We start from the raw sequence: 72,089 nt of genomic DNA, 5'->3' as shown, positions 1-72,089 counted from the left end.
CAAGGCATTTTCGCCCACAGGACTGCCGCATACTGGATGTTTTTCCCTTTTCACACCATTCTTTGTAATCCCTAGAAATGGTTGTGCGTGAAAATCCCAGTAATTGAGCAGATTGTGAAATACTCAGACCGGCCCGTCTGGCACCAAAAACCATGCCACGTTCAAAATTGCTTAAATCACCGTTCTTTCCCATTCTGACATTCAGTTTGGAGTTCAGGAGATTGTCTTGACCAGGACCACACCCCTAAATGCATTGAAGCAACTGCCATGTGATTGGTTGATTAGATAATTGCATTAATGAGAAATCGAACAGGTGTTCCTAATAATCCTTTAAGTGAGTGTATATATATATATATACCCACACAAAACGTTGAAAAGGAAAGCTTTGAGTGAGGAACAGAAGCGTTCAGTTTGCAGTGGTCTCTTAATTTTAACCCTTCTGTTCCTCACTCAAAACCTTACTTTCCAATTTTTTTGAATGAAAATTAAAAAGGTGCAGTGGTCTCTTAATGTTTTCCAGAGATGTATATACTGTATATACAGTGGGGAGAACAAGTATTTGATACACTGCCGATTTTGCAGGTTTTGCTATATACAAAGCACGTAGAGGTCTGTATGTTTTATCATAAGTACACGTCAACTGTGAGACACGGAATCTAAAACAAAAATCATCTACCAACCAGTAAGAATTCCGTCTCTCACAGACCTGTTCGTTTTTCTGTTAGCCCTCCTGTTCTCCACTCATTACCTGTATTAACTGCACCTGTTTGAACTAGTTTCCTGTATAAAAGACACCTGTCCACACACTCAATCAAACAGACTCCAACCTCTCCACAATGGCCAAGAACAGACAGCTGTGTAGGGACATCAGGGATTAAATCGTAATCAAATACTTGTTCTCCCCACTGTATGTATATATGTATATATGTATATATATATATGTATATATATGTATATACTTAATATTTGGTACAGAAAATTTAAATTGAAACCTTGTTATTACAGAGATCATACGTTTCCTGTAGTTCTTGATTTTGGCCCACTCCTCCATACAGACCTTCTCCAGATACTCCAAATATCCCCAGGAACAACATATATATGTTGTTCCTGGGGATTCAGCACCATGTGCAACAGGGGATGGAGCCCAAACATGAAAAGAGCACAGGAAGAGGATCGGGGAGGGTAGGTCATGTAAAAGGGGGGACTTCATCAACAGGAGGGGGACAGTGTGAGACATTCTCATTGGTAAATGGGAAATTACTAATGAGATGGCAAATTACGGCTAAGAGCTGTACTTATGCACAACGCACTGCGGAGTGCCTGGACACAGCACTTAGCCGTGGTATATTACAAATAGAATTCAGGTTTTTGCTCACTACACACCTTTGGTCTCATGGGGGCAGAAGTCCCATGGGCATTACAAGTGTCCTTCCATCCCTACTCCAGGGACCTGTTGGTCCAAACCTGTTGGCTCCCCCTAGTCAAGGACTGTATGCAAACCTTATCCTCTGTCGTTTCAGATGGACAAAAAAAAGCATGCTGTATAGGCTTACTCTTCAAACAGAACATGGCTGTACAGCTGAGTAAACCTTAAAGTTCTGTGACCAATTTTATATTTACTTCAGATATTTGAGTTTTGCCATTCTTTGCTATGAGATCAATTTCTGGAATTAGATTGGGTTAAAGTGTTTTTGGGTCAGAGTACCTCCGAGAGAAATGGACGTTTACAAACAAATCAGTTTTAACCTGTAACGTAAAAATGAAAGAATAAGCTGTCAACAGTTTTATACATTTATCCAAGAAAGTTTTTCTCAACTTCATGGTCTACTTGATTATTGATTCATGTGGCCTTTAGACAACAGACACGTAATGGAATTAAGAAGAAATACAGAATGGGATTAGAAAAGGGCACTGCTGTACTCATAGCATTTGTCACATAAACAACAAAAAAGATGTGTAAAAAATAAACTACACGAGCACAGAGATCGATAGCCATTACCTTCCACATTGAATCAACAATGCATTAATATCTCTTGTTTCTATTTAGTTTCCAAAAATAAAACTTGACCAGTGTTGTCTAACATTATAATAATGCTAATACATTTTAACTTGATTTTCCAAACCCTTGGACAATGTGCCAACATATACTCATTCTCAAACAACTACGTTCTACATTAAAGAAGACAAATACATAGTTGCTGTTGAGTTTATTCATTATACAACTATAACCATGTCCTTATCCTCTTCACCTTGCTCTCATCTCTCTACTTTTCAGCCAACAGTGCCCCACCTTTACTTCTGTGTTGTTGTACCGCTGGGGACACTGATCTATCAAACCAGGGTCGTAATCCCACTTTTATCCTGTAAACCTGAAAATCACACGAGAGTGGGCTTCACAAGGCATGTGTGTGAGTTTGATGTTTATGTCAAGCCTGTGTGGCGCAGTGGTGGCGTGGGGTGTGTGGAAATTAAGAATGGCTGAGATCAATCAGGCAGGTCTAGATGTTTATGAAAACAAGAGAGGGAGGCAGAATAAAAGCATAACGCGTTGGAAATAAAGATAGCTGAGCGAGATGGAAAGAAATTAATACGAAATTCCACCTGCCTATCTCTGATCTATCTTGACACACTGTATGGATTGTAACACTTGAAGTTGATGCCTTGGGGGGCTTTTATATTAAAAGTAAGATGTGGCAAAAGCTCAAATCAGATCATGTATAGTCTGATGTCCTCCATATTTCCTATCAAGTAAAAGATCTTGAATTATCTCCATCTTTAAAATTAAACAAGATAGACAGTGTTCTCCTAGTTTTCAATTCAGCAAGTAACCACTTTTCCTTTTTGCTGCAGTTCTTATGACTGTGACTGTGACGTTGTTGAAAGGGGCAGCATTATGTAGTATTACTATTTACAACACAATGGTTGTCATAACAACTGGGCAGTTTGAAAAAGCAGAGTGTAGCCTTGCAAAGTTGCAGCCATTGAGTCCTAACCCGATGGGAGATTCAAAGAGACTCAACTTTAAGCAATTAGAAACCAAAGGAGGTCGAACACATACATTTAGTTGTTGATTTATTGATTCCAGGTAATTGTGTTGTAACCAGTGGTATGGTGGGGATTAAATGCAGTTCGCCCACCATTTTTACCTTGCTCTCTGTTTTACCAAAATGTATTTCAAAAATGCATTTAGTATACTGTACTTTACTTTTAACCGCAAATGGTTTTAAAACTACACCACTTGTTATAACCAACTGGGTCAGATCAGAAGACTGGAAAGGTCGCCTAGTAGGTGGGTGGCCTTCGATGTTAGGATTCGTTGGAAACACATTCTTACAGTGTGAATGATCACTTTGCTATCTTTGCTCACTTTTCTTCGTACTCATTTATCTACAGCCTGTCATGATTTCCTGCCCAGTATGCAATGTGTAGGTTGTACTCTACCTACCTTTTCCCTGTATAATGCACTAGTTTTGACTAGTACCCATATAGCTCACAATAACATTTAAGACAGCGAAAATGACTCCAAGTAAAAAAAGAGACCAGACTGTTGTTGTTAAACTCCAGATTGCTGAGTAGTTTGGTGGTGAGAACTGACACTCAATTTGTTTTCCCATCATGCTACCTGGTCAGTCGTGTATGATCAACATCTTGCTGCCCAGTGACCCGCGACATGTACCTCCATGTTGTGGCCCAGGCAGCTTGAACAGCAAAGAAAACACACATAGCACTCCTGACAACCAGGGACATACTGTACAGCTTGTGTTTCTTACTTCACTGGACACACTGTAAGCCGTATGCTGAGCTTCCCTTTGTTGCACTCACACCTGGCAAGCATTTTCTGTTTTACTGCGCCAATACTGTGGCAGGGCCATGTGGTCTTGGAGGTCTTCAGCATGTTGATAAGTCATTTTCTGCTATATATGAAAGTCAACCCACTGGAGTATACCTTTTTCTGACACATCTGCTCTTTGAACATGGTATGCACTCTCAGACTTCAAAAAGCTTTAAGCGCACAGGTCTGTTCCACGCCTCAGGGCAGTGCAAACGCAAACAAATTGCAGGTGTCTCTGTCAAGTTGAATTGATAAAAAAAAATAAAAAATAACACACTGGATTTAGAGTTGTAGGCGGAAACCGTGTGAAGTGAAATAAGGAGATAAAACGCAATGAGTGGAGAAAAAGAAGAGCATAGTGTCAAGAACAACATACAGAAGTAGCCTATACTGTAATGATACAGAAGGAACAGCAGAACTCACTGAGCGTATACTCAGCTAGAGAGAAGAAGCAAGGCCAAAATGTCATCTCAGTGATGTGTAAACTGTGTTGTTGCTGGCTTTTAGGGGGTAAAATTGGAAAAGCAGAAGACAGTTTGTAAAGTCCCCGGGAGGAGTGGAGAAGATCTGTGTTCCACAGAGACAATGTCTGTGAAAAGGAGATAGGGAGGGAAGGGACATGGCTTACAGATCCGAAAACAAAACACAAAACCAAACTCCCCTAAAATATACAGTAACTCTCTCGAATGAAAAAGATCAAGAACACTTCGCAAAAACTTCCAAGAAAGACACTACTGCAAAAAAAAAAAAGACTTACAGTATGAAGTTTGAAACATATATGTTCTTTGAAAAAATTGAAAATACAAAAATAGCTGCCCCTTTAAAGAAAGTATGGAACCATCTGGTTGGGAGAGATAGAAAACAATGTAACATAGCTGCACCTGTCTGTCACATTATAAAATGGGTATTTTAACTGTGTTCTTGTCTTGAAAAACCCCAATAGTCAGGTCAGAGGGTTCAGTGACAAGCTGCCAAAACACACAGACAACAAAACAAGCCTCTGGAACCTCAAAGGGCAAAAAACTAATGAGAACAAGGTAGTGAAGATGAAGAGGGAAAAACCAAAGTCCAACCACATGCTATGCATCAAATACATTTTAAAGAGGATAAGAGAGAAATATATAATGTACCAGACATGAAATGATAGAAGAAGGAAAAAAGGACCTAATTTAAATTGTGCTTTATTTTATTCTGGAAATAATTGAATGACCAAAGAGGATTCGCTCATCAAACAAATCCTGAGTAATTATTATGTACACTGAAGGTCTTAGACTGGTCTTTAAAAAAAAACATTGAATAACAAAGGGGAAACCCATCAGCATAAAGGAATTTGAACCTACATTTACATTTTGGCAGAAACTTTTATTCACTGTAGTGAGTGCATCCATGCTAATACTTTTGGTAATGGTCCCCCATGGGAGTCAAACTCAAGTCTCTTATATTTTAAGCATCACACTCTGCCAAATGAGCCACATGGGACCATATATTCAGTGTAATATAAAGGAATTGTAATCATTGCTCTATGATGCTGCTTTTGTAGCTTTCTAAGAGGTCCCTTACATGACAAAACAAACTTGTCACAAAAATATTGAGCGTGTCAATAAAAATAGACAGCCATTTTCCACCTCAGTTTGTGGGAGCAGTGAAAGCGATTAACAACTGTCATGCTAATATCAAATCCTTTTTAGTTTTTCCAGGACTGGAACAAACACACATGGTAATTCTACAAATGTGCATAGAATAAAAAAGCAAGTCCATGCCTTCTTTCAAATAATGTAATTATATACATCTTATTTACTGGTTGAACGTATGTGAACCCCTTGGGCAATTATATAATAGTTTTGTTTTCACCATTAGAGTTTTCTTTTAATCAGAAGCAATACATTTTTCTGACATAGGTCAGACACTGGTTTATAGTTACCAATTCCATATGTTTGTTTAAAGGAAATCATGCAAGTAGTAGAATAACTAAATGAAAAATGAATTAGTGCATGTGGTTAAATCAAGTAGGAAAGTAGAATTAGGTGAAAGAGTTTGGGCGGGACTCTGGTAAATGGAGACAAGAAACCCAATCAGTTTGTGTTACCCAGTGATACATTTGTGCCGGGTCCAAACAGGACCTCTGGATCCATATCCGGGACTCTTAACTGGTACTTATTGGGACCTGCGCATAATTTAACAGATAAGATTACCTGTCTGAATATGTATAAAACATGAGAGTTTGACCAACAAAGTGGTCAAAAAAACTAAACTGCCTACTGCATACACTGCAGGCAGAATTATTAGGCAAATCGTATTCCTCAAGATTTATTTTATTGTTGAACAAACACAATGCTCTCAGTCAATCCAAAATATAATTGAACCTCAAACCTGAATGTTTAACAAAGGAAACATTTGTTATGATCTTTCTCAGGGGCATACATAAGTGTGCAGAATGCAGAATTAGTAGCAAACAATTAGTGTGCAGAATTATTAGGCAACAAAATTACAAAAATAATTTCTCCAACTCAAAATGTTTGAGTAAGTGCAACAAATAATTAACACAAAATGAAAAGTAAATAAAATGTTTGGCCTTTCAACAATATTGAGTGACAGATATAGCCAACCATCTTTTCAATAACTGCCATGAGCCTTCCATCCATGGAATCTGTCAGTTTCTTCATCTGTTTACTATCCACTTTCGCTGAAGCAGCAACCACAGCCTCCCAAATGCTGTTCAAAGAGGTGTATTGTCTTCCCTGACTGTAAATTTCACATTTGAGAAGGTTCCACAAGTTCTCAATAGGATTTAAGTCAGGTAAGGAAGGGGGCCAGGCCATTATTTGAGCATCTTTGAGGATCTTGCTTGCTAGCCAAGCAGTGGAGTACTTGGATGCATGTGAGGCTGAGGACTTCCTCCTGTATCACTGCTTAAAGAAAGTATCTTCCAGAAACTTGAAGTAGGTATGGTAGTTGAGTTTCAGTCCATCTTCAAGCCGAAAAGGTCCAACTATCTCATCCTAAATGATAGCAGCCCATACCAGTACCCCTCCTCCACCTTGGTGGCACCTGACTCCAAGTGATGCCCTGTGTCCATTAGTGATCCAGCCACAGGCAAATCCATCTGGTCCATCAAGAGTCACTCTCATTTCATCTGTCCATAAAACCTTAGAAAAATCTGTCTTCAGGTATTTCTTTGCCCAATCTATATGCTTCAACGTGTGAATCTTATTCAGTGGTGGTGCTCTTTCAGACTTCTTGACCATGGCCATGTCTCTGAGCACTAAACACCGTGTACTTCTGGACACTCTAGGAAGGTTGCAGTTCTGGAATATGATGGCACTGGAGGATAATGGGATCCTGGTAGCTTCATGTTTAATTCTTCTCAAGTCTTTTGCAGTTAATTTGCATATTTTCTTCTCCGTAAATTTTTTACACCTCAGTTGACTATTCGCAACAAAACCTTTGAGTGTCCGGTGGTCACGCCTCGATAGTTTAGCTATTTCAAGAGTGTTGCATCTGTCTGAAAGGCATTTTACAATTTATGACTTTTCAGTGTCAGTTAAATCTCTTTATTCACGGTTGTCACGCCCTCCCTCATTACACAAATACATATCACCTTAAAATTATTCAATCCAATGGGCATTCAAGTTTATATGGTTTGGAGTTGGAAAATGTGCATAGAAATAATAATACGATCAGAATACTCACTTGCCTAATAATTGTGCACGCAGTGTAGACAGGTCATCGCTGTGTGGCAATAGGGCCGTCAAAAGGGCATAACTTAACCAGCTGTGGTGGAATGTTGATAGTTAACTAATGTTGGTCACATATTTGAAATAATGTCTAAAAGACAATCCGATTCATTTACATTTTTTAAACCAGGGGGTCAGTTGGCACATAAACAGCCCAAGGAGAGCACCATGGCTGTTATGTGGAGTGCTGTTGACCGTTAAACAGAATGTTAAGAATACACATTTTCCATAAACAGTGGTAGTTGATGACTCTGATCTGATCATTTTGATGTTATAGTGTAGTTAGCTAGGCCTTTCTGTAGATTGGGTGCTAAGCTTGTGTAAGACAAAAAATGTAAGTAAATTCATTATGTAAGGTAATTTACTAAACATATATTGACAGTGTTTACACTGTTAACTATTTACATACTTTATTCCACATATGCTATTTACATATTGACATGTTAAAGTCTTTACCTGTGCATCTTTAAAACAGCTACAATATTATGCTGAATCTACCTTTCTGGTTTCCTCACATTTACCTTAGCCTAACTCCTCCTAACCTCTGATTGGCAGAACAAGGAAGTGTGGTTATGGTGAAGCTGGTGAAGTGTGGAGAGTGCTGCTTGAGAAAGTTATCCGACTCCATCCTGCAGTTTCTTTTTATAAAGAGTGGTCCAACCAACACACATTGAACCCTCCACGCTACACTTGAATTATAATAAGAGATGAGTTTGGTTGATGTGTACGTCCCGTAATTTAATAAGGTGAGCACAGACAGTTATGGTTGTGTTAAGGCCCTGTGTGCATTATATTTATATTTTCTACTTATTTACCAGCATGTGCGTGAGTAAGTAGCACATCGATACTGTTATAACTAATTTGACCTTGTTCCTTCCCAAGATTTCCTAGATCCGCATTCACTTTGTAATCCGGGACTTCTCAATGTACAAATTAAGCACTGCTGTTATCTATAAAGTACAGTTGAATGCAAAACACACAATGCTGAGTGTAGTTATCAGAAGAAGATATCAGGAAGGGGGTAGTGAAAGCACACCAGGTTGGGGAAGGCTATACAACCATCTCAAAAAGATTTGAGCAACAGTCCAGTGTAAGGCAAATAGAAAGAATTTAACACAATAGCAATTTGACCTAAAAGTAGACTACCCTTCCAAAATATCCCTGAGCCACAAGTGAAATAATAAATTGGGTAAATGCCGGCCCACAAATAACATCTAAATCGCATGTTACTTCGCATGCTTCAATTTTAAGGACACTGAATCAAAATGGCATTCATGGGTGGGTTGCTAAAAAGAAGCCTTTGCTGTCAAAAAAGAACCAAACAGCCCAGAGAATTTCTTAACTGTGCCAGGGACTACTTTCCCCGAAGTCAAGGATGGTGGTGGGAATGTCAAGATCTGGGGCTGCATTTCCTCTGGACTTGGTTGACTGCACATCATATACAAGGAGATTCTTGCACAGAATATCAGGAAATCAGTCAAGGAGCTAAAGGATGGCAGGGAGTACATGCCAGACAGCCACTCCAACCTCACACAATATGTTAAGTTCTGCAAGGAGAAGTGGGCAAAAAGCCCTCAAACAATTATGTCAGAAACTGATTAGTGTATAAAGGAGATGTTTACTCCAAGTATTCACGGCTAATTAAGGTGCCATAATCTACAGAATGAAAGGATCCACATGGAGTTTATATATTTTAAGTAAAATTGGTCACATGTGTATGACATTCTTTACTAGCTGTGGCTGAAGTTAACTGAGCTTGTATTTTTTTTTTTTACGAAAACAAAAACATTGGTTACAATTTCTCCCAGCATTAAAATACTTATAGGCAATCCTTCAAAATGTTGATTAATGACATTAGTTCAGCATTCAACGCAACTGTCTTTCTCCAATCTTGGCTGGACACCACCCTGCGCAATTTTAAGCTGGACTTTCTGAAGTGCAGATCTCAGGGTGTGAGGATTGGTAAACCACACCTTATCCTCACTGACTCCTTACATTGTACATTGGTGGCTCCAAAGGATTTGCCTACAGCCCTGTGCTTTACTCTATGTTCTCCCACGACTACATGGCCTGCATCACATCAGCTCTATGATCACGTTTGCTGACGATATCACAGTTGAATTAACGGACTGACAATCCACAACAATGACTCAGCCAAAAAGGAGAAGGTAAAATTGGCAACAAAGTGCCTGGAAAACAATTTCTCAACAACTGCAAAACAAAGGAGATGATTGTTAACTTTAGTAGGCAGAAGGGGGAACACACCCCAATCCGCTTAAACGAGGCTGCAGTAGATAGAGTCAGCATTTTTCTATTTCTTCTGCCTTCACATAGCCAAGGACCTGTCATTGACCATCAATGCCATCAATGTTGTCAAGAAGGTGCAACAATGACTTCTCCCTAAGGCAGCTTAATAAATTTGGCATGCCATCCTGGGTCTCTGCCAAATACTCTTGCTGCACCATTGAGAGCATTTTGACTGGCAGGGAACTGCTTATCACACGACCAAGAGGTTGCAAAACCATGCCCAAAATGTATCAAGGACTGTTCACAAACCTCTTTTTCATTCATCCAGTGTCGATCAGATGGGGACTGAATCAAAACATGGGGTCTCATACTAAAAGGCTTTGAGACAGTTTCTGCAAGCCATCAGACTGGTGAATACTCGACCCGTCAGGATACACTGACTTTTCCTAGCTGGGAAACGTGTACCATAATAGTGCTTCAAAAATGTTAGTACCTTTTTGAGTAAATGCGTAGGTTATTGCAGGCTATGGTAATCAACAAGGAGCCTATCACCAGCACAGATTTTCACAACGCTGAAAAATGAAGTTGATCAAAAAGAAATGAAGGTGGGATCTGCAATGATGAGTGGGCATTCACATTATTTCACATTTTGTTCACCCCCCACAATCAGTGCACTTTCAGATTAGGTTGTGCTGTCCTAATTAAGGTATTTTCAGAATATATCTCCCCTCTCTGACTCCTGGCCAAAACCTGCCAACCAACAAAGCCAAATGTCCTGCCAATGGGTGCTGAAAGGGAGACAAGGATTGAGGAGCTCACCACCAAGATCCCAGCTGTGTGTGTACGCTCGTCTGTGTCTACATCCTCCTGTGCAAGTAGGCAGTTCCCCTAGGAAATAAGAAGACATGAATTCAGCATGATGTAGGCCAATTGTCTATTAGACAATGATAGACAACAGCTTAGTGTGAAGGTCCGTGACACCCCCATCTAATGGACTGACATCGAAGAAGACAGCTCCTGCCATTTTTAAGCACTGATTACAGGGTCAGAAACCATCTAACCACAAGTTGAAAAATCCTTAACTGCTCCTTTACATAAGTAAACCCTGTCTGAGCCACCCTATTTTCATTTTCTTTAGCAGGAAGCAGCTTGTCTTCAAGGTTGTCTGTTGCAAGGCCTTACACCGAATGGATCTCCACTTACGAATAAAGTACTCTGACATTGTGACCCTGCAACAGTGTCTTTACAGTTTGCCCTGGCAACAGCTTAACATTAATTCCTGTCCACTCCCAGACCCATCTCAGTCTGCCCATTCACTTTGTGCCGTCTGTGAAGAAATAGGATGAAGTGTATGAAATATGTGACGTGATTTGCATAGGGAGTCCAGCACACATTTCCTGGCCTGCCAAAAGAAGGAACTGATCAGTGGTGGTTCACAGCAAAACAGCCCAACTTGGGATGTGGCAAAGCCTAGCAATGTACTGTAACAACACCAGTTGTATTCTCTGTGATAGTCCTCAGTGGATTTATAGCTCCATACATACAAACAGACCACTTTCTCTTGGTGACAGAGGGATGGAATCAACTCTTTTTTAAAGCTGAAGTTTTAACAAGGGTGCACACATTTGAAGGGGGAATGATAGGACATCTTTCATATTGAATTCCCTTGAAATTGTCATAATTTGTTACTATCACTATGTATAATAATTTCTATTTTACAATTTCTATTTTGAAATATTCTGAAATATTCTCTTTTTAAGTATACTGTTACTGTATTGAAAAGACTTCATCATCATTTCCAGCCCTTTTTCTCCATTTAATTTTATTAATTGGAAATCAGTTACATTATGCCACCTACTTGAGCTTGTGTCCTCCTAAATTAGTACACCTCAACAAAGTCCAAATATTTTTTCTAGAAAGTTGAAATACATACATTTTGTGCAGCTATGCAGCATATCACTAAGAAGTATTACTTTTGGTGGAAATACAGCTGCCACTTTCGTTTTGACTGACAGGTCGAAAAGCATCAGGTCACATGATTAGCCTGGGTTCAGAACACCAAACCTTTAATCTTAGAGTGCTAGTCAAATTAACCACAAGGAAAATTACTTGGGGTCTACTGCACTGCTCTGTGTGGATTAATGGTGTCTTGACAAAACGATGACATACTTAAGGAGCGCTTGCTTCTAGATGGTACATATTTGAAGGATTTCTGGTTAGGATAGCATGTAGTCTGGATGCCTGCAGTTGGCACAAGTAATTAGCAGTGAAAAATCACATGGAACTGTAATGCATGTGTATGAGCATTTTTTATACATTTTGAAAATCTGATTTTTCCAAGTAGTCTCCTTTTATTGTTCCTCTCCAGGGTTAAAGACTGTCTGCCAGTAATTCAGGACCTCTATTATAGATTATGATAGATCATATATAAAATGATGTTCAATAGCAGGCATCTTAGTTCTAAATGGGTATTTTCCTTAATTGCATGAGAAGTCAAGTTGCATTTCACAAGATAATTAGAATGGCTTCAGTCACCAAACCTGTTTGCCTTTTTAAATTGAATTTCAGGGAGCATTCTCCGGGAATTGGTTGACATCATTCCTTCTCTGAAAAGTAAGGAATTCCAGGTTCATTATAGGCACTGACTTTTGTCTTCCAACAGGCTGAAAATGTTCCATTTCCCCCTTCATTACTCAGTCAGTAGTATGGTGCAGGACTAATTTAAAGTAGATACACTATTGGGTTTTGTATGATAAATGAGCCATGTGAGAGAGACCCATAGTGGGTAATGGGAGGAACGGGTGCAGTTAAGGACCAGTTAGAATACAAATATTCCTCTCTTCTCAGAACCTGCAGTTGACAACAATAGCACAAGGAAGAGAGGTAGAATGACTGATTCTGATGGTGCTTGTCAATGTGAGAGCAACAGAGATACCCAGGGTATGTTCTGACATTAAATCATGTCACTTTAAACATTCCTGTAAATACAATTGGGCAAAACACATACATTTTAGCCTAAAATAGTTAATTAACCATTTGTAATTCTCCCTGACAAAAATCAGCACAGTTATAGAATACTCTTTTGCGGCTCAGCCCAGTGCCGAGGTCCATTTGAAGAGCAGGTTCTACCATTTTTAGGGAAACTGCTTGACCCAGCACAACTGGTTTATTTATACTCTCACTAGTCATAAGATGTTGCCTAATAGTTAATCAAGATGCCAGTCACTGAGATAACAGTAGTCAGTCTACTTTAAAACGGTAACGAGTAACGTAACTCATTATGGCACATTCACACTTCACGATGGGAGCTATGGCTCAATTCATTTCAATGTAGGGAAGCTTGGGGAGTGAGTGGCTTGTTCGGCGATGCGGGACATCCGTGAGAGGTGAAAAAAAAGTTCAGATTTCCCTAATCACCCGCGCTTGTCGCTGGGGACTGACCAATCATGGAATTTTGCGTAGGTGGTTGTGAAATGCTCTCCGTACAAATAAAAGGACAGATAACTTTAGTTCCACAATAATGAAGTTCCATTGTCTGCTTTTGCGGCCCATTGTAAAAGATGGATGAAAAATGTTAGTAGCATTGATAGGATACTCTGAGCTGTACATTTGCCATTTTCTTACAGAGACACAAACAAAAAAATGCTGCGTGGAGACAAGTGGCCGAGATAGTTGGTGCTTCTGGTGTCAATATTAGATAGCTAGCTACATTAGCTGACTGGTGGCTAGCTTATTCTAGCAAGCTGGTTTGCTAGCTAGCAATGCAAGTTGTGTCAAAATTACATTAATGAGGCATATGAATCGGGTAGAGAAATATAAAATGTATTAAAATATGTTTCTATTCCAATTTTAACCATTGTAATAAGCTGACTTTCCTTCATACAAATTTGCTATGCAAAAGCCATGATACACAGCTTACCTGTTGTTATGAGGCAAGCTCACTTACAGATGTGCCCACAAGTATGCTACAAGTGAAGCACTAGGCAATGTTAGCGTTTCCTATAAGAAATTTGGCAAACAGTGTGAATGTACCGTTATTTAGTTTGGCGAAACTTTCAGTAGACACCCATCATAGGCAATGTGGCTGGACGAAATCAACACTTATACTACAGTATACTGTTAAGAATGATTAAATGTTAGGTCACAGTTGATTGATATGACTGTAATATGTCTGTGTTTCACCTGTTTTGTGTATTGTGCTGTGTTGGGTAGTATTGTAAACATAAGCATGCTCATTCTAATCTTCTGTTCTTGACTTAGGTGTGGTGAACCTCAACAAGATGCCCTGGGCTGTAAGGGAAGAAATGTTTGTCCCATTTGCAGAATGCTTTTTTTTTAAAGACTGTGTGGGATACTCTAGTAATGGGAAATGTGGGGTTCTCCAGGGATATTTTATAGACCCCTGATTTTCTGGACAGTGCCCATAATTTTAGGGCAGGAGAGTGAACTGTGTATTAGGCTTTTTTATTGTTTATTTATACAAGTTATCTCATTGAGATAACATCTCTTGTTAATGTACATTTAAAAAAATGTAAGAGTTTTAATAGTTGATTGGGTGCTGAACTTGAATGCTTGGGAAATGGTTTGTTTGATCATTTTGGCATATCAATGCAAATAATATACTCATTGTTGATGTGCAATGGAAAATTGGTATGGCTTTTTAAGAGTTAGGATGGTAGAAACATCCTTTGTGTCTAGCACAAACAACAGTGTTCGAGAGATACTGTTGATAAGCTAATACTAGTAATGTCCATGTAATATTCATAGTCAATAAATTACATTAAAGAAGGTTTATTTGGGATAGCTGAAACATAGGAAACTGTTTTTAAAATTTTTATTATTTCTATCTGAAGTGATTCTATTGATATTGTTAGTGGGTTGAATTATACTATTTAGCTATGCTAATGGTAATTGCACGTCAGTATCGCAAATTCGATAAAAATGTGCTTAATCGTGCCCATATTTGTATACGTTATAATGGTTTTAACAAGCTAGTTTTAGCAAGAGGTAGATGTATGGGAAATTATGAAATGGGTGTAAAGGTCGGTGGAATTGTCCAAACTTTACTAAGGTTACTCAAGTGACAACAGTTTGAAATTCTGAGTGGGTCAGGAAACGACAAAACGGAAGTGACGAAACAGAAGTATGACTTTTAGCCAGCCGAGTCTGCGGGGCTGCAGCTAGATGGTATTGGTAGAAGGAGCTCGAAAATAGAGCCACATGTTATATTATGTAAATTTTAGACGAGTTTTGGTTGCTTGCTTTGGGCAAAAGCCAATCAGAAATGGCATGTCTGGTTCCCTTTACAATACTTCCTACTGTACTATCTTTCATATAATAAAATTGACAAAACATGAATCATTCATATCATTGGTTGGGAATACTACCAATAAGCAGGAATACATTTCAATTGGTATTATAAACCAACATCATCTTGAAATACACAATAGTCAGCCCTCCCCTTGTCAATCGTCAGTCCTACCCTTGTCAATCGTCAGCACTCCCCTTGTCAATCGTCAATCCTACCGTTGTCGATTGTCAGCCCTCCTCCAGTCAAACATCACCAATCCCTTTAATAAAGTATCAGTCCAAAGTATCCGATTTTTCCAAGTGAATAAAACAAGTAGAAAACCTGGAACTATTATCACATGGACTCAATAGACTCTGTGCACCAGCGTAGTGACGAACTTTCGCTTTTGTCTAGAAGTCGGTATTGCAGTTCCGGTTTACTTACTAATACTCATCCGCATTAGTAAACACCTAAACTCACAACAAGATGAGTGATGCTGTAGTACGGGAAAAAAAAGAAATATAATGTTCGTGACTCATTTAAGTTTCAAGGTACAAGTGGGGCATCATTTTAATCAGGAGAATGTCCTCTTTTTTATAAAATGTGGCTTGCTCCATTCAATGACTTCAAATGCTAGACTAGAAATAGTCAGAAAAGGTGATTTTTTATATACTTCCACGTAACACAGTTTTAAGCGCAATTAATACCATATAGGACCAGATGTTTACTTCCTATGCAAGTTGTTATTTTTCAGTTTCATTGTGAAATGAGGTTACAGTAGTAAAATAAAAGAGGAGACCTGTTTTGGTGCTTTTTTGAGGCTATGGAATTTTAAGCTTCATTCAGGTTAGAAGAGGCTGAACGAAGGTTTGTTTCAATTCATTTGCTATGGGGACGCGCTAGCGTTCCTGCTCAGCCAGCATTCTTTTGAAGTTTTTTAGGCTAGGGTGAATTTTTACCCGTTCTATTGTCCTGCCTAATACTACACTAAAAAGGAACACGTCGCTATCTAGCTTAGCCGATAGCCGGCCGGCACACCACAGTAAACTACTTACCGTAGTTGTGCAGATAACTCGATACGTAGAGTTTGAATCCCCTTGTTCCGCTTGCTTGTTGGAGCAGGGGACCAGGCATCAACAATTCAATGGACATCACTAATGCTTATTTTAGGCAGGTCTTGGAGACATCTACTAAAAACTGAAATTTTGGGCTACGCGGGTGATCACCTTAAGTAAACCGGAAAATGATATGCCGACATCTGGCTAAAGCGGAAGTTAGTACGCTTTGGCCAGATCTATTTGAAAATGAACACATAAAAACAAACACATAAACACAAAATGTCACCTTTATTGAAATACTGTTGAGTACTTGCTTAGCCGCTCTAACCTTGTCAAACATCACTCAGTTTAAGCTTCAGTCCTCCCCTGGTCAATCGTCAGTTCTCCCCTGGAACGGCTTTGAATTGACTACGCCACTGAATCTGGCTAAGCAAGTATACAACACTATTTCAGTAAAGGTGACATTTTGGGATTATGAAAGCGCAAAAACATAATTTTCAAATTGATCTTACCTTAAACAAGCTAGCACCTCTTCTGTATTGAGTACATGTGATAATAGTTCCAGTTTTTCTGCTCGTTTTATTCACTGGGAAAAACTGTATACTTTTGACTGATACTTTACTAAGAGGATTGCTGATGTTTGAATGGAGGAGGACATTTGATCCTACGCACGTTTCATGAATGAAGGCCAATGTGTCTACCTTAACTGTTTCATAAAATGCTTTCTTTAGTCATGGGTTAAATTTGCGGCTCAAACACAGATTACCTCATTCAATGATTTTGTCTACAATTTCCCAGCATATAACATGAAGAAGTTTTGTTACACTTTGCATGTTTTCACAAATTCATGCAATTAGACACTGTTGCATTATCAGGTTAAATGAAAAGAGGCCTTTGGAATCATTGTGTTATTTTATAAAGGACCTATACAATGGTATAAAACATTTTATTTAGCAAATACATAGATAACAGAGCATGTTTGCAATAAAAATGTTTTGCAGTACAAAAGTAACATTGGATTCTATAGCTTTACCTTACAGTGGGGAGAACATGTATTTGATACACTGCCGATTTAGCAGGTTTTCCCACTTACAAAGCATGTAGAAGTCTGTAATTTTTATCATATGTACTCTTCAATTGTGATGGAATCTAAAACAAAAATCCAGAAAATCACATTGAATGATTTTTAAGTTATTAATTTGGATTTTATTGCATGACATAAGTATTTTTACACATCAGAAAACAGAACTTAATATTTGGTACAGAAACCTTTGTTTGCAATTACAGAGATCATATGTTTCCTGTAGATCTTGAACAGGTTTGCACTAGGGCTGCAGCTATCGATTCTTTTTGTAATCGATTAATCTAGCACTTTATCGATCGATTAATCGAGTAATCGGATACATTTTTTGTGTTTGTTTTTGAAGAACCAAAACAAATAATACATAACAAAAATGACGTGGGTGTAAAATGATCAAGCATTAGGCTTTTATTTCTCAACAGAGGTATTTATTTCCAACTCCAAAAGTTTGGCTCAAAAAGTTAAGTGCCAAGTTGGCATTGCCAACAATTATATAACAATATACAGTTAAGTGAACTTACTGTAACATGCATAACATGTATTGTAAATCTAATATGAATACAAACTTAATATGATGAATATATACTCTTAATATATAAAGAAATATAAAGTCCTCTTAATACACAACCTTACAAAAAAAGGATTTAACCTTCTGCAAATTTAGTTAAGTTAACCTAAGAAAAAAATGAATGAACAGGTACACAATGTATAACATGTATTTATAAAAAAAATGTATGTTGTTTTATGTTTTATAAGTTATAAGCTCTCTCTTTATTTATGTGTGAATTTCTCCTTTAAGATGTTATAATCTAACCACTAGGTGGAGCTCTTAGCATATTTCTGTATTCTGGTAGTGTACCGCTAAAGAAGAGAAGAGCTGTAACGTGACCCAGCGCTGATCAGTTTGAACGTGAAAGTTACGTTTACTACTTAAAAACGTCATCAAAGCTAAACATCTAGTCAAACTGCATCACAGCATCGCTACAAATACAGTATGGGGATTAAAATCAGCGAACATCAATAGGCTTACCTTGTTTAAGCAATGCTTGTTGGAACAGCATGGAGTGGATGTCTTCTGTTTAGATGCTGGATCATAGAAGATGTGCTGTTGTGGTAAGCCAGATCTATTTTGCAGTAGAGACACTGCACCGTGTTCTCTTCTTTATTTAGTGTGTAATGATCCCACACTTTAGACAATTTCTGCCGTTTATTTACAATTTTTTTCTCCGCCATCGCGCCAACTAAATTTAAAACAGATAACACGCACTATGGTGTGATTCCTGAACAGCTCCGCGTCCCGTGTGAATAAACGGTCCGTGTAAAACAATCATTCAAATCCCTGCGCCGCGCAAATAGTGCTCGTCATAGGAATTTAACGAGGCTTCGAGGCAGAGTTTTTGCCTCGAGGAATTTTTGTAATCGAGTAACTCGAGGAATCGTTTCAGCCCTAGTTTGCACACACTGCAGCAGGGATTTTGGCCCATACAGACCTTCTCCAGATCCTTAAGGTTTCGGGGCTGTCGCTGAGCAATACGGACTTTCAGCTCCCTCCAAAGATTTTCTATTGGGTTCAGGTCTGGAGACTGGCTAGGCCACTCCAGGACCTTGAGATGCTTCTTACGGACCCACTCCTTAGTTGCCCTGGCTGTGTGTTTTGGGTAGTTGTCATGCTGGAAGACCCAGCCATGACCCATCTTCAATGCTCTTACTGAGGGAAAGAGGTTGTTGGCCAAGATCTCGCGATACATGGCCCCATCCATCCTCCCCTCAATATGGTGCAGTAGTCCTGTCCCCTTTGCAGAAAAGCATCCCCAAAGAATGATGCTTCCACCTCCATGCTTCACGGTTTGGATGGTGTTCTTGGGGTTGTACTCATCCCTCTTCTTCCTCCAAACACGGCGAGTGCAGTTTAGACCAAAATGGTCTATTTTTGTCTCATCAGACCACGTGACCTTCTCCCATTCCTCCTCTGGATCATCCAGATTGTCATTGGCAAACTTCAGACGGGCCTGGACGTGCGCTGGCTAGAGCAGGGGGACCTTGTGTGCGCTGCAGAACTTTAATCCATGACGGCGTAGTGTGTTACTAATGGTTTTCTTTGAGACTGTGGTCCCAGCTCTCTTCAGGTCATTGACCAGGTCCTGCCGTGTAGTTCTGGGCTGATCCCTCACCTTCCTCATGATCATTGATGCCCCACGAGGTGAGATCTTGCATGGAGCCCCAGACCGAGGGAGATTGACCGTCATTTTGAACTTCTTCCATTTTCTAATAATTGCGCCAACAGTTGTTGCCTTCTCACCAAGCTGCTTGCCTATTGTCCTGTAGCCCATCCCAGCCTTGTGCAGGTCTACAATTATATCCCTGATGTCCTTACACAGCTCTCTGGTCTTGGCCATTGTGGAGAGGTTGGTGTCTGTTTGATTGAGTGTGTGGACAGGTGTCTTTTATACAGGTAACAAGTTCAAACAGGTGGAGTTAATACAGGTAATGAGTGGAGAACAGGAGGGCTTCTTAAAGAAAAACTAACAGGTTTGTGAGAGCCAGAATTCTTACAGGTTGGTAGGTGATCAAATGCAATAAAATGCTAAATAATTATTTAAAAATCATACAATGTGGTATTCTTTATTTATGTTTTAGATTTCCGTGTCTCACAGTTGATGTGTAACTATGATAAAGATTACGGACCTCTACATGCTTTGTAAGTAGGAAAACCTGCAACATTGGCAGTGTATCAAATACTTGTTCTCCCCACTGTATATTATATAATCAACATACATCATCAAAAACTCCTATAAAAAGTTTTAAATAGAACCATAAACTTCAGTTTGGGAACATAATAGTAATAATAAGAGAAAGTAATTAAGGAATTAAAAACCAATGCATCAAATAGAATGCTACTTGTTTTAGCTCTGAAAATAAACAAGCACAAACCAAGGGCAGCAACAGAGACGAATGTCATCATCTGCTTCACAAGCTTCTGAGAGTGGCACTGGAGTAGCTGGCAATTATACACGTCAACAGAGAGAAGTAGGTGAACAACATGCTCTCAATTTGTATTGAATCAGCCACTGACATTGATTGAGAAAATTAGTGTTTCGAGAATGTAATTACCACTTTGGTTGTGATCATTGATCTAAATTTAATGTGTTTACAATCAAGTGTCTCTAAAACCGTAGGATTGACTCAAACTTGGATCGTATCAATGAGAACCTAATGTTTTATTTCTACTCTGGCCGTGCAGTATCACCATAAATAATACTGCACTGATTCATTGGGTTAAAATTGAGGAAGGGTGTGTTGAAAGGATAAATTGTAGAGAGGCTTTCCAGTAAACAGAATGGGAAAGCATGAAATCATGTCAACAGCGAAATATTTCTATCAATACTACCTTTATTGAAGATGTTGGATTATAATTGTTTTTGTTCGTTCGTCTATGCCATTCAAAAACATAATAATAACATTCCTTAATTTATTTTCTATTTCCAGATGTTTAAAGGACATTGAACATATGCATTAGAAAGTGATGTTTGCTTAGACAACCATTGCTGCTTTGAGAATATGAATTGATCGTGTGTGCAATAATAACAACAAGGTAAATATTTTAGCAAAATACATGCCATGAATAAGCATTTTCAATAATTTATTCATTCAGCTCAGTCAGAAAATAACAACTCACAGAAGTTCAGTGTAGATCATTAAACCTCATTGAACTAATTGTTAATTGAACTAATCGTCTTTTGGAAATAGGGTATTTTCATTAGATATATGGACTTGGTATTGATGGACATCCGACCAGTGGTATTGGTTGTAGAAATGCAAAAGTTACTGATTGGTCAAAAGTAGAAGACCCATCAGTCGCAATACAGTACTTCTCTGTGTTGTAAACATGTAAAAACAATTATTTTAGCTTCAGAACATGAAATTTGTCTGGCTAAATGCTCTTATTATGAATCTGACAATAAAATATGCTTGCTGTTCGAGTTGAATTGTTACAAATGTTTGGTTACAGAACTGTGAGTTTGTAAAAAGCGTTTAAACGTCATTGTACAAGCTTGTCAAGTATTGCTTGCAAGCACAAACTAAATGTACAACCTCAAGCACAAACTAAATGTACGAAAATAAGCTTGCTAGAACGTAAATGATTGTACAAGCTTGCAAAATGTAATTGCAGATTTGAGCATCAGATTTGCGACTACGGCCCTCAATATGTGCACGGAGTGCACAGAGTTTTGACATGTTTAATATTCCATATGAATTGAATACCATGCAGTTGGTAGGACCTATCGAGCATAAGAAAATATATAAAAAATTATATTTGTAACAACACTTTAGGGATTGCATCCTGGCAGTGCTCTAAGGATAAATAACTCCTGGATTTGACCTGAGAGAAAACTGGACCATTTATTATTTTTTTGCTAGGAACTATTTTACTGTCAAAAAATAATGTATTACTACAACTACAATTTAAGCTGAATCCCTACAACAGGTTTTAGGGTTGGTTTCCAGGACACAGATTACATTTTGTCCTGCCCACCACCACTCCCAAAAAGAAAATATGTTTTACATTCTCCATTTTGCTTTTGACTCCCAAACTAGGGTTAATCGGTGTCCAGGAAACAGCCACTCTCAGTAGGGAAGCTCCAGCATCGATAATGGAGGTACCCAGGGTACTAAAATGGATGCATAGACATCATATTTTGAGGCAGAACTACTAGACATCAAACACTGTCTATCAGTATTTTGAGAATGCTTAATTCGTTTTCATGATTTTTACCCAGATAAATGCTGATGGATCTCACACTATTTTTAGTCTACTGCCCAAATCCAGATGGAGAGTGAATGTAATTATTTGGGGAGATTTTCCAGTTTATCCACTTTGTGAGGTGAAAATCGAAATCCTGGCAGATTCTCAATAATGGCTTATATTATTAGATCAGCGTTTGTTTAGGGTGGTGCTAAGCACAGGTGCAGCTGTTTACTTTGTCCGTTATGCCAAGGTGTTGAAATAATAATGGACAACATACTCAGCAATTATGAACTGTTTGCACAGCACACTAAATAAAATACAATTTATAAATTGTTCTTCATTAGCTTGAAAGGTTCCTTGGAGAATTCTTGACTGGAAAAATGTTTTAGTTAAGTGTGTATGGAAGCTGCATGTGCGGTGGCCAGTTGATCTACTCTGTATTTCTACTAAGGAGACTCCTGAAATGTACAAAGAGCAGGAGCCAGCCTGTTCATCTCACCAATGGTCATGAATCAACCTGATACTTAACACAGAAAAACACTATAGGTATGTGGTGGTTGATAAATCGGAAAATGCCTCCCACTCCCACGCCTTGAGATTGAGGTATCATTCAAATTCTAAGGGCCCATCCTTACCTCCTTCACCACTGTCTCGGTTTGGGTCTGCATCGGCCCACTGCAAATGTAAACTGCATTGTAAGAACAGTAAAAAGGGCAATGGGCTGCCCTCCAATTCCGGTCACCCACTGTTCCAAAAAATGATCCTGGTAAGTGGTTTGCAGACGGGCAGTAAAGTTCTATCAGGTCCAAAACATCCTGTCACCTGAACAGTTTCTTTTCTGTGCTGTGGCTTTGAGTAACTAGCAATTTGCCCTTAAGAGCCTAACAGGATAATGCTAGCCACATCCCAGCCTTCCAATTAAATAGCTGCTTCATACTACTGCCAAAACTCAATCCATCTCCCTACTTATAAATTGTTATATTATCTAGATGTAGATCTGTAAATCATGTGCATAACAACTGTAAATGTACAGCTCTGGAAGAATTTTTGACCACTGCACCTTTCTCTTTCCTTTCCAAAAAAGTTGAAAAGGAAAGTGAGGTACAGAAGCGTTCAATTTGCAGTGGTCTCTTAATTTTAACCCTTCTGTTCCTCACTCAAAACCGTCCTTTTCGACTTTTTTGGAAAGGAAAGAAAAAGGTGCAGTGGTCTGTTAATTTTTTCCGGAGCTGTATGTGTACTGGGATATGTACTGTAAAAAAAAATGTAGGCACTAGAAAGTTGAACTAAGATCATTTATTCGGGTAGTGTTATAAAAAATACTAAAAATGTATACATAATATAAAACCCTGTTACCGGAAAAGTTGGGATGCTGTGTAAAATGGAAATAAAAACAGAATGAAAAGATGTGAAAACCTTTAAACCCTATATTAAAAAGAAAATAGTACAAAGACAACATATAAAATGTTGAAACTGAAGCATTTTATTGAAAAATACATTTGATGATAGCAACACGTTTCAAGAAAGCTGTGACAGGAAAAGTTGTGTAATACAAAAAAATAACCTGGTGGAACATCGCACAACTAATTAGGTTAACAAGCAACAGGTCAGCAACATGAGTGGGTATGAAAAGAGCATCCCAGAGAGGATGAGTCTTTCAGAATTAAAGATGGGGAGGGGTTCACCACTCCGTGATTGACTTCGTAGGCAAAAATTGCAACAATTTATGAATTACGTTTCTCAATGTAAAATTGTGACGAGTTTGGGGATTTTACGATATCTACGGGACATTATATAGTTTAAAGATTCAGAGAAGCCGGAGAAATCTCTGTACTCAAGGGACAAGGCCAAAACCAATGATGGATGGCCATGATCTTCGGGCCCTCAGGCTGCACTAAAAACAGACACTATTTTGTGGTGGACATCACTGCACGGGCTCAGGAACACTTCCAAAAACCAATGTCTCTGCATCAACATATGTGTTAGATTCTGTCCACTTTTGATCCATGAACAAAATTAATGCAACCGGAAGTCAGGGGAGAGACATATTATTCAGCATGAGGCCAACTTCCATAGTTCTTCCATGTTCTCCAATAATTACAAAGTTAACACAGTCTTTTATCCCAGGACTCATAACCATCCATTGCACAGTCCAATACCCTCCAATAAGAAAGGTTTATCCTATAAAAGACCCTTTTATGGTATATTCCAACCTATGGTCAATGGACCTATCCATAGAGTCTATGACAGTCACATGGACAACTCCTAGAAGGAGATATGGACAGAATGAATGGACAGGATGTGTGGGGCCCATCAGTAACAGGCATCACGTCCTATCTATTGTCCTTTGTTCAGAGTTAGTCAGCATGTATGCGTTGAGTTAAGTTTCTCATGCCCATTTCCTCTCAGTCCCCTCATATGCAAGGTAAAACTCTACCATGCAAAGAAGGAAACATATATAAATAAGAACCAAAAACGCTGCTGCCTCCTCTGGGCATTAGCTCATTTAACATGGACTGATGTGAAGTGGAAAACTGTCCTGTTTTTCTGACAATTCAAAATGTGAAGAGGAGAGGGACCATCCGGCTTGTCATCAGCACACTGCTCAAAAGCCAACATCCGTGATGGTATGGGAGTACATTAGTGCACATGGCACGAGTGACTTGCACATCTGTGAAGACAACATTAATGCTAAACAATACAGTATATATATATATATATATATATATATATATATGTGTGTGTTCTATTCTTAATAACAACATTATGGCAACATGTAAATCAGCATTAAGTTTAAAGTTTTTAGAAGATAAACATGCTTACTTTTAGTCAGCATTTCAGTATTCTAATGTGTTCCAGGAATATGCATTTCTTATGTGTTTCTATTTAGGTCATGGTCACTTGATGATCGCGCAGTTCTAAATTTCCTATGGCGTGATCCGTAGTTGGGAAGCGAACACTCACGCTCTTCGTGCGCATTTTTAGCAGTTTGCTCAAGTGTGTTAATTTCACGACGCTTCTGTCCCATCTGTCTACTTCTCATGTCTGACGTAGCATCGTCGGTATGTATACTTTGTTTTGGGAAATTATCATGGAAGTATTATTAGCTATTTTTGACAATAATTTTAAGTTTGTAAAGTGTAATCTGAGGATGGTTTGAATGCACGTCGGCTATGTATATGCTAGCTCTCACGTGTTTGTTTGTTAACGAGCTGCACGGTAAAGGTGCTGTGATGTCCTGAATGTAGTTCACGTATTTCTTATTAGTTTTAAAATGAGTAAGAACGAAATAGAACAGTAGTAGTGTAAATTTGCCTTTATTCATGTGTAATTTGTCATTGCTCTTTTGTGTGTTGCAGTTTCACTATTTTCCTTGTAACTCCATTAAACCTGTGGAATTAAGAATCAATCTTCAGAGTCTTGGTGTTGGGAAGAAGTTTAGCTGGCTGTCAGGATATTAAGCAGACATATCGAGGACGGCACTATATATATATATATATATATATATATATATATATACACAATGTATACACACAATGTATACTATTATTTCTATACAAATAAACACTATTATTAGGGTTTATTTAATAATGAATAAATTAATTAACTTACAAATAAACACCATTAATAATAATGAATAAATTCATTTATTTGGACATTCGGGTGCCTAAGACTTTTGCACAGTACTTATTGTATTCATAAATGCTGATCATTAAGTTTTACATATCTGGTGTTGATTCCAACCCAGCATCGTAGGAATTACATACATTTACAAATAACATGTATACCATTTTCAACCTTCAATTTCTTACCTTTGATTCAACATAGAGGCAGGACTCTGTTTCTGTTACCTTAAACTTAACCTTGATCCAACCTTAACCTCAGCACTCTGATGCCTAACCTTAACAATAAATTGACCTTAACCATGAACTTTTAATGTTATTCGTAATGAGATGGTTTTCATTTTTAATTGATTACGTTAAAGACATAACATAACACTGAAACAATAAACAGTAACATAATAGCGAGTTGTTATTGAGTAATTGCACTGGGGATATGTGAATATTAAACTTAATAGCACTGTTGATATATTCATACTGAAGCTAATCATGTTTTTTCAAAATAGTTGCATTCGATCCCTTAGATGCAGGATTGTTAAATACAGATAAAAATAAGCACGTTCTCATTCAGTTAGTCACTTTAGTGCCACTCAAGGGGAGATGCCTCATCAGTGCTTAGTAGTGATGACAAATACAATCAGGTCTGATAAGACCTAGCAAGTGCGAAGCAGCTGGGAATTCCACCTCCCATGCTAAAAAGCTTTTCCACACGTCAAGTGCACTTCTGTAGTCAGCATTCTCAGCTTTTGCTAGCGGTTTTCTAGTAAATGGAACATATTTTTCTTACCTTTCTCCTGCGCCTTGCTATACACTATCTCTTGGCAATTTAACTTGCCATAATGGGTCACATTCCCTCCGGGCATTGTTATTTGCACTTTGTCACTTCTAGGTTGCATTCCGCACTCTGCTGCTGACCGGAGACTGGGCTCTTTTCCTTTTCATGCATGCAGGGCTCAGGTTTAATGATCCTCTCTGGGTGTGTTTTGCATGTTTATGCTGTTCTAGGTCGTTTCAGATTGTGTCTTTCTTATCACCAGCTGTGTCCAACCACACTTGTTGGAGGGTTATTTGTCAGTGTGTTATTGTCAGTGTGTTATTGTCAGTGCGTTATTGTCAGTGGGTTATTGCCGGTGCGCCCTACCCAACTTTTATGTCTAGGGTGCCAAGGTCCTGTCGACACCAGAGCCAGACCTCCTTCCCTTCTGCCACTCCCCCTACCAGCACGGTTATACCTCTGCCTATTTTCCTGGTCCTGTGACCAATGTTTCCGTCTTTTGCTTTGTGCTTTCCAAATGGTGTTTTTCCCTCTCGGTTGAGGTGGCATTTTCTATGCCTTACAGTAGCAATGGTCAAGTGGCACTCCCCTGGTGAGAGTGTACTTTTTAGGGTTGTCTGTGGCTGAAATTTGCGTTGAAGCTGTGTCTCCACATGCCTTTATGCTGTTCTACCCCGTTTGTCACCACCCTGGCCTTGTACCTTTGGTGCTTTGGGGATGGCCTGGCAGCCTAGCTTGTTGGAACATGTTTGGGAGTGACTGACAAAAAGCCAACCTTTGGGAATGAGTAGAATATTTCTTCCCTGCAGCAGGGAACAAGGTGTCACTCTTTTTGGGCCTCACAATGTGACGAGTGGTATTGACATCAGTAAGTGCGGGTGTAAGCTGGGTACGTATAGCACAGTAGGTGGGACTCACGGCTGCTTTGCACCTGCTGGGTCTTATCAGGTCTGATTGTATTTATCTTCACTAATGAGCATCAGTGATGCATCTCCCCTTGAGTGGCACCTTCATCCCTCTCAGAATGAATGTTGTATTCATACCCAACAGTTTTCTAATCCCTAAGAAATCTGTCCGTTTAGTGCCGATTCGTACTGAACTACTTTTTTCAGCTACTCATAATTGGGCTGCAAGCTACGAGTAGTTGGTGATCAAGCTGTTAGTCCAGGCTTTTTCTGTAGCCACCTCAGCTGTCTCGCGGTAAGGAGCAGAAAAAAGGCCTGTAATTCTCCAACCAGTGCATGCACGTAAAATGGTTAGGTTATTTCTGCTTGCAAACTCTTTTCTCAAACCACATTTGTTTGTTAGGAAACTGTGCAACTTTGTCACTGATGGCCATTCTGTATGTATTGTCACCAACATGGAAATGTTGTTACGCACTACTGTAAGTCGCTTTGGATAAAAGCATCTGCTTTTATTATTTATTATTATATTTGCTGAATAATGCATACTTCTCTCACTGAGATACCAGCCACACTGACTTATGGAGAAATACAATGATAATTATTGCCTTTGTTCTTGAAATACCCTCACAGCTCATGAATATGTAAACAGAGGAACCTTCACCACCTGCAGTGATGCTGAATGCTGTAGTTTTGGTTACCATGGAGCTGCTGAAAAATGAAACATCCAAAAGAATGTTAGGCATACAGTATTTCAGAAATATATCAGGTTCCGTCTGCATTTTTAACATTTATGTTGCCCTCTAAATACTATGTAACTAACACAGTAATAACTGAAGTAACAACATGGTCACATTGGTATATTATGTCTAATATAGTTCTTGTATAATCCTTTATTACACAATTGAAGAAGAGACTTTCAATTATACACACGCTGAATGTTATTCCACAGGTGTAACTACTGATGCTATTATGCGTTATCTTGCACATTTTAAGTTTGGTTTTGTAATTGCATGTTTCAATTAAACCTGATAATTCCCAATATATCTCATATCACTATGTGGCCTTGTTTTATATTCCAACTGCATGGAGTCCTTATCGTCAACTTCTCCTGTAGAAATTGGTAACAAAGTCACATGATTAATACTCTTATAAGTATTAAGTACAATGGTGTTACTAAAGTGAATACTATGTCATTATGGGAATGTTTTCAACAAAACTCTTCCAACTTTGTGTGTCCGGCAGGCAATCTGGGGTGTTCATAAATAGGATCTTTAAAGTAAAGAAAGCACATCTATCCAAGGCCATGAGATCTAAACATGCAGATGGCTAGGGAAGAAGTGGGTTCACTTAAGTCTTCTGAGTCTTAATAGGGCATGTAAGGCTTTTTAACATTTGCCATTGGATTTCTTTGTAAGGCTGTTCATCCAGTACAATAAGGATATTGTCCTTATTTGTGCTTTTTAAAGGTATGTTTTTCAAGCATTTAAATATTTTTTAGCAAAGTTGGAAGAGTTTTGTTGAAAACATCATTCATTGAAAATGTTTGGGATGGTTTGGATTGATGCGTACAAAACCACCACTGTCCAGTAGTCCATGGTTTTCCTACTTTAATTCATTTTAAGGTATCTTTATTTCCAGTCATGTGAAATACATAGAATAGGGTTTGATTAATTTTAATTCACCAATTTCCTTGTACGAATCTTTATCCTGTGTCAAGAACCCAAGTTCCGAACCCAATTGACGCAGACAATGTAGGTGGTAAAAAGGCGAGTATTTATTGAGCACAATTTTGTGTGCGGACGTTATGGCAGACGTGCAGAACGGTGTGAACCGGAGGCTTGATGGAGCTGTAGCATATTCACTGAGGGCAGAGGGAAACAGGAATCAGACTAGCAGGCAGAGTGAGATGAACTCAGCAAACAGATACTAACTAAATATGGGGTCTGAAGCACGAGCACAACATACGAGTGTGACTAACGATCTGGCAGTGACTGGATGTCAGGTCTTGGCTTAAGTAGGGTTGTAACGATGATCAGGACCAGGTGTGATGATTCCTGAGGAGGAACAGTTGAGGGCAGACTCAGGCGATCCTGGAATTCCCACCTAACACTAGTTGCCCGGCAAACGGAACGGGGCACGTTCAGGAACACACAAACACAAAACAGACACAGACAGACAGGAAAACCAGCTCATGGGTCTTGAAGCACGTTGGAACAATCGCCTGGGCCAGTGAGAAGTTGAAAATCTCAGTAAAGTCCTAAGCCAGCTGCCCAGCACTTGCTCTGAGCACACGCCCGGAGACGCCATCAGGACCAGCAGTCTTGCGTGCTCACCTTGCCCAGTGCAGACAACACGTCTGCGGTGGATAGTCTGGGGGGGTTCATCTGGGGGGAGCTCAGCTTTAATGGCTGTCTCTTTGTTGTCCCTGTCGAAGTGGGCATAGAGCCTGTTTAACTCGTCAGTGAAGGAGACGTCGCTGGCTGTGGGGGTAGAGTTCTTTAGCCGGTAGTCGGTAGCTTGGATGCCCTGCCACATGCGCCATGAGTTGTTCTTAAAGTGCTCCTCAATCTGCAGTTTATGGTCATTTTTAGCCATCTTGATGCTCCTTTTCAGATTGGCCCTGGATAAGCTGTGGGCCTCAGCATCGTCAGATCTGAATGCAGCATTGCGTGCCTTTAGCAGTTGTTGGACCTCTCTGTTCATCAATTATGTTGATGCAGATGTTGTTGTAATCCAGAACGGAAGAAGCTATGTTTCAATGTCCGTATGGGAGTCAAGGGTAGCTTGAGTGGCGAACAAACTCCAGTCTGTGTGTTGAAACTCTTGCTGTAGCAGTGAGTCTGACCCCTCTCGCCACACTTTGACTGTCCTGATGGTTTCATATGTTTAATGAGGGGTAAATACTTCGGGAATAGGAACAGTGAAAGAAGATCTGACTGTCCAATGACCTGCACCCCCAAAAACCCACAAAGGCTGCTTATGGCAGCCTGCAGTTCTTTCATTGCTGGTTTAGCATTAACATATGAGGGTATGTAGACTGCAATAACAACAATAGATGTAAACTCCTGAGGCAAGTAAAAAGGCCTGCATCTAATCATCTGGAACTCCAGATTGGTTGAGCAGTGACTCCTGGTAAAGTTAGTGTTTGAACACCATGTTTTGTTTACATAAATGCACAGCCAAACTCTGGCCATGCCGGAGTTCTCTACCATCTGATCAGCTCTGAAGACCTCGCGCCCTTCAAGCTCCATTACGTTGTCGGGTATGCTATTGTTAAGTCACATTTCAGAGAAAATCATGACGCTGCAATCCATAATCCATTTTTGTGAGATGATTCTCTGTCGTATTTCATCTATTTGGTTTGCGAGTGACTGTATGTTATTGAAGAAAAGACTAGGTAGTGAAGGCCGATGGGGCGCTAGCATTAGCCCAGCTCAGAGGCCTCCACACTTCCTATGCCTTTGTTTACGATCTTGACACTGCCTCCGGGCAATTGCAGTCTTCGCGATCTCTGGTGGCATTGGGAAGTTGTCAAACACTCTTTCTTTGCATGTGCTCCAGGAGTTCTTGTCCAGGAGTTCTTGTCGAACTAATGAGTAAACTACTGCTAATTAGCAAAAACTGGGTAGACGCTGGGCCTCATGATGTACACGAGCCGCCATCTTGGTCAGAAGATAGGGTCTTGTGAGAAGATTAGTTAAATTATGCACACCAGCCACAATTCAACAGACAAACCAGTCAATAGAATCAGCAGTCCAGAAAGACAAACAAAATATAGTTAATATTAATATAGTTCATTAACTGATTAATTACAATATCTAAACACCTCTATTTTTAAAGTCAACTTTATGATTTGAACCTTTGACAGAAATACGTTTAAAATAAATAACACAATTTGTTTTATTGATATTTTGCAGTAAATTGGTGAAGATTATAGGTAATTGCCCAACATGTATTTCCCATAAAGTGTCTACATTATTGACATACTTGTTTTCAGTGATTCGTAAAGCCACCCCTTGTAAGGAAAACAACAGTGAACCTCTCCTTATAATTACAATTCATAAGATTGCAGAACACAGTGAATGGAAGGTATACTATTTCTCCATACAGAATTGTTCTAGTTTGTTCTCTTGGAGATCAGTAGGTCTATGACTCTGTGCCAATGGTTTGCTTTCTTCAATTCAAGCTACAGATTTTCCATGGGAATTAAGTCTGGGGACAGAGACGGCCATTGTTAATGTACACCAATCAGCCATATCATTATGACCACTCACAAGTGACATGAATAACACTGAATCTCGTTATCATGGCACCTGTCAGTGGGTGTGATATATTAGGCAGCAAATGAACATTCTGTCCTTAAAGTTCATGTGTCAGAAGCACGAAAAAAGGGTGCCCATGCTGACCCCTGTCCACTGCCCGGAAGTGCCTACAATGGGCACATGAGCATCAGAACTGGACCACGGAACAATGGAAGAAGGTGACCTGGTCTGATTAATCCAATTTTCTTTTACATCATGTGGATAGCCGAGTGCGTATGCGTCGCTTATCGTACCACCTACCGGAGCATTGTTGCAAACCAGGATAATTTGCCTCTTTCAGCAGGATAATGCACCCTGCCACAAAGCAAAAATGGTTCAGGAATGGTTTGATGAACACAACAACGTGTTCAAGGTGTCAAAATTCCCCAGATCTCAATCCAATCGAGCATCTGTGGGATGTTCTGGACAGACAGGTCCGATCCATGTTGGCCCCACATCGCAACTTACAGGACTTAAAGGATCTGCTGCTTAGGTCTTGGTGCCAGATACCACAGCACACCTTCAGTGGTCTAATTGAGTCCATGTCTTGATGGGTCAGGGCTGTTTTGGGAGCAAAAGGAGGACCTACACAATATTAGATAGGTGGTCATAATGTTATGGCTGATCAGTGTATATGTGTGCATGGGAAGATCCACTTAATGTTAAGTTTCAGCTTCTAGGCAGAACGCAATTAGGTTTTTTGACTAAAATGTCCTGGTACTTGATAGATTTCTTCAGGTCGTTGACCTTAACAAAGGCCCCAGGCTCAGTGAAAATAAAACAATCAAAGATTCACCACTACATTGTCTTCAGAAAGTATTAAGACCCTGTCACTTTCTTAATGTTTTTTCATGTTATGGACTTAATTGGAATGTATTTATTGTTTTGTTTTTTTGACATCAGTCTATACACAATACCCCAAAATGACTCATACCTGTCTATATAAGATCTGGGAAAGGTTAGCAAAATGTTGGACATTTTTTATGTTTTCAGGAGCACAGCGTTAAATGGAATATGTTAGATTTTTTTTTAGAGCCAAGACTCTTCCTAGAGCTGGCCATCTGGTCAAACTTCATCACCAGTGATGAAAGGCACTGGTCAGAGAGGTAAACAAAAAACCAATGGTTACAGAGCTTCAGAGTTTCTTTGCAGAGATGGGAGAACCTGCCAGAAGCACTACATCAATCAGCCCTTTATGGTAGAGAGGTTAAATGGAAGCCACTCCTGAGTAAAATGCAGGACACATGCTGCCAGAATGGACTCTAAGTGCATGAGGAAAAAAAGTGTATTTTCTCATGAGAAAAAAAATAAGCCATCAGGCCTGAATGACAAGAACCAACCTACCATGAAGCTTGGTGGTGGGAGCATCATGGTATGGGAGCATCATGTCCGTGGCAGGAACTGGGAGACTGGTCAGGATGAACAGGGCAAAATACAGAGAGGTCCTTCCTTTGACTGGGGCAAATATTCATAATTTGGCACAACATTGACCTGAAGTACACAGCCAAGAAAACACTGGAGTGGCTTCTGTGAATGACCTTGAGTTGCTTAGCCAAAGTCTGGACTCCATTGAATGTCTGTGGGGAGACACAAAGATCAGAAATCACACGCTCTCCCCATCCAATCTGACAGAGCTTTAGAGGATCTGCAAGTAAGAATAGGAGAAACTCCCCAAACACAAGTGTGCGAAGTTGGTAAAGGGATAGTCAAGAAGACTCAAAGCTGTGACTGCTGCCAGAGGTGCTTTTAAAAAGTACTGAACAGAGGGCCTGAATACTTCTGCACATGAGATATTTCCAATACGTTTTTTAATGTAGGGTATTGTGTATATTGATGACAATAAAAAAAAAGGTAATACATTATAAATGAAGTGAATAACAAAACAAACCAAGGAAAAAGGGAAGGCATTTGAATACTTTTTCAAAGCACTGTATATTTTATAGGAGGTATTGCTAATACATATGCATCCCTGTATTTTTTTCCAAACCCACCACTGGTGTGTGTGGATAAAGACTTAGCACCCAGTTCCAATTCAAACACAAGTTATGTTTATCCAGGCTCTTACATGTATTGTTGAACTCCGTAAAGGCATTTTTTTGGCAACCCTTCCAAATTGTCAATTTTTATTGAGGTAGCATTTAAAAATACATTTGGAAACAAGTTGACTGGATTACTGGACCTAATGTGTCCTCAACCAGGCTGTTTCATCACTGATGCACTGGTCTAAAAAAAATATTAATCACTGCCCTAATTCTGTTAAGGGATATATTTATTTTAGAAATTGTTTTGTATCAGTTGCATGATTTTATGAAAGACAACATTTTATCTTTTTTAGTTAGTGAGTTATTTGCTTTTCCCCATACTGATCCATGTATTGTACATGTGTGTTTACTAATATTTCTAACCTGCTAAAGCATAAAGGGATGAAAGGACACAAATGAGTACAAGACTGTCGAAATAAAAAGGAGAATCATCATACAGGACAATAAATGAAAAAAAAAAGAAATCTTAGGTTCAAGAATACTTAGTTCTCTGAGCAATTTTTTGACATAAAATAAAAGAGTTTTACAACTGATGGACGGCAATCATTTTGTGGTGACTGTATGTACTTAAAATATCCACAACACACCATTTTGCGTAGAACAGTGTTGCGCAGAAAGTTCAATGCTAGAAAAGTATCAAACTGAGGCCATCACATTGAAACCTCCAGTCAAAACAAAAACCCGGGACCTAACTGTCAGCCCTGGCACACATCCCTATTAGCACATTCCAGAATGTTCGATAACTCTGGTCGAATTAGCCATTATAAATAACAGTTAAAAGCACCATGGTAACGGCCCACATTGATTCCCCATAAAAGGAGCTGAGTCTAATAACCTGAATGAGAGCAAGGTTTATGCCCATTTACTGTAATTACTGAATGAATTAAACAGAGCCGGGCTGCAACGTACCGAATAAAACATGATGGGAGGCTAAGTGGAGAGAAGACAGAATCACAGTAAGGAAAACTCTAGAATTAACAAAAATCTGCAGATATGAACAGGCACTTAGATAAATGTAGTTTTAAGTATCTTCTGATGCAGAAGCACAGTTGTAGTTGCTGTGGATAACATCAGCACAACAACAAAAACTGATGAGTTTGTCATATCATTACTCTAGCTTGTCTTATGCATCTGTGCCTGACTTGGTGGAAAGTTTTGCCCTAGTTGTAAAAGTCCAGAGGTCCTGAGGTGAGCAGGGAGAGGTTTGCCTGAGGCATCTGCAGCTGGTCTGTTCTGTGATGGTCTGTTACAGGGAGTTTATATGGCCCCACAGGGACACAACAACTCTCTGGTCAGTCTGAATTTCTGACCTACCTGGAGCAGCACAAAATTATTTATTTATTCATGCGTTTATTATTGCAGAAATCCAATCTCTTACGATGGCACTCTCAAGTCATATACAGGGCCAGCTCAAAACAGTATTGTCCATACATCTATTTTCTAAAAGAACATGTTCAGTCCATGTTTCTTTCTCTCTATGTTGTAACCTAAACTTTTTACACAAATTATTGACACAATCAAGAAAAAGAAAAACTACCTTTGCTTCCATAATAGCTCGCATTTCCATATGGAATGCATAACTTTTGACCAGGCCCCATAGGGCATCTCTTTTCTATCAACATTTCTATGTTCCCTATATCTTTGTGAGAATTGCATTTACCGTTGTATTTTTCCTTCTCATTATCGCAGTGGCAGTGACATCAAAGCCCAACAGCAATTGGCCTTTTTGTGCCAGTTTCTGATGCTTTTAATGCCTGCTGTTGGATCCGTCAGGGTAACTAGTTAATAGCACACAAGAGAACATAGTAAACATTGACAAAGAAAATAATCTCCATTCAGTTTCTATGACTTTGATCCAGATTAAATACTTAGATTCAGAATTATTAGGATAAGCATTGAGATGGCTTGGACTTTAATATTTAACTTTCGAAAGGATGTGTAACACTTGACTTCTCAAATATTAACTAATTTAGTCATTTGCTGTTATTATTAACTGCCGCTTGGTATGTCACCAGTAGCTATATTTTTTTAACTTTTATTGAAACTGTGTTGTATATACTGTAACATTGAGAGACACAGGGAGAGGACTTTTATTAAGTCAAGCCGAGTAGGTCATGGAGAATCAAAACCGGAAAACAAACCGATCTCGAGGGATGGCTGCGTAGTCTCTGGAGTGGCCTCCTGTTGAAGGTTTTGGAGGTATGGGTAACTGTGCAGGGGTGGGCTTCCTCTGGAAGGTTCTGGAACCTGCTGGCTATCTCCTTTTGGGGGCATTGGGGGAACACTGATGCAGTAGGCGGGGGCTCAATTCAGTTTAATTCTTATAGAGTCAACTCCAATGGCACTCCGACATTCATGAATTTGATTGAAAGTGAGTACAAAAAATATTAGCACAGTAAACAATATATACATGCATATTAGTCAGTGCGTGACTTGAAGGGAACATTCTGGATCGCGCTAGCGGATGCAACATTGTTCCAGCTGTTTTCTGACAATTGGAGCAGTTTGAAGAGCTTAGGTACTTTTCCGATATAGCATATATTTTTTTCTATGCAGTAATGGATAGTAGGCATTCATTTAGTGAATCATGATTCTACTTCATTTACCTGCTACTTTTCTGTGAATCCTGCTTAACAGTGGGAATGTCTCTCCCCTCTGGCTCCTCTAACTCCTCCTGAGATTGTGTGTGCTAATCCTCCTGCGTGATGTGTACCAGTATGCAAGCATGTTTTTGTAGTATTTGGTAGTAAGTAGAAAGAGAGAGTGAGACATACAGTTGTGCTCATAAGTTTGCATACCCTGGCATTCATTTAAGGATAATTATCTTTATAAAGGTAATGGAACTTTATAAAGATGGGAAAAGGATATTAAAAGCTATCCAAAGCCTTGCAAATGCCAGTCAGTGCTGTTCAATCACTTATTAAGAAGTGGAAAAACGGCCAGAAACATTCTTCGGGAGACAAAGAAAAGTCCACAGGAGAAATACAGTCTGCTCTGGAAAAAGACGATGTGGTTGTTTCAAGACGATGCTTGAAGAAAAATTAGCTGCATGGTCAAGTTGCCAGAAAAAAGCCACTTACTGCACCAATGCCACAAAAAAGCCTGGTTACAATATGTCAGATAACACCTTAACACATCTCACAGCTTTTGGCACACTGTAATATGGAGTGACGAGACCAAAATAGAGCTTTACGGACACAACCATAAACACTATGTTTGGAGAGGGGTCAATAAGGCCTATAGTGAACAGAATACCATCCCCACTGTGAAGCGTGGTGGTGGATTACTGATGTTTTGGGGGTGTGTGAGCTCTAAAGGCACGGGAATCTTGTGAAAATTGATGGCAAAATTAATGCAGCATGTTATCAAAAATTACTGGCAGACAATTTGCACATAAGCTGTGCATGGGACACTCTTGGAGTTTCCAGCATGACAATAACCCCAAGCACAAGGCCAAGTTGACCCTCCAGTGGTTACAGGAGAAAAAGGTGAAGGTTCTGGAGTGGACATCACAGTCTCCTGAACCTTAATAACACCGAGCCACCGACCAAAGACTTTGCATGACCTGGAGGCATTTTGCCAAGACAAATGGGCAGCTATACCACCTGCAAGAATTCAGGGCCTCATAGACAACTATTACAAAAGACTGCACACTGTCATTGATGCTAAAGGGGGCAATAAACAGTATTAAGAACGAAGGGTTTGCAGACTTCTTTTATTTATTTTTTGCCATGTTTTTTGTGATTGTGCCATTCGGTTATAACCTACAGTTGAATATGAATCCCATAAGAAATTAAGACATATGTTTTGCCTGCTCACTCATGTTTTCTTTACAAATGGTACATGCGGCGCCGGAAAAAATTAAGAGCTGTATATTACCAATTCTACAAGGATATGCAAACTTTTGAGCACAGCTCTAACTTCAGCATAAGGTAGGACTTAACTGATAAAAGAATGATAGACTATCAAGATAGCCAATTCTAACACCTAACTGGCATCATGGTAAGTTGTCATTATGAAGTCATCCACAGTAGCAATTGAACCCAAATATATTCTAATACCAAAATTAGTAAACATCTACACTCACCGAAAGGATTATTAGGAACACCGGTTCAATTTCTCATTTATGCAATTAACTAATCAACCAATCACATGGCAGTTGCTTCAATGCATTTAGCGGTGTGGTCCTGGTGAAGACAATCTCCTGAACTCCAAACTGAATGTCAGAATGGGAAAGAAAGGTGATTTAAGCAATTTTGAGCGTGGCATGTTTGTTGGTGCCAGACGGGCCGGTCTGAGTATTTCACTATCTGCTCAGTTACTGGGATTTTCACGCACAACCATTTTTCGAGTTTACAAAGAATGGTGTGAAAAGGGAAAAACATCCAGTATGCGGCAGTCCTGTGGGCAAAAATGCCTTGTTGATGCTAGATGTCAGAGGAGAATGGGCCGACTGATTCAAGCTGATAGAAGAGCAACTTTGACTGAAATAACCACTCGTTACAACCGAGGTATGCAGCAAAGCATTTGTGAAGCCACAACACGCACAACCTTGAGGCGGATGGGCTACAACAGCAGAAGACCCCACCGGTACCACTCACCTCCACTACAAATAGGAAAAAGAGGCTACAATTAGCACAAGCTCACCAAAATTAGACAGTTGAAGACTGGAAGAATGTTGCCTGGTCTGATGAGTCTCGATTTCTGTTGAGACATTCAGATGGTAGAGTCAGAATTTGGCGTACACAGAATGAGAACATGGATCCATCATGCCTTGTTACCACTGTGCAGGCTGGTGGTGGTGGTGTAATGGTGTGAGGGATGTTTTCTTGGCACACTTTAGGCCCCTTAGTGCCAATTGGGCATCGTTTAAATGCCACGGCCTACCTGAGCATTGTTTCTGACCATGTCCATCCCTTTATGACCACCATGTACCCATCCTCTGATGGCTACTTCCAGCAGGATAATGCACCATGTCACAAAGCTCGAATCATTTCAAATTGGTTTCTTGAACATGACAATGAGATCACTGTACTGAAATGGCCCCCACAGTCACCAGATCTCAACCCAATAGTGCATCTTTGGGATGTGGTGGAACGGTAGCTTCGTGCCCTGGATGTGCATCCCACAAATCTCCATCAACTGCAAGATGCTATCCTATCAATATGGGCCAACATTTCTAAAGAATGCTTTCAGCACCTTGTTGAATCAATGCCACATAGAATTAAGGCAATTCTGAAGGCGAAAGGGGGTCAAACACAGTATTAGTATGGTGTTCCTAATAATCCTTTAGGTGAGTGTATGTTGTGCATATATTACATATCTTCACAGAATAATACATGTAGGTAAATATCTTTAGGTGGCTTGCTACTTATTGCATTTGCCTACTATTCAGGGAACCAAGCTTATGCATTTCAAGAAGGGCTGGATGAAGTCCAGCGCAAGCAGGATAAGCTCGATTGTCAGTGCCCTCTTTAGGACTATCATAAATCACCAGTCTCACCGTGAAGAGGCGACTCCATGATGTTGGTCTTCTAGGTCCAGTGTCTGTGTTCATTAAATGAACGCAGTTTCTTGCATGAAATTTTGCCCATCTTAATCTTTTCTTTTTATGGGCCATTCTGAGATATGGCTTTTTCTTTGCAACTCTGCATAGAAGACCATCAAACGTGCATGCAAGAATAAGACACAACAAGGTAAATATTTTAGCAAAATACATGACATGAATAAGTATTTTCGATCATTTATTTATGTAGCTCAGTCAGAAAATAACAGCTCATATAAGAGTAGTGTACAGCATTAAACTTTCCACAATTGCGGAGAACTGGAAATAGACCCACCCCTCTCTTGCTTGCGGAATGAATTTTCACTTACGAACCTTGAAATACAGAACTTCTCCACATCGTGAGCATGTCAAGAGAGTGTGGAAGTTCACGTTCAATTGCAAAGGGTGGCGCTGTTTCTCACTTCTCACATTTGAATGAACATTTGAATTTTGTTAACACAAAGCGGGGCATGACTTTGAAAATTCAATGGCAAATGGCTTTTCATTAACATTTTAATATTGACAGCAAATGTGCATACTTGTACATGCAAATTTAAATGCAAATCATGTGATTGCATTCTGGTTTTCATATTGACTGAAATAATGCAGGCAAAAGTGGAGAAGGAAAATGCAATTTGGGATTTCATTATCATTTGAATGAAGTATACTGTACGCTTCCATATGGTTCTGATCCATCTGATGTTATGCTAATGGATAAAATGTGCTTTTCTTTCAAAAAGAAGGACATTTCTAAGTGTCCCCAAACTTTTGAATGGTAGTGTATTATTTTCCTCACTGTAAAATAATAATATTGTTGAAACCAAAAAAGTATTCATACTTTAGATTCTTCATAGTTGCCACCCTTTGCCTTGATCACAGCTCTGCAGGCTCTTGGCATTCTCTCATCCAGCTTCATAAGGTAATCACCTGAAATGCTTTTCCAAGTCTTGAACCTGTTCCCATATATTGCTGAGCACTTGGCTGCTTAACCTTCACCCTGTGGTCCAACTTATCCCAAACCATCTCAATTGGGTTGAGGTTGGCGGTGCTTTTTGAGTGTGCCTTGAATTTTAAATAAATCAGCAACACTGTCATAACAAGTCCTCCTCCATGCTTCACAGAGGGAACCACACAAGCGGAGATCATTCATTCACCCACTTGGCGTCTCACGAAGACATTTCAAACATCTCAAATTTGGACTCATCAGAGCAAAGGACATATTTCCATCTGTTTAATGTCCATTTCCCGTGTTTCTTGGCCTGTTTATTCTTTTTGGTGTCCTTCGGTAGTGGCTTCTTTGCAGAAATTTCGACTTGGATGGCCATATTCACGCAGACTCCTCTGAACAATTCATACTGAAATGCGTCTGTTACTTGAACTCTGTGAAGCATTCATTTGGATGGCAATCTGAGGTGCAGTTAATTGCAGATTTCTGAGTCTGGTAACTCTAATGAACTTATTCTCTTCACCAGAGGAAACAGTCTTCCTTTCCCGTGGCAGTCCTCATAATAATCAATTTCATCATAGCGCTTGATGGTTATTGCAACTGAAATTGAAGAACCTGTCAAATGTCTTGAACCTCTCCAGATTGACTGACCTTCATGTCTTAAAGTAATTTCTCTTCGCTTATTCAAGCTGTTTTTGACATAATATGTACTACAGAGGAGACATAATGATGGTCTCCTGTATACCATCCCAACCTATTTGATGACCAGTATAAATAATTGTATACATGAAATAATGTATACAATTGTATTACTTAATGAAGGAAACATCTACTGTACGCAATACTGTTGTACATGTGTCAATAAATTCCCTATCCACTTTAAAACCCTTCACTGTTATTTCTTTCAGACAATCACTTTGTCATGAACATCCTGTTTAACCCCACCTCCGGACCTGCCGAAGAAACAACAGCTTAATCAATAGCAGGACACTAACTCACACTCTGCCTCTTTCACAAACACTCACAAGACACACACCCCCACAAACACGCGCACACACACACTCTTATAAGAACACACTGTACACACCATAAAGACACACTAAGATAATCCATGTAATGGATTTCTGCCTGAATTGATTCAGGTCACAGGGTTACCTGGCACCTCTGGCAAACTGTATTATTTTACTTTCTAATGTTGTCATAACCGTTTCCATTTCCACTTGGCTGGCTCCTGGTGACAGGTCAGTCAGGGGACTCTGCTCAGGGACAGGAGAGTTTGGCTGTGGATGATGCATGATGAAGGATTCGTTTTCACTCTATTGACACGTACACCAAGGTTATTTCAACAACCCTTCCTTTTCCCCGTCACTCTCTCTGGTCTGTATCTTTATAAAGTTTCCCTTATTGTAAGTATGTGGTCAGGTTGGGGGGCGACCTTTTGGTACATGGCTAAATATGTTTACCTTTACTGACACTTTTATAGCAAGGTTACTTCATCCCACCTTCCTTTTGCAGTCCCTCACACTCCATGCTCTTTTTGTTATATTTAGTTCAGGATGGTGATAGTTGACTAGGACAATCTTGACATATGTCGAGGTTGACTATTACATTTCCTTTCATTCACATTGCTCTCTCCCTCTCTCTCTCAGTCTCTCTCTCTCTCGTGTTTTTATGTGTGCTTAATGAGGACTGATGTATGTAAAGGACAGTAACCAAGCTGACAACTTTTTCCAACCTACAACCCAACCCCACTCAGTTTTTGATCTGGTCATACAGAATGTACATACATTACAGAATGTAAAATCCCATCCCAGCTCAAGTTCAAGCTTGCGTTGTGGTTTGTTCATAAATAAGAATGTTTGGGGTGAGTCAAATATTTGTGGTATATTAAACTGTTTCTGTAAATACTATACACAAAACTTTTATACGAAGTTGCAGAAAGAAAACCATTCACACAAACGTATCCGTTGCATTCATCTATTTTCATGCACATTCCTGTTTCATTCAATCGTTTTTGCTGAACAAATCCTGGCCATTTATGGTTTTTCACAATCACTAGCACCAAGTAGAGGACCAAACAAAATTAGAAATACATTCATTTTTTTTAAATGCATCAATAAATATATTTTTTTACATAAAAATATAATAATAAATGTATTAATGCATTTTATTTCTCTATGTATGTAATTCCTTGATCATTCATTTCTTTCTTTCTTTCTGTATTTCCTTATCCTTAAGCTAATGATGGGGCGGGACTTTAACAGTTAGACGTAGCATTTAAGCCCAGAGCGGCAGATAAAATCAGACTGTGAAGATGGTGAGTGCTGTTTTAGATCCTTGGCGCATCCCCATGTTGCCAGTAACTATTCCTAATTTAAGCACATGCAGCGTTTGTGCACAGGTGACATGAATAAGGTATCGAAAAACCGAGAGGAGTTTTCAGAAAAAGTGAATAGGTTGCGAGAACGGCGCATCTTTGCGGGTCTGTCCCAGGAGTCTGTTTTGGCAGGTTTGGTCCTCCATACTAAAGCTGGTTCCTTGAACACAATACACAAAATGCTAAATTCCAAAAGGAATACCATTTATCCTGACACATAAGCACTATTCACCTGTTTTCACACAAAGCTGTTTCTCTCACACATTTTTTGCACTGTCACCATGTTGTCATGTCAAAAATACCGCCATTCAATAACAATCTCGAATAATGGTAATTCTAACATTCTCAAAAAACAGTTAACGCTAATGAGCACAATTAGTCAACAAGCAACAGGCCACAGCACACCTGTGTATTGGAAGAATAGATGACACTGACAGAGAGGTAGAGGAAGAATAAGAGGAGGCGGTTGAGGGAGAGGAATAACAGTGATCTTTAATGACATTCCTGGCACTGTACTTGACCATGTTATCTTACATGATATGACAATGAGGTAAACCGGGTGAAGAGTACAGCCAAACCTGAGACACTTCAATGATGCATCAGTTGTCTGGACTTTCAGAAATGAAAAAAAAAGTAACAGTGTAAATTGAGTACAGTGCTGACCACCCTGTTTTCCGTATTATGAATCGGAATCAATTAGTGTATGGAGGACAGTATAGAAATTAACAAACTTACAAATATATTCATTGTCTATAAAATCGACTTTTATATTCAGAAACACCAGTTGATGATGGTATACCACAAATGATTTCTGAGGACCAAAAACTAACCATTGGGAACTTGAGAAAACATACTCTGTGATGTGCTGTAGATTAAAAAAATAATCTCTAGCCAGAACCCAGAGCCAGGTCAAAGATCGGATGCTGAGGCAGAATAAACTTTTTTTTAAGAATGTAAGCCTCTACCTGTGAAAAAATTCCCATATTTTTCCGGTTGCTATTTTTGTTTCCACCAGCTGCTTTTTGGATTTCCAGTGTAGGTGAAATACAGTGCAAAAACACTCTACAAAAGCAACACAAATGGTATTAATTGTGGTTAACTGCCTGTACACATTAGCATAATCTCCAACATAATTCACATTCCATGACAAGTGCAAAATTTTTACTGGAAATTCTGGAACTGAATCATTAATACTTTTTTTTAAATTATAGTGTTTTTAGTTCCTCTCAGCAATGTGCATTCGGCCTTCAGATGTGTCATTGCATGTTATGCTTTTGCGTGGCATTTGAAGGAATAGTATAATTTATATTACAGCTTAGATGGCTATGAGTTTAATGTTAATTTGTGATAGGTCTGGGGTCTCGTAGTATGAGGCGTTTTGAGAAGTTCGTTCAAATGTTGTACACATTCAGGAAATATCTGTTGAGGAAAAACAATTCAAGCATGAAGAAAGAAGAGCGACTGCTCTTTGACCAACCTCTTTGACCCCTTCTTTGAATGGAACTCCTTGTAATGAGGTCAAAACCATAAACATTTTAATGGAAGTATAATATACTAACTGAAAAACTAAATATAGAACATTTTCAACAAACTGTCCAAAGAAACAAAACTGATATATTGACATAGAACTAGATAGTTAGAAACTGACTGAGAACTAGAACAAAAATCTTTATGTATGACATAAAAAAGAAAATAATGATTACATACTAAACAATGCAACTTGGGTAGGGCCACACTCGGCATAATCGTATCAATTTTTTACACTTGACATCAAAATAGGATATAGTCCTGATCAGAAAACCAGGAGTGCATTTCAAATGCCGGTATATTGCTAAATCCCAAATGAACCCCTCCATCTGCCACTCTCCTTAGCCCTCCGATTAGGAGACAAGACTGAACAAGGAGGTAGGGCCAAATTAGACCCTCTCATGGCCCCTTCTATGTCCAACACTGCTCAACCGCAACTGCATATTAGCCTACTTATAATTCCTTCCTAGCTGGAATATTAACTTCAGTTTAACTTAGCACACAAAATCTGATAATAAATAATGCATGACTGTCTTTGCACTTGTTTTACTTCCCAGAGGGACAGAACATTCCCTTTCTAACACCTAGTCAATGTCCTTACATTTACACAATCAGCATTTACATTTGTAATTTTATATTTTCATAACATATAGTTTGGAAAACATCTGTGATTAGTAATAACAGAATGGAGGTCCAGCAAACACCTCATGTCCTTAACAATATTCCTTTGTCCAATTAGTCGGAACACCCCTAATGGCAAGTCTTTTTCTGACGTGAGTCAGCCAACAATCATTCAAGGTCCATAGCTAATGTGATCACAACAAAGTCACCGTAAGCCACACACATCTCAAGACATCTGAGTTTTCATAGATGAGAAGTGAAAGTATGTAGCACATCTTTAGCATATCATCAAAATCAAGATCATGATGATAACATCACAAGCAAAGCACAACATAACCATCTACACTCACGGCTAGTTAATGTGACACATACCTTTTCTTAGTAGGCTGACAGGTGAATTAGACAGTTAGCTGGTTAGTTAGCTATGCCTAGCAGCCGGTGCAGCTTCCATTTTCATGATTTCAGGTGGAAACATAAGAAAGCATACTGCGACTATACAGCCAACTATACAGCTAAACTGCAACTCTATCCATTGTGATCCTGGGCGAGCAATAATTTAAGCTCTGCAACTGGTGAACTCTCCTATCAAGTTTCATAGCATCAAACAAGTACAACACCAAACAATATATCCACTTTTTATTTGTTACTCACCTCAACATTTCAAAATTTCTACCACCAAACAAAGAAACAATCTCTTCTAAAGTTGTGACTACAATGGCACTGACATTTTTAGTAATTAAATAAATACAACTTCTAAAAGTCAAATGGCAGCATACTCTTTTTCTGGTTTGTTAATAATGACAACATCCATGTGAATACAGTAACAGGTTTTAATCAATACAATTCTGTGGCATGAAAAATATTATTGTTAAAGGAAAAAGGCAGTCAGCGACCACTATGGGTTCTAAAGGGTTAAATATGTGCACTGAACAAATCAAAAGGATAACACAGCACACTATACTTTTGTACAATAAAAACTAAATGTTTTGTTTACTGTATGTTTTAATTTTATTTTATTGAAGATTTCCTTACATGACTAATTATCATTGCTGAATAAAATTGTAACAAAAATGTAACTTTGGCAAGGCACAGGCTCATAATAAAAGCTACAAAACAGCCAGTGTTCAACCTTAAAGATAAACATTTTAACGTTTGACCATGCTTTGTTCTTTTGGTACAATTTCGACATTCAGTGGCAATGATTAATTGCATGTCTACACTTGAACGTGCTTTATCTTGTGCACCCTGCTGTACAAGTGTGCTAGACTGACAGGGTTGCCTGGAGTAGTGCCTGATCAGAATTGTATGGATTTATTGTCACAGTTTTTCTCAGTTGCTAATATACTTTTAATGAAACTGTTGTCAAGTTGATCTCCATGATAACCTAATGAGCACCACAAAACAGTAAGTAATTTATCATTGCTTTAACACACAATATTAATCCTAACCAGGGCAGGCTCTAGCCTCTTGGGGGCCTTAAGCAAAATTACATTTGGGCCCCCTGTAGTGGCTGGGGCTCAATAGCGGTCGGGGAGTCCCAAGCGGTCGGGGGCCCTAAACCACCACTTATGTCGCTTATGGATGCGGGTCCAGCCCAACATTGTCAGATCAATTGTGGTATCAACATAATATTCAAGAATTACTGTCAGTAAATTACAGTGGTATACCACACAGAATACAATATACAGGTATATGTGCAAAACACATGAAATGGAATGGTGTATTTTATTTTAATTCTCTGTATATACAGCACTGGTAAAGAAGCTTGCACCTGCACGTTAACTGTTTTGAAAACATTAATCATGCTTGGAAATTAGTGCTTAAGCATTCTAGAAAAACTGTAATGGGGCCAGATTTTGGGGGACTGTACTGTCTGCTTGAGTGCCTCCTCAGAATTGTATTGATCTCGTTCCCAGACACTTCCTCCCAAATGAATATAATCACCATAGACGGTAACAGAGGAAGATGTTTGGGCTCTTGTGGAGTAGAAATAACAATAGTAAAAATAAAACATTTTGCTCAAGTATAATCCGTCCTTTATGCAATAAATATAAATAACAAATTTCTGATGTAAAGGCAGCTGTTATCTTAAATAAGATAACAGCAAGTTTATCTTAAATCATTCAGTCAATTGAAACTGAAGTCGTATGCATGTGATCACCTGTGCGACTGGCTGATGCTGGAGAAGGGAAAGAGGAGGATGCTGTACATCGGTATAATCTATTCTTGATTGATGGAATATGGGGGCAAGGCCTTTTTCACAGACGTGAAAAGAAAGCTAGAAGAGAAAGAGCACACAGTATTGTTTCATTATATTGTTATATATTTTGCTTCTTGTAGAAAAGGGATACTGTTTGGTTCTTGCAAAATGTGAAGCTAGTATTTTCAAATACTTTTTTCATTTTCCTTTTGTTTTATAATTATGAATGACCACAATAGGCCAGTTTATTCAATTTCTTACTTATTATTCATCATAATAATGGCTAAATTCCTATGTGTGGCTACATTCCTATTAGTCAACTGCAGCGATGCTCACTGACTCTGGTCAGACTTCCTCTGATTCATTTCAGAATATCTTAGAGTTCGACCTGGAATCTAACAATATAATCCTTCTTTATTGAAATATTTAAATTATAAATGTAGCCGGCGAGGATAGGCTAAATAAGAAGTGTTGTCCATATACACCAGCATGTTAGCAAGCTCACAGAGCACTTTATATCTATTTGTAAAAATACCTATTTTATAGTGGTGCTAACATAATTGCAAAAGGGTTTTCTAATGATCAATTAGCCTTTTAAAATGATAAACTTGGATTAGCAAACATAACGTGCAATTGGAAAACAGGAGAGATGGTTGCTGATAACAGGCTTCTAAATGCCTATGTTGATGTTCCATAGAAAATTAGCTATTTCCAGTTACAACATTCATTTACAAAATTAACAATGGCTACACTGCATTTTTGATCAATTTGATGTTATTATATTGGATTTAATATGTGATTTTCTTTAGAAAAGGACATTTCTAAGTGACCAAAAATGTTTGATCGGTAGTGTATATATATATTCTTGTTTTAATTAGTAAACAGTCAATGGTTGTAGACCGTACCTTACCACTTAAGACTTTTGCAGGGTACTGTATGGGTTTTGACAATCTCATTGCCTGAGGCTTCCTCATGCTTCTCCCTTTCTTTGTCCAGAGATGCTCTTCGGGGGCCCTTTTATCCTTCTTCTGAAGAGCACATTGACGTCAAAGAGCATTGTTAGTGAAAATACCTCTTCAGCATTATGGCTATATTTATACTAACCCAGAGGCAGAACGTCACAGAATTCATCACTAGGTCAGTTTGCCCAAAAAAACAACTATTGTCTCTATTGCCGACATAGGTTTTGGAGTGCACTATTTTTTCAGATAAAAAAGTTGGCAGATACGGTATTTTTCTTGATGGTCAAATGTGTTTTTTATTGTTTGTATAAGGGTAGACCTTTCTCTTCTCTGTCATATATCTAGTTGATACTTTGTTTGGTTTATCTGTTTGCACCATCTGAGATGACTTAAGGAGATTTATCTTTCCCCTTCTCATTTTCCTAGGGAATATGCAGCCAGGAAAAACATTGGGAATTATCTGTGTTGCTCAGTTTAAAGCTTGAACTTCATAATTAAATACAAGTCCAACTATTAATTAAGATGGGCATTAATGAAAAATACTTGGATTTAAATTACTAAAGGTCACTCAAGATTAAATGAATAATAGTTATTTATTGTTCAGAAGAAAAACGTACTGACGGGACCTTCAAAAAAAGGTGCTATGGTATGTAGTTTCTTAGAAAAGTTACACCATCTATCATCACACTGGGAAGTTAGACTTCGATGAATGTGACAAATGAATTTGAAAACTGACTGCTCTGCCTTCAAAGTCATAGTCAACATTTTAATAGAAATTCAATTTTGAGTTCCCTGCATCAAAAGAGAGCCATCAGACAGAGCTTATAATTCATTCCAACTGCATTCCCATAATATTAGCTATTGTTAGCAATGTATAACTTGTATGAGTTTAGGGACATGATGAATTGATATTGACATTCCTCACCAAGGTCAACATGTGTCAGTATAGATGAAGATGAATCCAATGTTTTGTTATGTAATTGCTTTTTTCAGAACATCCTAGCATATCCATTTCATTGGAAAAGAACACAGAACCATGTCTCCTTCATCAACATGTCATCATTGACATCCTTGGGTTTGTCAAAAAACCTTTATAAGATGCCTCCATCTTATACATACTGTGTGTGTATATAACATGTCATAGTGAGGACATGGAATATGCATTGATAGCTAATAGTCAAATTATGTATATGTTTTACATTCTGAAAACAGCACACATATAAATTCACATAATGTATAGGAAGGGCGAGGTGACGTTTGTGTGTCTCTTGGTATGTATATGAAGTTGACTATAGCTACTTACATCCAACTTTATGCTGAGATGCCTGGTGACATTGTAATCTAGCTGTAGTGTTCGATCATTGTGGTTATACTATTTGTCTGTTTCCACATAGATCTTGGGCTCAGGTTTTGTTTGCTCAGGTTTTGATTAGTACCTGATATTCACAGAGAGATGGTTATTGACCCAAATAACATTGTTTTTAGGTTCATTGCAGGGTGTGTTCAAGCACACAAACCCAATGACCACTGGCTACATCAATGCAGCATTGGGTGGTACAACTGATGTGCATCCAGTACATCCAGTATCTAGTATTTGGCACAATGGGTTTTATTCAACTGATCATTAATCTGCCCTGCAGTGATTACAACTATTATTGAGTCATTGCACAATGGCTTTGTAAAAATGCTTGCGAAGACTAACTCTCCTTTGTGTCATTGAATCAGTTGTATCAACATTGAATAAGTAAAAGGCATTGAACAACCTCGGTTGTACAACCTGATGGAATACAGGGCCTCACTCCCTAAGAAAGAAAGACAGAAAAAAAGACAGACAGAAAGAATGTTCCATAGCCTTTATAGTAAGACTAGCCGAATACTACAGAGTGAAATTTGTTGTTTCCTTACAACAAATGCAGTATGTTTTAAAGTGGTTGATACTAAAATAACTGTAGTACATGTAGTACATCTGAGGGATTTTATCATCTCTTTCTGGGATTAAGCATTGGCAGAATGTACAGGAGCCTGGAGACTCATAACCTTGGTAAGATTGTTATGACCTTGTCTCCCTCTCTCACCACACCACTACTCATGTGTGTGACCTATAAAAACATGGCTTCCATTTTGCCATGCTGCCCTTGTCGAAAGAGCTGTGTCCGGCAATCTCTTCATTACCCCAAAGTTATCCTTGGTACTGAATGTAGACATCAGTCTCCAGAAGAACAATAGAAACCAATAAACGAAACCTGATTGTTCCAATTATCTCCCCTTTTATGGGAATTAGAAAAAGACATGACAGAAAGACAAGGTCATGCAGACCTACGCCTCACAGTGGCAACATTACAGTACGTCCACAATGGCGCCCAATTCCCTATCTAGTGTACTATTTCTGAAAAGAGATCTATTGCACTACTTTTTGTCAGGGATCACAGGTCTTTGGCCAAAACTAGTGCCCCATTTAGGACAAATGGTGCCATTTGAGGTACAGTCAAGGAATTCCGGACAAAATCGGAGATCTGTAATTAGATTATAAGAACAAAAACCTGGAAATTAAGCAATTCTTAGTGATAATTACAGAGGTATTTTGTTACAACGAAGCAAAGTGTGTCCCTGCATTAATTATAGCAACATGCTATTCCAAGTCACATTTGGCAGGTTGGTTGGTAATGTCTGTTTTGTCTCTATAACTACTTAACAGAAGATCGAAGGCGAAAATGGAAAAGACAAATCCATGCAGCCCTTTAGTTCGGGACCACAACCTTTGACCCTAAATCTTACAAATTTTTTGCAGGTTTTTAAGTCATACAACAGCCACATACAGGTGGTATAGGCCTAGTGGAAATGGGTTCGGAATGAGAGAAAGGTGGAACGGTACTGATTGAAGGCAGGAGAGAGTATAGGGGTGTCAGAATGGATCTCTAACACGTGAATCAGCCAGGCAGTCATGTGTTAAATAGGGAGGTGAAGAGGGTTGGGAGAATGGTGGAGATGTCTGTGTGTGTGCCCAAGTGTGTGTCTGTCAGTGCATACGTGTGTCTTTGTGAAGAGGTGGAGAATGTAAAAAAAAAAAAAGACTGGCGGAGAAAGAACACAGGGTGTGAATCACCCATGTTACGGTTCACAGACAGAGGAAATGGAGTTGTACTGTTGGTGGAATCACTCATTAACATATTAACACTCCCTGTTAGGAACCACGCAGAACAGATATTTCTGTGTCTATGTGTGTGTGTGTGTGTGTGTGTGTGTGTGTCTGTGCATTCCGGGAGTAGATAAGGATGCTGGAATAAGAATGAAAAATCCCCAGCATGCGTTTAAAAATGTAATCAGTGTTACTATTTTAATCAAGAAACTATTTGGCTGGAATTGTCACGGCTATGACTGGGGGTTCCCAACCTTTTCTTATAGGCCCTCCTTTGCCCATTTAAATATATTTTTTCAAAAAGGTAATTTGCTCCAATGCTACTTCATTTAGCAGCGATCATGTCAGTTTAGGTGTTTTATACCACTGCTACTGCTTGTAGTATTGCCACTACTAATAGTGATAAATCTACTGTATTTTGCTTCAAAATATACATTTTGTTTTGTCATTTAAATGAAACCTCTATTTTACCATTGATATTCTCTTTTCCAGAGAGTCATTTAAACAATTACAGAATTAATAGATAGCAATAGTCACACATAAAAAAACTGCTACCCAAGCAATCCATTTATTTGACTTTATAAGCTCAGCGTTTGATGTCAGGAAGGCAAAACATGCACATCAGAGTTGCTTGTTCCTGGCTCTAGCTCAGAGAACAGCTGTTCAACACAGCGCACACTGTATATGACTGATAAAATCATTGCAGCAGGATATCCTGTGATCGAATAACAAACAAAAGCAATGTGCAAACATGCTGACAAAACATAGCAACTCCAAAGACAATTCAATGAACAACTCTTTACTGCAAGTTTACCTCAAATTAGTGTCTTGCACTCTATCAGGCCCTATAACATCAGACATTTAGACTTAAGAGGAAGTCACATGCAATGATGTGATTGTATTGAATTTAATTATCCTATTACTCGGCCTGGAGGTCCTATGAAAACAGATAAGCCAAAGTCCTCCCACTAATTACCCAGAAAGAGAGAGGGGCTTGTGCATTCGTTTAGCTGTTGATTAAAGTTGCTTCGATTTATGTTAAACAACACCTGGCTATACAAATGCAAAATGGATTGCATTTGACAACAGATAAAGGAAGAGAGAATGAGAGATAGAAAGAGGGGGCATTTGTGTGTGAGTTCAGTGCGTGTGTGGAAAAGGTAAGGTGTTTAAACCTTGAAGACTTCAGCAGCATTGGAACCACAAAAAGTGCTGACCTGGGAAGGCTGCCTGTGGTGGGATTCTTTACAAAGCCTTCTTTTTGAGACCCTCTGAAAGGATTAATACTTTTTTATGTGTTTGTGGTTGGTGTGAATGTAGGTGTGTGTGTGTGCGCATTACTGTCGAAGCATAAAGAAATTGAGATTAGGTACAGTATGTGGGGGTGGGTGCTCATGTGGGGGTGTGCATTTGTACTGTATTTGTTACCAAGACAGCATAGTGAAATGGTCAGCAGCATTAGCAGAGGTAATTAACAATGACAACAAACGTCACATTTAACTAGGATCACGTGAACTGTCTGTGCCTTGCTTCCCTCAACCGGGGCTCAGTCGCAACTCCCCTGTACACCATCCCACATGCCAGATTACTTCTGACAGAAAACATACAAATAAAACACTATCACGGCTTAAAGTGAGAGGCTGAAGAGATTCCCACTGAGTAAATTATTCATACTTTGACGTGCTAAAGGAATAAAAGCGTCTGTCTTTCTCTAATCCCCCAGTAAAGCTCTCGGTAATAGTGCAGCAAGCACTCAAGAGTTGCCTCGCTCTCACAATACTCTATTCATCAAACTTTTCCTATGTATGAAATCAGTGTGTGACAGGCTTTAGAAATCCTTCGCCTCAGTGTTATTATAACATTTAGCCTCAAACAGCCTCTCAATCTAACGACGCGTCTTTCGCTCCGAGATGGTGATTGCTTTGATTTTAATTGGGATGTTCCAGGAGTGCCATGACAGCTAATCCAGCCTTCTCTCACCAGTCAAACAAGAATTGGTCTTTCCTTTTTTCCTTCATCCTATATTGGTGCGTGCACTACCTTTAACCCAATGCCCTCAGAGAATAGTGTGCCAATAGGTTGCTATTTGGCATGTAGTCTTTGAATACAGCTCATCAAGAGTGGTTCTGTTTACTGACTGCATGGCTTCTAGGTGAAATGTGCCACATTGGAGATGGATTTGTTACTTTTCCGACTAGAGTGCTGGGTAACTGAAAAGGTAAAGTTTTTGATTTGGGGAAAGATACTCACAAAATCACTAAAGTATGTGTAGTCCGAATAGAAAAAGAAAAGATAAACCTTCCAATCGAAGACTGTATGCAGTTGATGAAAAGCTTCTGGAAGTCCATGACACCTCAGTCTTCCAGGTGAAGTAAAACATTGAAACAGTTAACTTGAAAGCTATGACTCTGAAGGCCAAAACAGTTTGTTAAATAGGAGCCAAGCGTAAGCCAGGTAAGAGAGAATGGGAGAGGACTGGGACCTGCACACCCCAGGCCAAAACCCTTTATGGGTGACGTCAACACACTATGTAGTAGAACACTGCACTTCTCGAAATAACGTGCTGAGTCATTTTTGAAAGCTATTAAGCCACCCGGGTGACTTTGAAATGTACTAAGCTCTGTTCTCTTCGCATGTAGTATGCCGAGGGACTGAAGGAAGCAGGCGCTACAGAGTCTTCTACCCTGTAACTTAACTACAGTAAGTTGAATACAAAGACATTATATTCCATTTTCTGCATTGCTTAATACCAGGGAACAGAGAGATTAGAGAGATGGAAAGGGAAGATAAATCTTGGATTTTGGGCCTATTTACTATAGTATATATTTTTGAAAGGTGCTAGATTCTTTCGCTGTGAAACCTGTGGAAATTGATCGCTCAAAATTTTATTTCGAAGTGGTCACCTGTAGATATTACATTATTCAAAATCAGAGTATGGCATGTGCTTCTCTTGTAGCGTGAGGAGACAACTTACTACAAAATGAATGTTTAACAAAAAGTGAAACTGAATGCTTTTTGTAGTTTTCACAGTAATAAAAATTTTGTCACAATATCAATAACATTCCCTTTCACTCAGAAAATAGAATTTGCTATTCTAAACATCATGAAGAGCACCCAATGTACTAGCTACCTTCAGCTGATTAATGTTATCCCCTAGAAACTATGCTGATGTTTTTCTCATTTTATGCTTTTTTCCGTCTCTGGGTGATTCTAATGTACAGTGGATATAAAAAGTCTACACACCCCTGTTAAAATGCCAGGTTCTTGTGATGTAAAAGAATGTGACAAAGATAAATCATGTTAGAACCTTTTCCACTTTTAATGTGACCTACAATGTGAACTATTCAATTGAGGATGGGGAAAATGAAAAATAAAAACCTTACAATAACCTGGTTGCATAAGTGTGCACACGCTCTTATAACTGGGGATGTGGCTGTGTTCAGAATTAACCAATCACATTAAAAATAGCAGTCATTACACACCTGCTATCATTTAAAGTGACTCTTTAATCACAAATACATTTCAGCTGATTTTCCTGACATTTTCTTAATTGTATCTCAGAGCAAAAGCCATCGTCCGCAGAGAGCTTCCAAAGCATCAGGGGGATCTCATTTTTGAAAGTCAGGAGAAGTGTACAAAATAATTTCCAAAACATTAGATATACCGTGGAACACAGTGAAGACAGTCATCATCAAGTGTAGAAAATATGAACTGGACGTCCCTCCAAAATTGTTGAAAAGATGAGAAGAGAACAACTGCATTTCTGGCAAGTACTGGCCGTGTGCTACTTGTGACAACAATCACCCGTATTCTTCATATGAATGGGCTATGGGGTAGGGTGGCAAGACGGAAGTCTTTTCTTACAAAGAAACACATCCAAGTCCGGCTGAAGTTTCCAAAAACAAACATCAAGTCTCCCAAAAGCACATGGGAATATGAGTTATAGTCTGATGAAACCAAGATTGAGCTTTTTGGCCAAAATTCCAAAGGTATGTTTGGCACAAAAACAGCACTGCACATTGCCCAAAGGACACCATACCCACAGTGAAGCATGGTGGTGGCAGCATCATGCTTTAGAGATGTTTTTCTTCAGCTGGAACTGGAGCCTTAGTCAGAGTGGAAAGAATTATGAACAGTTCCAAATACCAGGCAATTTTGGCATAAAACCTTCAGGCGTCCGTTAGAAAACTGAAGATGAAGTTCACCTTTCAGCACGACAACGACCCAAAGCACACATTCAAATCCACAAAAGCATGGCTTGACCAGAAGAAAATGAACGCTTTGGAATGGCCCAGCCAGAGCCCAGACCTGAATCCAATTGAACATCTGTGGGGAAGTTTTTTTATTTTTCCCCCTCAAAGATTTCAGTTTGTTTTTCAATTGAATTATTCATGTTAAAGGTTACATTAAAGGTGGAAAAAGTTCTGACATATTTATCTTTCTTTTAATTCACATTCTGGAATCACAGAATCACAAGAACCTGGCATTTTAACAGGGGTGTGTAGACATTTTATATCCACTGTATCTATTTTGGACTGTCCTTTGATATCATCACAATTTACCTACTCTGGATTTGAAATATACTCAATTTGGACAGGGTAAGCAGGTTTGCTAGTGTCAACAGCACTCGGTGGACAAACTATTTAGAAAATCTTTTGAGTCTTTTTAGTTTAGCTCTTTTACAATACCACAAAGAGAAGGGGCATCAAGGGGCATCAAAATCCTGTATTGACATAAAAGGAGGATTCACTTGAAAGATGTGGTTTCATTCAGATATAGCAGTTCTAATGTAGCTTATGGTACCTATAGTCTAGACATAGCCTTGATATCTGGAGCAAGCTAGTGGCACAAACCACTTTAGCAGGATGATGTTTTGTAATGCACCAGTAGATGTTGGGTAACTGTCTGAGACAATAAATTATACAGTACAACATGTTTCACATTTGTTCCAGAACATTATAGAACACCTTCCCATTGAAATACATCATTAAACACACATTCTAGACGCTATTGGAAGAAAGTAACACAATGAATGTGTCAACAATGTATGTTTGTGTCTGGTTTTGCACAGATGTGTTTCAGTGTATGTGGGTACGCTAAAAACTATTAGTTCAACACTTTATTATTGCATCTACACAGGCTTAAATCTAAATCCGTTATTTTCTAGTTAGTCAAACACATTCTGGACATGTCAAATGTCATTTTTATTATTTTAGTCATTTGCAGTGAATTGTTGAAAACTACGGAAAGAAAATAGTTGCATTTGTTTCGTATAACAGCAGCTGAATTGCCCGTCCCTATTAGATAATATCAAATGTGAGAGTAGATGAAAACTTCAGGGAAATCCTAATGGAGCAAACATCTGAAACTCAGGAAATTGACATGTCCTGATGTGTAGATTGAGGTTTGGATAATGATGCATATGCTCACAGTACATCTGATAGAATGTTGCTCACTCCTGAATGAAGTGCATGTATATAAATGGAACTATATTACAGGTTAGTCTTTTATGGTTACATTATTTTGTAAGTTAATGCCCTTTTTTATTTTTATTTTTTTTGGGGTGAAAACAACAGATATTGGAAGAAGGCATTAGCTAGTTTGTAGCTGTAACCCCTACTGCAGGGTTCCACTCATTGTCTTCATCATTATCTGAAAGGTACCTGAAGATCAAAATGGAAACTGTTAAAATGACATCAATAGCTGGACTTAAAGGTTTTTTGGGTTGGTTTATTTGTGTAATACAGTAGTTACTGTAAGTCAAACATGTCATTACAGCATATGATGTTGAATGTATTTTTATATATTGTATTTATAAACTTAGTAAGCCAATTTGACAAAGTTCATTGATCTGACAGGCTTTACATTTATTGTGGCCAGTAAGGCTCTGCCTGCATTTGTACCAAAATTAAGCATTTCCTTATCAAAAATTACAATTTCCTAGCTTTGTTTTATGCATGGCTATTTATTCCTAATGTCCCTGAGAAAATCAATGTAATCCATTCCTTATTTTGAATGTTATAGTTGTTTGGCTTGTTGTACAAGTCAGGAAAGGCTAGCTAATTAATGATAGTAGTAGGTCCTTTTGAATCAAAGCATGCCAACTATGTACTTTGCTATTTAGATTACTAATACTATTTAGCTTAGCTACATTAGTCTGCCAAGTGGCACCAAGGCAAATTTCAACAGCAGCATTACGCAAATGAAGTTAACAAATTTACCATTATGTTACATTACTCGCTATCCAAAAACATCCATACTAGTATAAATGAATGACCAACCTGTTCATTCATTTTCTTCTTTTTCTCCAACTGGTCATCTTCTAGCATGTGTTAGTTTGGTTTTTAATCTTGATCCTATCCACTACTTACTTTTTCTGGCTCTGGGAAATGTTGTAGGGTAGGGTGGCACAGACTAGAAAAGCTGTAACTGAGTACATCTGGAATCAACTTGCCTTCCCTGAATGCTACTTGGGGAAAGTGTAATGCTGACATCAGATCAGCTCAAAAGCTCAAATCAATGAACCATGGTGGCAAGTCCAGAACCGATAAGGTGAGGAATCCAGTTAGCTATAAGCTAAATTAGCCATAGGGGTCCGGCCCCTCACCAGTGTTATCATCTAACTCAGTGTCATTCCACAGCATGCCAAAGACTGCCAGCAATTCTTCCAAATTGTCAAGTTGATCTGTCAGACTCTGGAATGGATGTTAGACATATTGTTTCATCATTTGGTGGTAATTCACAACTTGGCAGGAAAGAGGAAGAGGTGCCAGAGGTTATGGAAATCCTCATAGAAATGGAGGGTTTTGCTGTGTTAAATTAGTGGTCCCTTTGACTATGCCCCCAGGAAGTCAAGTTCCTTGATAGTGGTGAAAGAGAACAGTGGCAGGGCAAGGTCCTCAGACAGATCAGACTTTTGTGGGGCAAAACTTTGATCATAAACATTATTTAATTTCCATTTATTTTAAAATTAAAAGGGTATTTTAAATGTACATATATTTCTTCTGTCTTGTTCAATGTTATAAGACTTAATCAATTTAAAGTGTACTTCAGTGTAATATGGTATAATTCATATATTTAATTCAAGTTGTCTTGAGTTTAATATTTTTTCAAAGCACATTTATTTGTTCGTTTTTTTTACTTTGTTTGATTAAGAACAATTTCAGTGCCACAAATTAGATCTGCTCTGAAAAAACTCTGATGTGAAAAGTTTAAGGATCCTTTCCCAGTTTCAATTAGCTGATAAAACCAGATGCATTGGTAATATTTTCAAGCAAACTTGTTAACAGTGTTTCCCAAACAAGCACTTAACCGAGAATATTAAGTGTGTTGTTTGATCTGTCAATTCTGATAAAATCAAAAGAAAGTCATTACTGGTTTCAGATAAACTGTATCCATTAACATTTTATGTTCACCTTAGTGTCAATACACAATGCAGATGATGGATCAGCTTTTATTCACTTGGTCTTGTCACTTGGTCGCATTGTTGTCATTGTTACTAACATTTTACAGATAAAAATTACACTAGACGAGCATGGAAATATGACCACAATGCTAATGCTGTATTACTAAAATATTTAGTAGAGCGCAAAGTTGCCATCATGTCTGTAAAGTAGAGGACAACCAGACTTTCTTTGAGATGAGATTGAGTGAGATGAGCTCGAGTTTGTAAGACCGAGTATTGAGTCTGTAACATCATGAACAACAGACTATCAAATGCTGCAAATAAATAATTGAATTACTCTCTCCCTTGACGACCAGGGAACGCGATCATTATTTCAACCACTATACAAAATGGCTGATTTCTAACAGTAGGATGGAATAAGTCGCCCAGCCCAGGTCCAACTTAATTAGATTAAAAAGTTGAAAAAGGTTTCAGCCACTAGTAATGTGATTTCTATAGGGATGGTAACATGTTTTTACATTTTTGGACCAAATCGTCATCAGCAACCATTATGGATGCATTGAGTGGAATGCTCAGTTGGACATAATGAAAGCTCAAAACAATATTTTGACAAAATGCGCAATGCACAAATAGAGGTATTACCACCTGTGGCTATAAATTGGCTATATTGAGGTGTAATATCATGTTCATGTAGGCTACCCATTATGAAACAAATCACAAAATAGCCAGATCACTTGGCATATTTCACACATCATCAAGCAAAGCATCAATATAGAAGTACAATCGCAAAATTATACTGATTGAACAAGATGTAAACAATGCATTGCACTCTGGGACCAATCATTTATTGATTTCAATATTACTGAAAATTAGCCCATTAACCTTATTCATGTTTTAATACAGGCATGTCTTTTATCATTCAAATTGTTTTTTATTTCTCTTATTTTACCAAGTTGACAGAGAATTCTTTTTACAACAATGACCTGGGAACAATTAGAATGAACTGCTTTGCTCAAGGACAGAACGACAGATTTTTCCCCTTGCCAGCTTGTGGATTTGATCTAGCTATCTTTGGGTTACCATTCAGGTGTTTTAACTGCCAGGCCACCTGACACCCCTACGTCCTTGTTTGTACAAATAATTTGGCATCTTTGTATTTACAAACTTTGTTCTGAAGATTTCATTTGTCAGTCAGTCACAGGCCTTAACATCTTGATTCTGTGAATACATTTACATGGATGGGCAAAAACACCAATGCCAGACTAACTAGAAGTCTGGATAACATGTTATTTTTACTGTATGGTTCTTCAGAGCCACGTCATTAACAAAGCTCTGGGAAACCACTCGGCTACTAAAGATACATCATAAGATGGTCCTTGCAATGATCTTAACACGACGAATGCTTTGGGAAATGAGGCCCTAATGTGTGTGGCCAAAATACCAATTAGTGGAAGAAAGATCAAAATTGGGTTGCCTGTAAATGCAGCCTTTGAATTTCTCTTCAGAAGAGTTCAAAGCAAGTTGGAAATGATAAGATTATATTTTTCATGGGAGTTATTTTATTCTTCCGACTGACTGTGTTCAGTATACATTTTTGAAACAAGGTGTCACAGTGGTACAAGTTGCTCTTTATTAGCACCAGGCTGACCACCACATTCTAGGTTGCCCTTTAGCAGGTAGTGATGACGGCCAAGCACATCACCAGGTCCATGCTCCCCATCTATCTGCAACATTCCGGACAAAAACCTGCATAACTACCCTTCTCATTCCAGCCCTGTGATTTCCATTTGGCTACCATCAGTCAGACGGTGACCACAGCAAAGGGCAAACCATTAGACTGCTAAACACTTCACCTCTGTTTGACAACCTACACCTCATTTCTTCAACTGAGCACACACACGTTCACTCACGGACTTACAAAAACAGACGCAAGAATGCCTAGTTTACAAATGTATGTAAGGTTCATACTCTGATTTCTAGTGATTAGTATTAATACTAATGTTTTTATAGTTGTATTTGTTGTTCTAAAATATTTCTCCACAAATATTGAGCAGAAATTGGCAAGTAAGAATTTTGTTTGTGTTGATTGTTCTTTTGCAGCCTATACATATTAACAGTAGAGAATTCCCCCTCCCTTTCCCCTCTTTTTGAGCATTGTCTGTTAATCCGGAAGATCTGGAAAGGCTCATAGGTCTTTCCTGTTCCTCCTTACCTCATCTGACCTATTATCCACCAAGTAGGAACACGGGACATCGACTTTTTCCGGCACTGTTATAGATGTCCGTGCATTTGCTATCCACACTGACCAAGGTTCTCTCAGCTCTGACTTAAGTAGCACAACATATCCTGCTAAATGAATCAAAAAGAATGAACAGGAGACTTATATAGTTCATATTGAGATCAAAGTCACTTGTTTTTCCAAGGATCCAAAGTTCACTGTGTGTTTGATTCAGTTGTATGTCCTTCTTAGATTTGTTTGTTTAGTTCATCCATTGGGGCATAAGCTGAGCTGTAAAGACAGGCAAATGGGAGTGCAGTATACTACCTGTCACAAGCTCTGCAGGTGACAGCACATGATGCACTGGTGTGAGTGTAAGCTAAGAGAGCCCAATATAAATCCCTGTCCCTTTTCCGTGGTCCCTTGACTTTTTTAAAGGTGCTGTCTCACCTTTAATCTGAGAGTGGTATGGGCCACTGCTCACGCAAATGATTCTGCTGCAATAGCCGAAAAGGAGCTTGCATAGAGAACAGGTGCTCTATCTGTAACTAGGACCAGAGCATCTACTTCCCTGGGCACTAGCGTTTTGCTAGCGCCCTTGTCACTACTGGTAGCATGAGGCGGTACCTGCAGCCCATTCAGGTTGCATAGGTAGACCAGCTCCTCCAAGATGGCACATCCATACCTGCCGTCGTAAGAAGGTTGGCTGGGTCTCCAAGTACAGTCTCAAGAGCATGGAGGAGATACCAGGAGACCGGCCGTTACATGAGGAGAGCTGGACAGAGCCATAGAAGGGCATCAACCCAGCAGAAGGACCGGTATCTGTATCTTTGTGCGAGGAGGAGGAACAGGCCCTACATAATGACTTCCAGCGGGCTTCTGGTGTGCATGTTTCTGACCAAACTGTGAGCCCGACATCGTCTAGTGGGACCTGTGCTCACAGCCCATCACTGTACAGCTTGATTGGTATTCGCCAGAGAACACCAGAATTGGCAGGTCCACCATTGGCGCCCCGTTCTCTTCACCGATGAGAGCAGGTTCACACTGAGCACATGTGACAGATGTGAGAGTCTGGAGATGCCGTGGTGAACGTTATACTGCCTGCAACATCATCCAGCATGACCGGTTTGGCAGTGGGTCAGTGATGGTCTGGGGAGACATATCCTTGGAGGGTCACACAAACCTTCACGTCTTAGCCAACGGTACCCTGATTCCCTGTAAGTTACTGGGATGAAATCCTCAGACCCATCATCAGACCTTACACTGGTGCAGTGGGCCCTGGGTTCCTCCTGGTGCAGGACAATGCACCCCCAGCCTCATGCGGCCAGAATATGTAGGCAGTTTCAGGATGACAAAGGTTTCGATGCTATTGACTGGCCCTCACGTTCCCCAGACCTGAGTCCATTGAGAACCTCTGGGACATAATGTATCGTGTACAGTTTCCGACGCCACCAAGTAGCCCCACAGACTGTCCAAGAACTCACTGACGTCTTGATCCAGGTCTGGGAGGAGATCCACCAGGACACCATCCAATGTCTCATCAGGAGCATGCCCAGACGCTGTTGGAAGTGCATACAGGCACGAGGGGGCCATACCCACTACTGAGTCACAACTTCTGTGATGAAATTTACACAAGTTGGAACAGCCTGTGATTTCAATTGTTTCTTTGATTTCCGGTGTGAGTTTGAATCCGGCCCTCAATCGGTTGTTGATTTTGGTTTCCATTGACCATTCCTTTGTTATGTAATTTTGTTCTCAACTAATTACACAATGTACAGTTAATATTTTGATCTTTAATATACAGCTGTCACAAGCTCAGATCACTGCACCTTTTTTTTACCATTCATAAGCATATTATATTCATATGCATCTATAATACTCAGCGCTTCTACCATACTGTTCCTACTCTTATAAAATGTATGCTAGTTTAAAGTTTTTATATACTGCCATATTTGCCATATCTACAATATTCATTACCACTATAAATATTGCTGCTAGTTTACAATATTGCTGCCATGTCACAAGTATTTCATTGTGCAGGCTGATGTTGTGTTGTTCGGTGCATTTGATAAATAAACTGTGAAACCTTGAAACCTTTAAACTCAGCTCACACTTGGCCACCAGAACAAGGGACCTCAGACCAATGCTGTTTTCCCTTGCATTTGGTTTTTCCAATAAGTCTCTCTTGCACCACTTTCTAGCATTTCCCATTGTGGTATTGGAGGGGAAGCTACTTTGATGTGCACACAGGGCTTCATCAGTCGAGGGAGTTCCCAAGATGTTGTTGTACCAAAGTTGGCAAAGGCATTGTTTGTCTTCTATACATGGACATTCCATTTTTGTGATCAATGTTTTCCCTGGACCATGTCTAGATTAACCTTATTAGGCTTAGGTAAAAGCACAAAATGCAAGCTATCCAGAGCTTTTGTTGCTAACAGAGCTGACAGTGGTTTATCATTTAATTCTGTAGTGAACTGAATACATGATATATTGGTTGAGCTTTTTACAATGCCCTAGTGACAGCCATCGCATGCTTTTGCCCACCCCATAGCTTTGTGTCGTGTAAGCTTTGAAAATGTTTTTGCATTGTATGCCCACTTTGTATTCTTGCATCTTTGGGAGGCCAGCCTCTAGCTTGAAGGACAATGCATTTGGTGATACCTATGCCTTAGCTTGAGGGCTGTCCTGGGTCAGCAATAAATGTGTTTCAAAACCTTTGCTGAATTTTGTCTGTTGCAGGTGACACTGTAACAGGTTAGTACAAGCCTACTTGTGTTTTTTTCATTAGTGGTGTTCTCTTCAGGTGTGAGTGACCTTGGGGTGTGTGTGTGTGTGCGATCGGTTGAAATTGTGGTGTACACATTACATGGTTTCAGGGGGGCACAATTAATTTAGGTATGTACAGGTGTGGGTGATTTAGATTCTCCTTCAGCCTTCCCTATTTAATGGCATCAAACCAGTCACCACTAGAATGCTGTGTTAATGGATAGTTTGTGTAGAGGTCAGATTGTTGCTCTTCCCTTTTTGTTGAATGAAATCATGAGAATGCTGTGTTAACGGATAGTTTGTGCGCAGGTGTAAGAGTTAGCGCCGTGCCGTACAAGTTGAGAAACCCTGATCGGTTCGTTCAGTCAAGAAAGAAAACGCCAACAAGCTTGGATTGGAATTGGCTAAGGAAGAACAGACAGACTTACAGGCTATGGCAGTTCTCCTCGTCACCTTGTACTGTAAACTGGGACTCAAGACTGCTGGCAGTCGATTTTAACATTGGCTTTGTAATATTAATATAGGCTTTTCCCTTAGGGTGTATTTAGATATTCAATAAAATAATAAAATGTTCCGCTACTTCAGCGTAGCGTCATTTCTCTGTCCAGCTCTGGAATCAATCCAAAACCTAAATAATTAGCAGGCACCAAATTGGGAGGGTTACAACCATGACCAGTTATTTCACTGATGTTTCTCAATGGTTTTGTTGAATCTGAAAATTGTGTAAGGAACAAACATATCTGACCAGGCCTGGGGAGCATCTGACATCTGTGTGTTTAGCATGTCTCTTCTGCTGCTGATTCTCTCCAGGTCCATATTCATTCCAGCTCTGGCCAATTTGGTGTCCCAAATACAGGACGCCGCTCTGGGAGATGTGAAGAGACAAGCACGAATATTAACACATTTGTTTGTGCGATTGGGAACAAGTATGATCGAGCACATAGATGACAAGAGACATAATTAATGAGTTAGTACTGCTATATATTTTTTTTTTTTATTGTGGGAAACGAATGCTGATGGCATAGAACAGTGCTTGTTACATGTGGGACTGAGCAGTTGTGTGGAGATATGACCTAGAACTAATAAGTAATGTATCAAATCAATATGCATCAATTCATAAAGGAACAATTTAAGATCCTACTTGGCAAAACTGCTGAACTGTTAAGTGTGTCTAAACATATTCCTTATATTCTACACTTAAAACAAAACCCTTTATTTTGATCTTATGTTACAAGAGACAAATGAGAAAGGTTTGCACAGTTATATCTTTCTCCATAGGCTTCCACTGCTCTGCCCCTGTGCTTCCTCTGCCTGTGGGAGGGGAAATGGCAACCTGATGCTTCAGATTTTTACATCAGGTGCACTATTCCAGATACTCCCTCACTCTCCACATAAAATTATGGAATAAATAGACATTTCAACATTTCGATTACTAGGGCCACCAACAACAACAGTCCTTTAACCCTCCACAAAGTAGAATAACTGCAGTTTCAGGTTACTGTATAAAACACATCAGCCCCTCCATCTGGAGAGCTGCTGGGTGTGCAGGCATTTGAGTCAGCTATGAGTCACATCTGAATCACACCTCAGCTTTTCCTGTTTTTATCCTATAGCTGATGTTAATTGATACAATAAGTGGCGCAACCAGTAGGTCTTTTGTTGGATTGGTTGTTGACCACCATTGATACAAAACAATGCTACATTACATTGAACTCCACATACTTGTAGCCTAGTTTGTCATGTACAAAAATCTGCATAATGTTAAACAAAAAATAAATAATAATGTGATCATATTGAATCATTGTGGAAATTAATTTAATTTGCATTTAACCAAATATTTAGTTCCAAATATTATTTATTGAATGCAAATCAAAGTAGAAAACAGAAGACCAGTGGATGTGCAGTTGAAAACTCAGAGAAAAGCAATGGACTAGAGTCTCCTTTGCATTTTACATTTGTCACATTTGGGAGAGGTACAAAGGATCACAAAAGTATTCACCCTTTGGTCTTTTCCACATTTTGTGTTTCAACATGAAATGAAAAAAGATTGCATGAGAGTTTTTGTATTTTTAATTAATTTAGAAACATTTTTAGATTGTAGATTTCATTTTTCACTTCAACATTATGGCATTTCTTTGTGTTGATCAGAGGCAAAAAATACATATTTTTGATTGATTTCACTTTGAATTCATGTTGGTTGAAAACTCAACCAAATGTAGTTCAAAAGTAGACATATATCTGACGTACAGAATGTGCCTCATGAAATAGGATAGCTAAATCATTAGAAGTAACAAACAGCTAATGGTGGTACATTTCTCTATCATTATTGTATGCAAACTGCTGCTGAAATCGTCTCCTTTTTCATTTCGCAATGGCCCATCCCCACTGGTACATGCAGGCGACACAGACATAAGCAAGACTTCAGTGCCATACTCCTCTCTCCGCAATCATCTGTTTATCAAACCCCATCAAGAAGGTCAAGTGGCCACTGGCTTTCTCATTCAATAGTTTTACCATCCTTGGTCACTCACTAAGTCCAAACCTCGTGACGTAGTTCCAACATGGGCTGGGTGTGAACGTGTCTGCCTCAAGGTCAAAAGTGCCTAGTAGATGTTAAAAAGACAGATGAGTGGAGAGTCCAAGAAAGATGAAAACAACATGCATTTACTGTTGTGGCACATTCTTCTCTTGTCTACCTCAGAGTTATAGAGATATAAAGTTACCAGAAGGGGAAAACAGAGAAAGATAGACAAATATCCCAAATAATCTTTTTTGTAAAAGCTGGCATCAGTAGGAGTGTCACACGCACAAACACACTCATTCCAACACATGCACACGCACACGCACACACACACACACGCATGCATGTGCACACACACACACACACACACACACACACACAGGCACACACACACACACACACACAGGCACACACGGGAGCAACTCAGAGATTGTCTGATAGGAATTCAAAATGGCTCATTAAAGCATCAATGTGATCCAGTGGATGGCTGCAGGAGGAGGAAAACAGAGTGAATGATTGATTCAGTGATACAGAGCGGGCTGGCTCCTTCTCCTTCTGTCAGCCCATTACAAGTGATTTAGAGAGACTGACGATTGCTGCTGCTGGAATAAAAGGACCCTCTCTTTTGGTGACTTTGATTCAAACCTTCCCCAGTGACTGAGTGAGAAAATTAGACAAAATTAATCAGCATGTTTTTCCCTATTTGAAGAGAGATGATCAGAGCTATGAAATATATGCAACCAAATATTTTGCTGTACGACATGGAGTTTGGTTTTGAGACAAATAGTGCAACCAATAAAATACATCCAGGAAAACTATTTGGACGAAACTCTTCTCTGTACCACTCAAACAAGACACAGAAAAGAAAATGACCAGATTTTAATGATTGGGCTTTGCTTTACCCAGCCTTAGGTCCTCTCTCTCCCTCCTGGCTTCTTGTTTCTAGTTCGTCTAGTCACTGATGTATAAAAGAAAGGGACCACTGTGCCCTGAGCCACACCCCCTGCTGTGACTGACAGAAGCAGGCAGCACAGTGAGTGCACACACCATTCCTTGACCGCACACACCGTTCTTTAACCGCACACACCGTTCTTTGACCGCACACACTGTTCTTTGACCTCCACACTGTTTTTATCAGCATTCAACATCCTGTCAGTTGAATACATGCACTTTACAGATTATTTCTGAACTAGAATGATGCTACTTTCCACCTTGCTGCTAACTATGAATCCATGATTTATTTCTCATGCAATTAGTTGTGTATGCTTCTTGTTTTTGATCCTTAGTCTAAGCAAGCTGGAATGTATATCAATTAATACTAATTGCTAACTAACTATCTGGCTAAAAAGCAAAGCTAAAGGTCCCAAACTGTCATTCTCCTGAAATATAAAAAATGAAATGAAAATACTTTTCATGGCAAACCATCAGGAAGATGGAAAAGACTGAGTGAATGGGGAGGTAATAGACTGGGCTGGGAGCTCACCTTGGTTCTTTGAAAACATCTATGTCAAGAAGATGGATGCAATGAGCAATGTTGTGGTGAGATGACCAGCAAATGTACAGAACTAACTTACGCCATATAAAAATGTAAGCAGCATTGAATCTTAATAGTTTTGCTAAACAATAATAGATCTCATTATTGTTTAGCAAATTATGGTAACAATATCCAATAAGGGTACATTAACATCCATTACTAAATACATTAGTTAACATGAACGAATCATGAACGAAAACATAAACAAATTCCTCACTTTACACACATCATACTTAAATGGTGACGTATCAGTTATTAATGGTTAAGCACTGCCGATGAGTCATTAGTTAGTCATTGTGGGACTATTCATCACTTTACTTAAGGGGAAACAAAATAGTTACCTAACAGTGAATTATCAGTTATTAATGCTTTATTCCTGCTCAATGGTTACTCAGCAGGACAAAATAGTATGGACTAATGATTTGGTGTTAGTTAGAATACTAGTGATAGCACATAATGCTCCCTTCAATAATGACAGGATTAACTAAAAGTGTAGGCTATTAAGACAATTTGAAAGACAACCACTCTGGACATATGGACATGAATGAAGAGGTGTATATTCAGTGGAAGTGGAAATCAGCAAGTCATATATAAGAAATAAACACTAAAATCAATCAATCAGTCAATCAGTCAATCAAATGTAATCTTGTCAAGCTTTTTACATCAGAGGTTTTCACAAAGTGCTTAAACAGTAGTAATTATGTACCTATGTGCAAAACACCTTAATGTTCAGGTGTTGTGGTAAAATCTAGTAAAAGGTTGAGACAATTGCAAATAACATTCATGTTAACACTATAGGACATAATTGAGCAAGCTAGCAAAGAACTAACTGAAACTAACAAACACATGACTGGAGCCAGAATACAGCTAACTGCAGCCTGCTAATAACCAACCAAAGCCAGCTATGGGGAACTAGCTAATCGCAAACCCTTACAGTGCAACAATTGCAAAGTTCCTAAAGAATACAGTCACAAAATTAAATTATTTCAATTAATATGTTAAGATATTGTCAGAACTGTTGTTTCAGGAGTACAGTAGAATAACAAATTTGTTTTTTTCAAAGGAACCACCAAAATGGCATTTTACATTCAATGTGGGCTTTCTGTCTAGTAGATAGTTATAAAACTACGATGCTTTTCCAATCCTCTACATACACTCTCACATGCAAGTTATCAAAGTCTATCGACATTTCCAGTGTACCTTTGTAATTTACCCACCTGGAAAACAGGATAAATGATGAGAAAGAGAACATGGCTTTTTGTTTTGAGATTGCGCAGGTGTTTGGATCGTCAAACAGGGTTTCCAGATTTTAGTGACAGTATACACCCCAATCACCTGCGGACTCCAAGAAAAACCAGCCCGAATGCAATTTTTGTCTGTACAACCTCATATGTAAATTGACCCGCACAAGCCCATTTTTGCAAACTCCCAACCTCGCAGAAAACGACCCCATCTGGCAACACTGTCGTAAACAGTCACCACCACGTCTCTCTTCCCCTTACTGGCCAATCGTAGTACTGTGTCTTCCCATACACGTAATGTATCCCCATTTTAAGCAAACAACAAAATAACCCCAAAAGCGACAATACATTTTGTGTGCATCCCAACTATTTGAAGATGCAAATAGCCATTGCTATACCCAACATTATATATGAATTATATATTATCCAGCCCACCTTATTAATAATGGTTACCGTGCTGTAATCATATTAACAAATGTGATTATCTAATGAATAATGCATATTACTTAGCCTATAGTTCATGCAAACAACGAGCTCCAAGAATGAATGTCCGGCATCAACATAAAAAATACATTGTGTTCTGTGTGTTCCCGCAAAAAAACACGAGTTCATGTCCTGTATCAACGTGAACAAATTACACTAAACACTGTTATTTAATACATTTATCATTAATAAAGTAGGGGTTACCATTATTAACCATCTGTTCATGTCTTTGGTCATCATTCCTTCATGTTAGCTACTGTTTTTGTTTATGTTAGTTCATGTTACGATTATGTCTTTTTGGAGGGGACTGATTACTTATGTACTTTAACGTGTCGATATAAGATATTTTTTTTCATACTTTGGTCAACCTAATTTGATCAGTTCTTATCTAAACATAATCCAATTTCATTGAAAAAAAAATCTGACTATGCCTGTTGTTTTCTCGAAATTGTGAAACATTTTGGTAAAAAGAGATGTGGGACTTGCAGATCAACATGACAACCAGAAATCTAGTAGATCTATTTATGAACAATTTCAACTATTACCTCTCCCTCTTGGGTTTTTATTGGAGTTGTTGGCTGTCTGCCAAGCTATGTATCATACATACAACATGAGGAGAAAGCAATATGACTGATTAAACAACAAACCCGGCCACAGGAGACAATACCTTCTAAAGATTGTCATCCAGCCATCAGACCCTACTGAGATGTAACCTGGCTCATCATGCAACAACCGAAGGATCAAGATAACACACATTCAAGCCACTCTAACCTGTCATCAGCTAGCGATATTGCCACCAGGGCTTGCGCGAAAGCAGACTGCATGAACAACATGGGAAGCTGACATGTGAAGTGAACAAGGCTGAGAGCATCAAATGGTTGCACCTGAAGTAGCTTTAATGGCAAAGAGAAATAAGTGAGTTTGAAAATGTATTCAAAGCAATTTGACACATTTTGCAATTTTATAACAAATGTATGTCAATTCTATTTTTAAATGGTTTTATTTGTGTGTAGTTATTGCCATGGCGGATACTTTTAGCTTGGAAAATAAATATCTTAGAAAGAGAGACTGAGAAAATGTATTGGGTCCTCTGGTAGAAAGTCTCTGGGCACATACCCTGCCGGCCTGGAAAGTAATCAGTCATGATTACTACTATAGGCTATGTCAACTAGCTAATGCCAATATCAATGGACGTTAACACCTTCAAATTTCCCCCAAAACAATTGCTGTTGACCTGCACAATAATGTGCCTACAAAACTATCATGCGTCCTTAAATTATGATTTTTTATTTTTAACGACACAAAACAAGTAAGTTAGACTATACACTCACCTAAAGGATTATTAGAAACACCTGTTCAATTTCTCATTAATGCAATTATCTAATCAACCAATCACATGGCAGTTGCTTCAATGCATTTAGGGGTGTGGTCCTGGTCAAGACAATCTCCTGAACTCCAAATTGAATGTCAGAATGGGAAAGAAAGGTGATTTAAGCAATTTTGAGCGTGGCATGGTTGTTGGTGCCAGACGGGCCGGTCTGAGTATTTAACAATCTGCTCAGTTACTGGGATTTTCACGCACAACCATTTCTAGGGTTTACAAAGAATGGTGTGAAAAGGGAAAAACATCCAGTATGCGGCAGTCCTGTGGGCGAAAATGCCTTGTTGATGCTAGAGGTCAGAGGAGAATGGGCTGACTGATTCAAGCTGATAGAAGAGCAACTTTGACTGAAATAACCACTTGTTACAACCAAGGTATGCAGCAAAGCATTTGTGAAGCCACAACACGCACAACCTTGAGGCGGATGGGCTACAACAGCAGAAGACCCCACCGTCAATCATCTCCACTACAAATAGGGAAAAGAGGCTACAATTTGCACTAGCTCACCAAAATTGGACAGTTGAAGATCAATCAATCAATCAATCAAAATTTATTTATAAAGCGCTTTTTACAACAGCAGTTGTCACAAAGTGCTTTACAGAGACACCCGGCCTTAAACCCCAAGGAGCAAACAACAGTAGTGTTGAATTTCAGTGGCTAGGAAAAACTCCCTAAGAAGGTCGAATTTTAGGAAGAAACCTAGAGAGGACCCAGGCTCAGAGGGGTGACCAGTCCTCTTCTGGCTGTGCCGGGTGAGATATTAAGAGTCCAATTGGAATAATAAATAAATTTCTCTTGGCTAAATCCAGAGTATATTTGATTTTAGACTAGGTCAGAAGTATGACCAGGTGGACAAGGACAGGAACAGCAACGGTCCCCCCAAACCAGGTAATCCGCAGGTGTGGACCAGGACCTCATCTCCTTCTAAAATTTAAAATTGGAGGAAACTGAGAAAAGTTAGTAGTACATCCCTCATGTCCCCCAGCACAATAATATAGCAGCGTAACACCTTGGAAACTGAGACGGGGGGGTCCGGTGACACTGTGGCCCTACCCGGGGGAGGCCCCGGACAGGGCCCAACAGGCAGGAAATCAATCCAACCACATTGCCAGGCATCAACCAAAGGGACACCCACCAACCGCAACCCCCCTGAATGAGGGCCGAGTATTGCTAGTAGCGTACAGCCCAACTGCACAAGTGCGCAATAGAGAATCAACAACAAGCCAGTGACTCTTCCCCCGAAGGGCATTGGAGGGAGGGCATCCCAGTGGCGACGAGAGCCCACCTGGCAAGACAGCAAGGGTGGACAGTATCAAGCCTACTGGTCACCTTCACGCCCCCGGGCCAGGCTACACCTAATTATAAACCGTGCTGTAGAGATGAGTTTTTAGTAGACACTTGAAAGTTTGCACTGAGTTTGCATTTCTAACCTTAATTGGCAGATCATTCCACAGGAGTGGAGCTCTATGAGAAAAGGCCCTGCCGCCAATTGTTTGTTTAGAAATTCTAGGTACAATTAAAAGGCCTGCGTCTTGCGATCTAAGGTTACGTGTAGGTATATATGGCTGGATCATTTCAGCAAGGTAAGTAGGAG

At 39.1% G+C, this 72,089-nt stretch overlaps 1 long non-coding RNA gene across 3 annotated transcripts; it reads right to left on the bottom strand.

Moving 5' to 3' along the window:
- Nucleotides 1-43,032: 43,032 nt before the first annotated feature.
- LOC109615550 lies at nt 43,033-68,753 on the bottom strand. 3 transcript variants are annotated; one of them, XR_002196545.3, is made up of 5 exons: nt 68,608-68,753; nt 64,081-64,200; nt 47,759-47,876; nt 46,810-46,926; nt 43,033-43,919 (listed from the first exon to the last, which is right to left on the bottom strand). It is a non-coding gene; the product is annotated as an uncharacterized LOC109615550 (long non-coding RNA). The 3 variants fall into 3 exon arrangements; XR_002196544.3 differs by having other exon boundaries at nt 43,033-46,926; nt 47,754-47,876; XR_002196543.3 differs by having other exon boundaries at nt 43,033-46,926.
- Nucleotides 68,754-72,089: the final 3,336 nt, after the last annotated feature.

Source organism: Esox lucius, chromosome 21, assembly GCF_011004845.1.
Source record: "Esox lucius isolate fEsoLuc1 chromosome 21, fEsoLuc1.pri, whole genome shotgun sequence".
NCBI lineage: Eukaryota > Metazoa > Chordata > Actinopteri > Esociformes > Esocidae > Esox > Esox lucius.
Note: the sequence above shows the minus strand (reverse complement) of the source record. Positions and strands in the feature narration are given on the sequence as shown.